This window comes from Zea mays, chromosome 3, assembly GCF_902167145.1.
Source record: "Zea mays cultivar B73 chromosome 3, Zm-B73-REFERENCE-NAM-5.0, whole genome shotgun sequence".
NCBI classification, from domain to species: Eukaryota; Viridiplantae; Streptophyta; class Magnoliopsida; order Poales; family Poaceae; genus Zea; species Zea mays.
In genome coordinates, this window is record NC_050098.1 from 64,452,894 (window position 1) to 64,524,982 (window position 72,089).

Sequence of the window (72,089 nt, forward strand, 5' to 3'; positions counted from 1 at the left end):
CACCACAGAAAAGGACAATAAACCACGAATACCAATTTTTAAAACCTAAAACTTGCCTAGAAACTGTTACGGATCGTCAGGACTAGACCGCTAGACTTAGGACGAAAGGCCTTAGGCATAGAGGGGGAAATAGGTGGCTAATTAATTAGGCCCTGTGGGCCAATACTTATATTTAGGATGCCCAAAAAGGCACCCTATTTTCCTTTTGAGAGGCAACGTTTCTTTCCGCATGCATGCATTATAAAACACAAAGAGGAATTAAAAATTTGAGCTAACCCCTTTTCTTTAAAATCATCCGGGCTCTCTTTTTCTTTTTCCTTCCACCATAATCTTTATCTTGATTCCCTTCCGCAGATGAATTCACCCACCCCCGCCAGTGGAGGAGACTCTCGTTTCAGTTCTGACTTCCTTTCTCGCGATGGCTTTCCTTCCATCTTGTGGGAAGTGCTTAACTCCGCCGGTTACCCTACGCCCCCTTTGTACACGGTGCAGTTGTATGAGGAGCATCGGGTACCTCGTTGTCGGGTCTGGCTAACTTTGGAGGCTCATCCCCTTCAGCCGGGTTGGCGTTCTCTTGACTCTGAGACGATTGGACTCAGGACGGACGACACCGTTGAGGCAGCAGCCATGAAGACTCTGACGACTTTCTGTGGCTACCATCCCCTGGAGATGGTGATGCACCCCTTGGGACTCTTCCCTGCTGAGAAGAAGGATGATCCCATGTGGTGTAACCGCGTGAGCCATGTGAAGGATGTGTGGGCAATGTATCCTGACTTGGTTGGGAGGGTCACTGTTCAGTGCATGAGTGCGCTGTACCGCCTTCAGGCCCTTCAGAGCGATGCTATGACACTTCTTGCTAACACCGCTCAGACTGCCAAGCTCACTCTCGACAGTCGGGAAGATTTTGTGGTCGACTTATCCACAGAGTTGGTGGAGAAGGATCTGCAGGTGGAAAGGCTGAACCAGCGTATTACCACCCTGGAGCAGCAAGTGGAGATCCGAGATAACACTATTGATGTCTTGGAGAACCAGCTCCACGACGTGCAGAGGGAACTTGAGGAAGCCAATGACCACTTGGACATGCACCACCTGGAGATGGAGGCCAATGAAGCAGGAAGCGAGGGAGAAGAGGCTCCCGAGGAGCTAGGACCAGCCCCTGGTGCTAATGGGACTACCTCCGCGATACCTCCTTCACCCGTATCCAGTGTCGCTTCCACCGCCCAGGGTTAAGCAGTAGCTTTGACATTTCTTTAGGCGGATAGAAACCTATGCGAGCTTAGTAGTATCACATTTTGGACTAGGCTTATGGGTACTTTCCCCTGATTAATGTAACCCTGTAAACTTTTGATATCTGTGGGATCCTTGTCACCATGCTATCTTCACTTTCGAACCTAATATTATGATTATGGCATTTTCCTTCCATATGAGATGATATCTTGTCATTCGGAAATGTGAGTTGGGATAACAATGGCGACAATCTCTGTTTTCAGATGGCAGCGAGGCAGCGTCGCGGGCAGAATGAGCAAGCTCCCCCGCCACCTCCTCCAGCTCCCACAGTGCAGGAGCTGATGGCCCAGCAGAATGAGATTCTGCGACAGCTCTTGCAGCGCCAGCCCCACCAACATCATCATGGTGGAGGCCAGCATCAGCGACCTCCGGCTATGGCAACATACCAGGAGTTTCTGAGCACGCAGCCGCCCTTGTTCACCAAGGCAGAGGATCCGTTGGACGCCGACGTGTGGCTTCGCGTCGTCGAGTCCAAGTTTCCCCTCCTCACGGGAGACTGCCCTGATGAGGCCAAGGCTCGCTTCGCCGCACAGCAGCTTCGCGGCCCAGCTCGGACTTGGTGGGACCACTTCCGTGCTATGCTCCCCGCTGATCATGAAGTATCTTGGGAGGAATTCAAGACTGCCTTCAGAGGACACCACATTCCAGCTGGCATTCTTGATCGGAAGTTGAATGAATTCTTGGCCCTCAATCAAGGAACCCGCACGGTACTGCAGTATGCGCAAGCCTTCAACGACTTATGCCAGTATGCAGGGTATCATGCTGATTCTGATGAAAAGAAGAGGGATCGCTTCCGCAGGGGTCTCAATACCAAGCTGCGGGAACGACTCAACACTGTCCGGGCCGATAGCTTCAATGAGTTGGTCAATATGGCCATCTCCCAGGAGGATTGCATTGTTGCTCACCGGGCAGAGAAGAAGAGGAAGGCACCAATGGCAGCACCATCCGCTCAGGCTCAGAGGTTCTGGATTGTTTCTCACAATCAGAGCAGGGGTTTTCAGCAGCAGGCAGGCAGATGGGTGATCAGGCCACCTCAGCAGCAGCAGCAGCCGGCACCCAACCGCTATCCAGCTCCCGCCCCAAGGAACAATCAGCCTCAGCAGCAGCAGCAGTTCCGCCAGGGCAATGGGAACAAGTGTTTCACTTGTGGCAATGTGGGCCACTATGCCAAGAATTGTCCCAGGAACCAGCAGAGGCAGATGCCAGCACCAAATCAAGACAAAGGAAGAAAGCAGAAGGTGCAAGTCAGGCAAGGGAAGCTCAACTTCACTGCTCTAGAGGAAGTGCCAGAAGGAGCTCCTATCATGACCGGTACCTTTTCAGTTTATAATCAACCTGCTTTAATTCTGTTTGATTCTGGTGCATCTCATAGTTTCATTAGCCAAAAGTTCAGTGCTAATTGCAAACTGCCTTTCTCTCACTCAAAAGGGTCATTCATGATAGTCACACCTGGGGGTAAAATTGCAACTAATCAATTAAACCAAAGTGTGCCTATTCAACTGGGAAGCCACATTGTCAAAACCACTCTTCTTGTATTGGGATTGGAAAATGTGGACATTATTCTAGGAGCAAATTGGATGACCTTGCACCAAGTTGTGCTTGACGTAGCCAGTCGTACCGTGGAAGTTAATTCTCCTTTCTGCGGGAATTTCACTTTGATTCTGCCTAGTCAGGGTTCTTCTCAGTCATGTGCCTTCTCTATGACGGAGTTACCCCTGAAGAAGATCCCAGTGGTCTGTGAGTATGCAGATGTCTTTCCTGATGAATTGCCTGGAATGCCACCGGACCGGGATATTGAATTCGCCATCGAGTTGCAACCGGGAACGGCCCCAATTTCCAAGAGGCCCTACCGAATGCCACCCGCTGAGTTGGCAGAGTTGAAGAAGCAGTTGCAAGAGTTGCTGGACAAGGGATTTATTCGCCCAAGCACTTCGCCTTGGGGATGTCCAGCACTGTTTGTGAAGAAGAAGGATGAAAGCTTGAGGCTGTGTATAGATTACCGCCCTCTTAATGCGGTAACTATCAAGAACAAGTATCCTTTGCCTCGTATTGATGTTCTCTTTGACCAATTGGTCGGGGCTAAGGTGTTTTCCAAGATAGACCTTCGCTCTGGCTACCATCAGATCAAAATACGAGCAAGTGATATTCCGAAGACGGCATTCTCAACCAGATATGGGCTGTATGAATTCTTGGTGATGTCATTCGGGCTGACAAATGCACCAGCATACTTCATGTATCTAATGAATTCTGTTTTCATGCCGGAATTGGATAAGTTCGTGGTGGTTTTCATCGATGATATTCTGGTGTACTCAAAGAACGAAGAAGAACATGCCGAGCATTTGCATGTAGTGCTTCAACGTCTGCGAGAGCACCACCTTTATGCCAAGTTATCCAAGTGTGATTTTTGGCTAAAGGAAATCAAATTCTTGGGTCACACTATCTCTCAGGATGGAATAGCTGTTGATCCTGATAAAGTGCAAGAGGTGATGAACTGGAGGCCACCAACGACTGTTCGCCAGATTCGGAGTTTTCTGGGATTGGCCGGTTATTACCGAAGATTTATTCCGGACTTCTCTCGAATTGCGAAGCCTATTACTGAGTTGCTGAAGAAAGAAGTCAAGTTTGTGTGGAGTCAGAAGTGCGAAGATGCCTTCCATGCGTTGAGGCAGCATCTGACCACCGCACCAGTATTGGCGCAACCCGACAGCAGCAAGCCTTTTGATGTATATTGCGATGCCTCTGGCACCGGGCTAGGTTGTGTCTTGATGCAAGACAACCGAGTCATTGCTTATGCCTCAAGAGCACTCAGGCCTCATGAGCAAAATTATCCCACTCATGACCTTGAGTTAGCAGCAGTGGTTCATGCATTGAAGATGTGGAGGCACTATCTGATGGGAACCCACTGCAACATCTTCACTGATCATAAGAGCCTTAAGTACATTTTTACTCAGGCTGATCTCAACATGAGGCAGAGAAGATGGCTAGAGCTGATCAAGGATTATGACCTGGAGGTACATTATCACCCAGGGAAAGCTAATGTGGTAGCTGATGCCTTGAGTCGGAAGTTGCAATGCAACTGTATTCTGATGGATTCTCATGTTAACACCTTGTGTGATGAGTTGAGCAAGATGCAAATTGAAGTGATTCCTTCTGGTTCTTTGTCTCACATTTCTGTTGAGCCAGCTTTGCAAGACCAGATCATCATGGCCCAGCTCAGTGACAAGGGAGTGCAGATTATCAAGAAGAATCTCCATCAGAAGGTTGAGAAGTATAATTGTTTCCGCCAGGATGAGAAGGGTGTGTTATGGTTCAAAAGCAGATTGGTAATTCCTAGGGACCAGGATCTCAAGAAGAAAATTTTGGATGAGGCTCATCTCTCCAAATTCTCTATGCATCCGGGAAGCACCAAGATGTACCATGATTTGAAACTTTTATACTGGTGGACCAGAATGAAGAGGGAAATAGCCCAGTATGTATCAGAATGTGACACCTGTCAGAGGGTTAAGGCAAGCCACTTGAAGTCCGCTGGAGCCTTGCGACCACTGTCCGTACCTTCATGGAAGTGGGACGATATCAGCATGGATTTCATTATGGGTCTGCCCAACACCTCTCGTCATCATGATTCAATTTGGGTTATTGTGGACCGATTGACGAAAGTGGCACATTTTCTTCCTGTGCACACCACTGATAAGGCTCAGAAGTATGCAGAAATGTATATTGACCGGATCGTGTGTTTGCATGGATTACCTCGGACCATTGTTTCTGACCGAGGAGCCCAATTTGTTGCTAGATTTTGGGAACAATTGCAAGAGTCTTTGGGAACCAAGCTAATCAGGAGTTCAGCTTACCACCCACAGACTGATGGTCAGACGGAAAGGGTAAACCAGATTCTGGAGGATATGCTGAGAGCTTGTGCGATCGATTGTGGCAAGAACTGGGATAAGCACCTCTCCTTGGCAGAGTTTGCTTATAACAATAGTTATCAGTCCAGCCTAAAGATGGCACCTTTTGAAGCTCTCCACGGAAGAAGGTGCAGGACACCACTCAATTGGTCTCAGCCTGGTGAAAGAGAAGTTTTTGGACCTGATTTGGTGACTGAAGCCGAAAGGAAGGTCAAGCTGATCAGGAAGAATCTAGAAGCTGCTCAGGCCAGGCAGAAGAGCTATCATGACAGAAGAAGGAAACCTCTCCAGTTCGAGGTGGGAAGTTTTGTATACCTCAAGGTATCACCCACCAAGGGAGTGCAGAGGTTTGGAATCAAAGGCAAGCTAGCCCCTCGTTACATTGGACCTTATGAGATCATTGAAGCATGTGGACCCGTGGCATACAAGCTGAAGTTACCTTCAAAGATGTCTGCCATTCACAGCGTATTCCATGTATCTCAGCTAAAGAAGTGTGTTCGATTGCCGACTGAGATTCTAGCAGAGCCAGAATTGGAGATAGAGCCAGATCTCTCGTACCAAGAGTACCCCTCCAAGATTCTGGATTGCAAGGAAAGATCAACTCGGGCTAAATCGATCAAGATGTTCAAGGTCCAGTGGAGTAATCACTCAGAGGAGGAAGCTACTTGGGAAACCGAGGAATTCTTAAGATCCAACTTCCCCGATTGCCTACCCAAGGAAGCTGGTATGTAATCACCCCCAACCCCTCCTCCTGCCTTTCGAATCTAATTTCCAAAAATATGATCTTAATTCAGAATGAAGTGACTATAAAGTAAAACTTAAAAGGGACTTCCTTCTGAAGTTGCAAAGAGAATGACATTCGAAGAGCAGTTTTGCCCTAATAATAACAATCATCACCCTTTTTCCTATCAGTCTCACCCTTCGCTTCACCTCGGAAGGACTCTGGCCCGAATCTCGGGACGAGATTCCTTTAAGGGGGGAAGGCTGTGACACCCCAGTGTCACCTAGGGTTTCTCTTGTAAAAGCCCAACCAAGAACCATTATTTCATGTAAATCCAAGTAAGCATGAGCATCAAATTAACTTAAGTAATAAAGAATTCACCAAGTATATACTTAAAAGTGTCATGATCAAAACAAATGAGTCTTTGAAAAGATAAGAATATGCAACCCTAATTAAGAACTCTAAGTGAACCCCATGAGCAAAATTCAAAAGAATAAGCAAAAGGGAATGAAAAGTTTAAAATTTTGAGTTGAGCCAATTATATAAGTTAAAGTATATTTTATAAGCAACAAGAAAGATTGAGAAAGCTTAGCCAAAATAATTCAAGAAAACCCCCAAATCAAACTTCTTTTGTTGGGACTCATTGGGAATTCTGAATTTCAGAATTCTGAAATTCAGACCTTGAGCCAAAGATCAGGGATGTTCACCTTGATCCCTAACTCGAATCCTAATGGCCCCATTGACAAAATTGTGTCTAACTAAACCCTCTGTCGTGTGCCAGAAGATGGCATTGGGACGCGAGCCCTAAACACGACAAAACCTTGGATTTGCCTCGGGTTTAGGCAGGGAGACAGACCAGATTTCCTGGCTCCATATCTCTGCAACCAGTAGGCAAAATCCTATGACCTCCACACAAGAATGGTAGCTTGTAGGGAGGAGAAGAGGTTTCGTGCACTGACCAAGGCGAGAGCAGGCTCGGATGAGCGACCACACGCGCCAGAGCTTGGGCAGAACGCACGGGCACACGTGTTCGACCCTGGTCGGCACGCCAGAGCTCGCCCAACCCGCGCGCGCGCTCGCCCCGGCGTCCGGTCAAGTCCGCCGCGCGCCCACGCCCTCGGCCGTGCCCGCCCGCGCCTATAAAGCCTCCCCGGGCGCACCTCTCTTCGCCCCGCACTCACCCTCACCGGCCAGCCACCGTTCCTTAGCTCCGGCGAGCGTATTTCCGCCTGCCATTGCCGCCAGAGCTACGGCCGCCGTGGCCAGCCCACTCCAGCCACCCTCAAGCCCAACCTGTGCTTCGGCTAGCTCCGCCAGTAGCCCGTGAAGCTCGCCAAGCCCTCGGACCCGACCGGACTTCACCGGAGGCCCGAGATCGACCTCACCGGACTTCGGTCTTCCGCCGCCGCGCGTGGACCGAGCTATCCAGTGAGTCTCCGCCCAATTCCTTTCGCTCATGTCTTCTCTGGCATCCCGTGGACCTCTCTGACCTATTCAATTGAACTATCTCGCCGTGACCAGGCCGGTCTCCTCGCCGCCGACGAGCATCCCCGCCTGCGCACGTGGACCGACCAACTCCGGCCATCTCCGACGGCGTTCCGCACACCGTTGTGATCCCCGCGACCTCCCCTTCGTCCTCAACCACTTCACCGGAACAGTCTCGCCGCCGGTAAGCCCCTCCGCCCTTTTCTTCGCCGCGGCTACTGTTTAAGGTAGAAGAAGGACCTCGGGTTAGGTTTTGTAGAACCCGAGGGGTTTTCTATAATGTCAGCGACCCATGTGAATAGTAACCTAAGGACTGATTCGCGTAGAAAACTTAGAAAAACCGCCAGGGACCCCAGTGCAAAGTGGTTTTCCATTTAATCAATTCTGTTATTCTTTTAAAATAACCAGAGAACTTAGAAAATCCATAACTTGATGAAATCTTAATGAAAAGTTGTCAAACCAATTTTGCTAGCTCTGGAATATTATGATCTATCATTTAAAAATAGTGAACCATATGCTTTCTGTTCTAAATTTTAGAGTTTAAAATTAAAAACAGAAACCCCCTAAACCTTGTTTAATTAAGGAAAATTAGTTTTTCTTCTGTACTGAGCTTAAGAAAATTTGTAGATGCTTATACCCTAATTAGACATTGTTTAAAAATAGTAGGATCCCCAGCATTAGAGATTATGATGTAGTTATTCATTTAAAGCCATTTTGTCCACAACTTAGAGAAAATCAGAAAAGCATTAGGAATTATTGAACAGTGATTAAGATTATTTTTCCTAGTTTACTTATGTAACAGAGAACCTAGGAAAAATACAGAGACCATTAATTTGGACCAGTTTTAAATTAAAATGATTTGTTTAGCCTTATATGGACTGAAAACCAATTATTAGAGTTGCAAAACTATAACCAAAGTGGTTAACAAAAATCCAGTGAACTTATAACCACCAGAGCCCCACTACAAAAATACAAAACACCCCAGCCTAACTTTTTAAGTAGGGAAAATAAATACAGAAGGATAATAAGGCATTTTTCCAATAAATCATAAGCAACCCCTTTTTATGAGATAATGGGCAACCAAAAATTAGCTAAGTCCATGATGAGATAAACCACCAGAGAAAAATGCAAACCCATGAAAAAGAAGTGAACCCATACCTTTTGCTAGTAATTTGTGAGAAAGGCCATTTAGCTCAAATAATGCATACCACCCCTTCCCTTAAGCAAAAAGAAGCCAAACTCCAGAATGATTGCTCTTGCACAAAATACTAGCTAAGAAAAATAAGAACTCTGTTGTTTGATGTTTTTCAAGTATAGTAGTAGTAGAAAGCACCCCTTTGGCTAGAAACCTTAAGAAAACCATAGGAAAAGAATTAAAGGGTATTAATGACTAGAAATTTGTATCAAGTCATGTTATAACACCTAAAAGCCAGCAAAAATAAGTTTTAAAGAATTACCCACTGTTAAATAATAGTTGTAGTTCAAAGTACCCCTTCTGCCCTAAAATTTGGTAATTTTGTCCAGAGAAAACCATTTACTTTCTGAACCCCAAATTTTGAGACAGAGAATCATACACCAGTAACAAGCTACTGTAATTTTTGCAGAATTTTTGGAATTTTATAAAAGCAACTTGTAGTTCAAACCTACTCCAAAACATTAAAGAGAATAAAAGAAAAGAGAAGAAGGAATAAACCTCATCCCATTAAAACTAACCCAATTTACCAAGTATGCCACTAAAAGGTTTTACATAAGTAAGGTTAACCTGTTTAAATTCAAAAAGACCATACATCTTCAAAGTTGTAAATTCTAAAGCACATATCCTATCATGCATATATCTTACGCATTGCATTCATTAGATTGTAATCTTGCCGACGGAGAGTACGTGCTCATTCCCGAGCAAGGATCTGTCCAAGAGGAGGACCAGGAGCAGGCTTCAGAGGCTGCTATTGAGGATCTCCCTGCAGCCCCAGCAATTGAAGGCAAGCCCCGGTTTTATGCATAACCATGTTATTATATGCTACTTTACTACACTTAATGCTTGTAGGACTGTAATGTGCACTTAAGTGTAGGAGTTGCTTGAAACCTCTAGTTGCATGAACTTAGGACTCCTTTTTGAGATGAATACTAGTATGCTAGGTCGAGTAGCTGCTTGCTAATCAGGATCTCGGTAGAAGTCGAGTGATTTTTCTAGCACTCGCGCGAGGTCAGGAATTGATTGTATTCATCTTGATAATGGGATATATGTTGGTCTATGGACTTGGATCCAGGGAGGATGCCTTGTCCAGGAGACGGGAAAATGAATTAAGGATTAATGTGTGGATACCTGAGTCAAGCTTTTGAACGTACTAAGCACATGCCGGGAAAAATGGTAACCGGTAAACCTAGTACCTGATTGAAGCCGGGCGCAGACTTTATCCCTCATGCGACCTGAGACAGGGTCTCCCATGCTAGCTATGGTGGGTACAAGTGCGGTCACTGCACGGCGGCAGCCGGGGTCAGTGGAGCATTGTATGCCAAGGCGGTGAGGCCTGGACGCGAACGGGGAATCGATGGGGACGGTTGTCTTGTGTGGGGTCGGAGTACCCTGACTTGACGTGTGTTTAGGTTTACCTTGCAAGGTTAAAACTCGATTCGAATCGTCTGCTTCTCGCAGCTAATGAGACTGCTTGATTCCTTGTACTGCATCGAGTAAGAAGTGAAATGTGGATTATGAGATAACTTGTTGGTTGAACTAATTGATTGTTACCATGTATGCTTAGAAGGAGCAAATCTAGCTAAGTCAATGATGGTAGAATTTGAAAAGCTAAAAGTTGATTTTAGAAACAGCTAGTGCTTTTGGCAAACCAAACCCCTCAGCCAAACAGCCGCATAGTCTAGAGGTAGAGGAGTAGACTCCTCACACCGGTTAAGTCTAGCTGAGTATTAGTATACTCAGCCTTGCTTGTGGCACCATTTTTGCAGGTACCATGCAGGATGTAGTTGATGGTGTGACTTGGCCTACCACCCTGCCACTGGGTTGGACGGTCGAGTGGGATGTTGCTCCGGCAGGAGAGGAGCATGAGGAGTAGTGGGCTAGGCCTTGCCCATTCCCTCGTTACCGACGACATCGATTATCCGCTGCACTTTAATTTGTGAACTTTATTTGCTACTCCAAAAAACCCGATTTATGTAATAACTCCATACTAAATTTGAGGTTTCCTGTTTTATTGTATTTCTTCTGTGACTCACCTTCGAGTGAGATTGTGGAATTTGATCCTGGTTAAGTGGCTCTATCAGACTAGATCTGAGGGACTGACGGGTTATTCCGATTTAAGTGTGTTACGGCCCCTGAGGCGTGACTTAGGCACTTAAGCTGGAATAATTCGGGTGGTTCTGCCACAGGTTGGACATCATCGAGCCACTACTAACGGCTCAAGGGAACCTAAAGTTCACCTTCGTCGTCGTCGAATATTTTACCAAGTGGATCGAGGCCAGAGCAGTCTCCACGATAACAGCGAAGACCACCCAAAAATTCTTCTGGCAAAACATTGTCTGCCGGTTCGGAGTCCCGTCCGAGCTAACAGTCAACAACGACAAACAGTTCGACAACCGGGAATTCTGCAATTCCATCAGCACCAAGGCAGTCTTCGCCTCTGTCTACCACCCACAATCCAACGACGTCATCGAACGTGCCAACGACAAGATTTTTAGCGCCATCAAGAAAAGGCTCCTCGATGAAAAAAGGTCAAATGGGTATACCAATTACCCGAAGTCATATGGGCGATGAATACGACAGAATGCCGAGCAACCGGGTTCACACCTTTACGCCTGATGTATGGATCTGAAGCAATGACACCGCAAGAGTTAAAGCATGGATCCCCCTGAACAAACTAATCAGCTGTCCTCGACGTCGACGAACCAACCTCCAAAGATCTCATTGACGGAGACCGTGTCCTCGCCCTGCAGGCCCTAAACAAGTATCAGGTCCAGACTAAAGCATGGCGTGACAACAACATCGTCCCAAGCGAATTCAACGAAGGGGACTTAGTACTCGTGAGGACCACCAGGACAGAGAGCCAGGGCAAGCTAGAGCCGAAGTGGGAAGGGTCGTACATAGTCAAGACGAAGGCATCCCCAAGCGCTTACAGGCTAACAACTTCATCCGGCGAAGACTTAGAGCACTGAACATCGATAACCTCCGAATTTTTTTATTTAAGATCCAAGGCCCAAGCACCTTTGTAATTCCTCAAACAATGTTATTCAGGCCCGCACTCTTTTCCTCCTAGGGGTGAGGTTTTTAACGAGGCGGAGCCATGTAATATACCGCCAAAAATCCCCCGCAAAAAATCCAGCAAGCATCATGGTCATGAGTGTCAAAAAAGACCGCATCGACGGCCTTCGACATTCGACGTATAAAACAGTCACCACAAGAGGCAGCCTAGACTACCCTCGCGTGCGACAAATCCGAGCAAAAACCACCTAAGGGTGCAGCCTGATATGCACAGTAAGTGCACGACATCAACCTAAGGGTGCAAAGTCTTTGCTATAAGACAAATCCGAGCAAAAGCCGCCTAAGGGTGCAGCTAGATATGCACAATAAGTGTGTGACATCACCCTAAGGGTGCGAAGTCTTTACTATAAGACAAATCTGAGCAAAAGCCGCCTAAGGGTGTAGCCGGATATGCACAATAAGTGTGCGACATCACCCTAAGGGTGCGAAGTCTTTACTATAAGACAAATCCGAGCAAAAGCCGCCTAAGGGTGCAGCCGAACATGCACAATAAGTGCGCGACATCACCCTAAGGGTGCGAAGTCTTTACTATAAGACAAATTCGAGCAAAAGCCACCTAAGGGTGCAGCTGAATAAGCACAATAAGTGTGCGACATCACCCTGATGGTGCGAAGTCTTTACCATAAGACAAATCCGCGCAAAAGCCGCCTAAGGGTGCAGCCGGACATGAATAAATGCGCGTGTCGGTACCCTGAAACTAGGGTACCCCTTACTACAGTATGAAGACGCAGTACCCACGTGGCTATCTTTAGTCGTGTGGTAAAGGAGCTGTGCGTGGGGCCATGCCGTGACTCGCCCCAGCCTCAGGTGACTACTCTGGGCCAGCAACAGCATCCGACCCCACCACGTGGGTGGCTCCGGGGCCGCCACGTGGCCAGAGAAGGTGATGTACTCCAAGGCATCGACAGTGAGTCCGGACCCCCATAGGAGAGTGCCGGACCCCTGGATATACGGTCCGGACCTCCAGGTTGGTCCAGGACCCCCACGTGTACGGATCGGGCCCCTAGAATGGGATCCAGACCCCCCGTATGGGGTTCGGACCGCCCGCAGTGGGGTCCCAAGACCGTACTTAAGCCCAGGTGGGGGTCCGGAGCTGACACGTATCTAGACCTGCTCTGGTGCGCTCCGGACCTATCCGCATACACTCCTGCTCCCAGCTCAGGCGGAGCCCCAATGCTGCCACGTGGCATACTGTGCGCGGCATAAGCCAATGGGCAGAACCCAGCATGACACCTCTAGGCTACGTGCGCCTTCATGACGGATAAGACGTGCGCCTATCCATTCCACTGACAGACGTCGTGCTCAGTCCACGATACGTGGGCCGCGCAGTTACTCACCATTACTCCCGTATTACTCGTACGGTAACTACCCATCAATGCAGCATAGATTGCGGACATCAAGACTCCTGGTGATTGCTCAGGCGTTACTAGCATTAATTACTCACATAATGTATTCTTTCCGTTATGCTCCTAGCCCGTATGTCAGGGCTCAGTATTCTTGTATGTGCCTTCCCTTAGACTATAAAAGGGAAGGCACACAGCGTTACAAGGACAAGTTCACACGGACTCTCTGGCTCTCAAGCACATAGTCTCTCAATACAGCTTACACATAGTGGAGGTAGAGTATTACGCTCTGGCGGCCTGAACCACTCTAAACCCTCGTGTCCTCGTGTGTTCTCCCACCTTACAACAGACAGGCAAACCGCTTAGGCCCCTCCTCATCTTAGAATTTACGGCGGGTGCGTTCCGCCACCCGGCCGGAGGATTTTCTCTCCGACATTTGGCGCACCAGGTAGGGGTCTAGCTTTAGGTTTTCGCCTGTTTTCCAACTCGACACGATGGTCCAGATCATCGAGCACCACGCCATGACTCCTGAGGATTTCCTAATGGAGGAAGAGGCTGCATCTTCCATGCCGCGGGCCTCCAACCGCCCTGCGCTTGGTGCTGCTGCTGTGCGCACTGCGCAGCATCACACACCTGTGTAGACATCTCGGGCTCCGTCAAGGGCTGCTCCTGGGGCGTTGTGTGCAGCCAGGGAGTTGCTGCGTCACCCTCCGAGTTCCACGGCTTCGCCAGGAGCCATGAAGCAGTGGCGTGATGATGTCGATCGTCTCCTTGGCATGGCGCATTCTGGCTCGACCAGGTCTAGGCCTCGGTCATTCCGGCGTCAACGCGAGGCGACGGCGTCTGTGCGCTCACCCTCAGTGAGGGGTGCACAGACCGAGGACCTGCGAGCGGAGCTCAACCGCCGGCGTGCGGGTGAGGATGCCCCAATTTCTCTGGAGTGGCCTGATGACCTGCGGACAAAACTCAACCACAGGCGTGCGGGTGATGACGCACGAGTCTCTCTGGAGAGGGCACGTGAGCCCCGACTAAACTTCGAGGGTTGCAACCTCGAACAAGACTTCGCTCAGCTTGCGCCACAAACTCCAAGGAGCGCTCGAATCCACACAGGTGTCCCATTGGTCGGCGTCGGTTGTGCCGCCCTGGCGGATCATCTCCGCGCGGCAACTTGGCCATCCAAGTTCCGGTCGCACCTGTCGGAAAAATATGATGGTACGTCAAACCCATCAGAATTTTTGCAGGTATACATCACCGCTATTACGGCAGCAGGTGGAGACACTACTGTAATGGCAACATACTTCCATGTAGCCTTGTCTGGGCCGGCCCGGACCTGGCTCATGAACCTTACCCCGGGATCGATCTACTCCTGGGAAGAGCTTTGTGCGCGGTTCACAGCAAATTTCACCAGTGCTTATCAGCAGCATGGCGTGGAGGCTCACCTCCATGCAGTGAGGCAGGAATCTGGGGAAACTCTCTGGGCTTTCATCTCCCGCTTCACCAAGGTATGAGGGACAATACCTCGTATCTTCGATGCTTCCATCATCATCGCTTTCCGTTAGGGGGTACATGATGGAAACTATCACCATGCTCTTCGCTCTGGCCGACAAATGTGCTAGAGCTACCGAGGGTCGTGCATGGCACTCAGCACCACAGACTGGAGTTACCCAGACGGGTGGCTCGGGTCCCGCTACCTAGGGCGGTAGCAAGAAGACGAAAGAAGAACCGCGACCACGAGAGGTCGTAGTCTGCTACTTCGGTCGTTGCGGCCGCGACTGGGGGCCGGAACGAGCGCAACAAGCGCCCAATGCCTCAGGGAGGCAACAGTGGGTCATGCCCTGTGCACCCCAACAGTCGCCACGGCGCCTCAGAATGCCGCGAGATCATCAAGCTCGTGAAGCGCGTCAGCAAGCGGCGCGAGCAGACTTCCAAGGATGTCTCTTCACCTCGTCGCCGACCTGGCAAGGAGAAGGTCGACGAAGGTGACGCGGCTGCGAGAGAACGAGACCTCGGGTATCAGTCACCTGAGGGGGTCCTCAAGGACGTTTTCACTGGAGACTCCGACTCTGGTGATGACAACGACCGCCGTAAGACGATGTACGTGATGTACGGCGGGAGCAGGGAGCACACTTCCCATAGGAACGTCAAGTCCCTACGCCGAGAGGTCCTTTCGTCGGTCCTAGGGGTCCCGAAGGCTGCTCCACATCAGCGGTGGAGGAGCACCACTATCTCCTTTGGGGCATCCGACTGCCCCGAAAACATGGCAGGGGCCGGTACACTCCCGCTCATAACTGCCCGTCGTCACCAACATGCGGCTGCATCATGTCCTGTTCGACAGTGGGGTTGGGCTCAACGTCATCAGCCATGCTGCATTCAAGCAGCTGCAGATCCTAGAGTCCTGACTTGGACCCTCTTGTCCATTCTCCGGAGTGGGCCCACAACCGGTGTATCCCCTTGGGAGCATCACACTCCCGGTTACGTTCGGGACCGAGAAAAACTTCCGCACAGAGAATGTCCAGTTCGACGTTGCGGAGTTTACCTCCCATTCAATGCCATCATTGGCAGGCCGACCCTGTACCGGTTTATGTCCATTGCCCATTACGGGTATTTGGTCCTCAAGATGCCGTCTGAAAGGGAATTAGGCTTACACCTAGTTCCTAAATGATTTTGGTGGTTGAATTGCCCAACACAAATAATTGGACTAACTAGTTTGCTCTAGTGTATAAGTTATACAGGTGCCAAATGTTCACACTTAGCCAATAAAAAGACCAAGTATTGGGTTCAACAAAAGAGCAAAGGGATAACCGAAGGCACCTCTGGTCTGGCGCACCGGACTGTCCGGTGTGCCACCGGACAGTGTCCGGTGCACCACCGGACAGTGTCCGGTGCACCAGAGGACTCCAACTCGAACTCGTCACCTTCGGGGAAAATCCAGAGGCGCTTCGCTATAATTCACCGGACTGTCCGGTGTACACCGGACAGTTTCCGGTGCTCCAAGGAAGAGCGCCTCACGAACTCGCCAGCCTCAGGAAATTGCTCCGCTATAATTCACCGGACTATCCAGTGAACCAGCAGAACAACGGCTAGTTTGCGCCAATGGTCACCTACAGCGGCATTAAATGCGCGCCAGAGCGCGCAGAAGTCAGGCACGCGCGCTGGCACACCGGACACTCTACAGTACATGTCCGGTGTGCCACCGGACATCCAGGCGGGCCCAGAAGATAAAGCTCCAACGGTCGGAACCCAACGTCTTTGGTGACGTGGCTGGCGCACCGGACATGTCCGGTGTACACCGGACTGTCCGGTGCACCATACGACAGTCAGCCCCACCAAACGGCTAGTTTGGTGGTTGGGGCTATAAATACCCCCAACCACCCCACATTCAAGTCATCCAAGTTTTCCAGCTTCCAACCACTATACAAGAGCTAGCATTCATTGCAAAGCGCACCAAAGATATCAAATCCTCTCCCAACTCCACACAAAGCTTTAGTGACTAGAGAGAGTGATTTGTAGTGTTCATTTGAGCTCTTGCGCTTGGATCGCTTCTTTTCTTTTGCATTCTTTCTTGAGATCATACTCACTTGTAATTGAGGCAAGAGACACCAATTGTGTGGTGGTCCTTGCGGGAAGCTTGATTCCCAAGTGATTTGAGAAGAGAAGCTCACTCGGTCCGAGGGACCGTTTGAGAGAGGGAAAGGGTTGAAAGAGACCCGGTCTTTGTGACCACCTCAACGGGGAGTAGGTTTGCAAGAACCGAACCTCGGTAAAACAAATCCGTGTGTCACACTCTTTATTTGCTTGCGATTTGTTTTACACCCTCTCTCGTGGACTCAATTATATTTCTAACGCTAACCCGACTTGTAGTTGTGATTATTTTTGAGAATTTCAGTTTCGCCCTATTCACCCCCCCTCTAGGCGACTTTCAATTGGTATCAGAGCCGGTGCTTCATTAGAGCCTGACCGCTCGAAGTGATGTCGGGAGAACTCGCCAAGAAGGAGATGGAGACCGGCGACAAGCCCACTACAAGCCACGGGAAGGCTTCATCGGAAGAGTCCCGCAACAAGGAGAAGAGGAAGGAAAAGAAGAAGGGGAAGAAGACTTCTTCTCACAAGTCGCATCGGAGTGGCGACAAAATTAAGAAGATGAGGAAGGTGGTCTACTACGAGACCGACACTTCATCGCCATCTACCTCCGGCTCCGACGCGCCCTCCATAACTTCTAAGCGCCATGAGCGCAAGAAGTTTAGTAAGATTCCCTTACATTATCCTCGTACCTCTAGACATAGTCCATTACTTTCCGTTCCATTAGGCAAACCGCCAACCTTTGACGGTGAAGATTATGCTAGGTGGAGTGATTTAATGAAATTTCATCTAACCTCACTCCACAAAAGTATATGGAATGTTGTAGAGTTTGGAGCACAGGTACCATCCTTAGGGGATGAGGATTATGATGAGGACGAGGTGGCCCAAATCGAGCACTTCAACTCCCAAGCCACAACCATACTCCTCGCCTCTCTAAGTAGGGAGGAGTACAACAAGGTGCAAGGACTAAAAAGCGCCAAAGAAGTTTGGGACGTGCTCAAGACGGCGCACGAGGGTGATGAACTCACCAAGATCACCAAGCGGGAAACGATCGAGGGGGAGCTCGGTCGCTTCTGTCTACGCTAAGGGGAGGAGCCACAAGACATGTACAACCGGCTCAAAACCTTGGTGAACCAAGTGCGCAACCTCGGGAGCAAAAAGTGGGATGACCACGAGGTGGTTAAGGTTATTCTAAGATCTCTTATTTTCCTTAACCCCACTCAAGTTCAATTAATTCGTGGCAACCCAAGATATACACTAATGACTCCTGAGGAAGTAATCGGGAATTTTGTGAGCTTTGAGTTTATGATCAAGGGCTCACGGAAGATCAACGAGCTTGACGGTCCTTCTACGTCTGAGGCTCAACCGGTTGCATTCAAGGCGACGGAAGAGAAGAAGGAGGAGTCTACACCAAGTAGACAACCAATTGATGCCTCCAAGCTCGACAATGAGGAAATGGCGCTCGTCATCAAGAGCTTCCGCCAAATCCTTAAACAAAGGAGGGGGAAAGATTACAAGCCCCGCTCCAAGAAGGTTTGCTATAGATGTGGTAAGCCCGGTCACTTTATAGCTAAATGTCCTATTTCTAGTGACAGTGACAGGGGTGACGACAAGAAGGGGAGAAGAAAGGAGAAGAAGAGATACTACAAGAAGAAGGGCGGCGATGCCCATGTTTGTCGGGAGTGGGACTCCGACGAAAGCTCTAGCGACTCCTCCGACGACGAGGACGCCGCCAACATCGCCGTCACCAAGGGACTTCTCTTCCCCAACGTCAGCCACAAGTGCCTCATGGCAAAGGACGGCAAAAAGAAGAAGGTTAAATCTAAATCCTCCACTAGATATGAGTCCTCTAGTGATGAAAATGCTAGTGATGAGGAAGATAACTTACGCACTCTTTTTGCCAACTTAAACATGCAACAAAAGGAGAAATTGAATGAATTAATTAGTGCCATCCAAGAGAAGGATGATCTCTTGGACTCCCAAGAGGACTTCCTAATCAAGGAAAACAAAAAGCATGTTAAAGTTAAAAATGCTTATGCTCTAGAAGTTGAGAAGTGTGAAAAATTATCTAGTGAGCTAAGCACTTGCCATGAGACAATTGACAACCTTAGAAATGAAAATGCTAATTTGTTAGCTAAGGTTGATTCGCATGTTTGTGATGTTTTAATTTCCAATCCTAGAAATAATAATGATGATTTACTTGCTAGGATTGAAGAATTAAACATTTCTCTTGCTAGCCTTAGAAGTGAAAATGAGAAATTAATTGCTAAGGCTAAAGATTTTGATGTTTGCAATGTTACAATTTCCGATCTTAGAGATAAGAATGATATATTGCGTGCTAAGATTGTTGAACTTAATTCTTGCAAACCCTCTACATCTACCGTAGAACATACCACTATTTGTACTAGATGTAGAAATGTTAACATTGATGCTATACATGATCACATGGCTTTAATTAAACAACAAAATGATCATATAGCAAAATTAGACGCTAAAATTGCCGAGCATAACTTAGAAAATGAGAAATTTAAATTTGCTAGAAGTATGCTCTATAATGGGAGACACCCTGGCATCAAGGATGGCATTGGCTTCCAACAGGGAGGCAATGTCAAACTTAGTGCCCCTCCTAAGAAATTGTCCAACTTTGTTAAGGGCAAGGCTCCCATGCCTCAGGATAACGAGGGTTACATTTTATACCCTGTCGGTTATCCCAAGGACAAAATTAGGAGAATTCATTCTAGGAAGTCTCACTCTGGCCCTAATCATGCTTTCATGTATAAGGGTGAGACATCTAGCTCTAGGCAACCAATCCGTGCTAAGTTGCCTAAAAGGAAAACTCCTAGTGCATCAAATGAACATAGTGTTGGGACTTGCTCTCTGCTGCAAGGGGATCCAACGGTGGGAGTAGTGACTTAAACAGGGTTCTCGCACAAGATGGCAATAGCTCTGTTAATCTAGCCTCTCACGAGCACTGTGCGGGGGTATTTATAGGTATCTGAGCGCCCAGCGTCTTGTGTTAAGGACGCATGTGCCCTTAGACACCTAGGTTATCCCCAGAATATTCCCGTAAAGCAGGGTTACAGACTGTAATTACAGGGATGCCTTTACAAATTAGGCCCGTAACACGCAGCGGCCACGCAGGGCCCGTTACAATGGGCCAGATCACACGTGGGCCTCCGAGCTGGACGAGGCCGCACGGTGGGATGACCTCGTCGCAGGCCTTCGTCTGATGTCGTATGGGGCGAAGGGTGTCCCTGCCCATTTTATCTCCGTTGGACCAACGACTGCAGCGAAGGCCTCGAGCGAAGGGTGGCGTCTTTGCCTTCGCCCCAACATTTGCCCTCCGAGGGACCAGTTCGACAAAGTCATCTGGTGCCGAAGACGTCGCTAGATGGCGGAGACGCTGCCCTCGCTCGAAGTGGTTCCGCGGGGGTTTTTGACATGACCGTTGATTGACACCGTACTGTTGGACTGCGGGTTTCCCGAAGCGCCGCGCCCTGTGTATAAAAAGGGGCGGGGGTCGGCGCGTTTTGAACTTCACTTTTCGTGCTCCGTGAAAACCCTAGCCGCCTTTTCCACTGTCTTGCTGCTCGTCTGCCCTCCTTGCTCTTGTTCGCCGGAGATCTGGCTCGAGTGAAGCAGACCGCCCGCCGCCGCCGACGGTACGTAGCGATGCCGACCTCTTCTTCTTCTGTTGCCGCTACGCCGCCGGCCGACACCTCGTCTGAGGAGATACTGAGTACTTTGGTGGCGGAGGAGTTGCGCGCCGGCGATACGGTGGATTTTGGTGTGTCGCGGATGTCGTCGGTCCGCGTGCAAGATATGCAGCGGCTGGGTTACTTTGGCGGTGGAGTTGCTCGTGTCCCAGGGACGGAGGAAGTCCCCGAGCCGGAAGGCGAGTTGGTTGTGTTCGAGGCGTTCTTCGCCGTCGGTCTCCGCCTGCCTGCGCACCGATTTGTTGGAGAAGTCCTGCGCAGATTTAACGTTCAGATCCATCAGCTGACTCCGAATGCCGTGGTGGCTCTGTCGAAGTATGTCTGGGCAACGACTTCGTACGGCGGTCAGCCATCAGTCGAAGTCTTTGCGAAGTACTATTGCCTGCACTGGCAGAAGAGGATGATTGGAGATGAAGTTGCCCAGTTTGGGTCCTGTACGTTTACGCCGAAGACCGGCAAGACCACGATGGAGGTAGTCGAGTTGGTTCCTTGCGCCCGCAACAAGTGGGGCAATTGGAATGAGTTTTGGTTTTACGTCGCGGAGGGTACCGTCGAAGACCATGAGGGGCTCCCCGTGTCCGAGATGTGCTCGCATTTTTACTCAGCATACCCGCCCTTTGAGGTGGCGGAGGAGGATGCGGACGAAGGGGCCCTTCGGTGCGCCACCGGCCTGACCAGTGGGCGCGATTTGGTTGAAGAATTTGTGGCGTATGGGGTATGGCCCTTGGCGCATGGCTGGGCATTGGGCGAAGTGTGCCCTCGCCAGATGCCTTCCCATGGTGGGAAGCTGGTGCGAAGTCCTGCCTTCACGCTGGATCTGCAAAGCCGCGATCCGGCCGCCTTTGTGCGTGAGGCAGAGGATGGGGCGGTGCGGATCGTTGGTCGGTACGTGCCGAGGACAGAGGGCCAGCGTAGCTGGGATATCCGCGGGTCGAATGACCGTTTGAACAGGGTTTTTGAATTGAATCGACTGCCGTATAACGGCTATCCCGGCCAAGACGATGTGGACCGCCGCGGGAAGAAGCCGGTGGTAGAGTCCGGAGACGACCCTGCGCCGGCGGCCACCCCATCCTCTAAGAAGAGGAAACTAGGTACTGCTATGGGAGGGCTTGGGGTTTCCGATGGTTTTGCTAGAGAATTGATGAGGACATGCGCGGCCCCAGGGGGAAGGATGTCTTCGCCCGAGCTCCGGGAGTCTTCGGCGCGGATGCTGAGGGTTACCGGGGGTTGGTGGCCTAGGAATGTTCCTATCCCCCGCGCGGCCGGCGAAGACTTTTTTACATCTCGCATGGTTCGTGAATGGAAAGTGTTTCCTTACGGGCAGAATATTGCTGTTGTTGTGTCGGCAGTGATGGACAAGGATCGCCAGGGAGCTGCACAGAAGCGTCAGGCGGTTGTCAGGCTTCATGAAGCCAGGCCGAAGAGGCAGCGAGGGGCTGCGAAGGCTGCTGCCCCCGGCAGAGGCAAGCCGCCGCTGGCGGCGAAGTCGGCCGTCCCTGCATCTAGCAAGGCGCCGGAGGCTGCGGCTGGCGCCGGTGGTTCCAAGTCTGCGAAGGCTGTGCCGGCGTCCAACAGGGTGCCAGAGGTCGCGAAGGTGGCCCGAGGGTTGCCGTCGTCGGGCAAGCGCGTCGCCGACTTCGCCACCGATATTAGTGTGGACGACTATCTTGGTGGTAAGCCGTTGGCTTGATATATTTTTTTTTAAATTCGTTGATACGTCGCAGGGTCGGACGAAGGCCAACTTGTTATTGTTGCGCCTGCTGCAGCGACCACGGCGGCTGCCGTAGTGCCGAAGGCGAAGGGCGATGCTCTTAGTGCCGGAGGCGAGATGCCGGCACTCGCTGCAGTCAGGGACGAGGCGGGCGCTGTGTCCCGCCGGCTGAAGGAGATGAAGGAGGCACTAAGTCAGGTACGTTGAGCTAGACTTCGTTTTTTTTATTGGCTTTGTTGGGGCCGCGGTCTTACGTGTGTTTTGCAGGCGGCTGACTTCGCAGACCGCGCGGCATCGGGGGCCCTCACGACAGTTGTGTCTGCCGAAGTCGAGAGACTTCGGACGCAACATGCTGACGCCGTCAGGGAAAAATCTGCCGCCGACAGTAAGTGCCGCAAGCTGGCGGACAAGGTGGCCGCACTGGAGGGGGAGAAGACTGACCTCCGGCGCCAACTGGCGGGGGAGAGGAGGGAGGCCAATAAGTCCCTCGCCAAGGCGCAGGCTGCGCTGGCGGAGGCCAATTTGGCGCGGGCGGAGGGCAGTCTTGCCAGGGAGCGCGCCGAGCAGTTGGAGGAGCGGCTCAGCGCCCTGCAGAGCCGTGTGGAGAGGGCCGAGGCCGCGACGCGCACGGAGGCTGAGCGGACGCGCAAACAGCTTATGGATTCATACCATGAGCTGGGCGCGCGGACCGCTGACTTCGAAATGCCGGACCGAGAGCCCGGACTTCGCTGCTTGGAGTGGGTACAGGAGGAGTTGCAGGCACTCCCCACTATCGTGGAGGGGTTTATGTCTTATGCCTCCCTGGTCACCTGCGAGGGGGCGATGAACGCGCTCTCTCGCGAAGGGTGCCGGCACTATGAGGTCTTCGACCAAGCTGATGAGGATTTCGAGCGAGATATCTACAAGGTTGAGGACCCTATAGTGAAGGAATCCGCCGGAGCCATCTACGACCGGATGTGGGGTCCGCACGGTCGAGAGGTGGTCAGGGAGCGGGCCGAGACGGCGAGGGCTCAGGTAACGTTTGGCTTTTGTTTGATGTTTGTTGGATGTGGGCTATGTATGGGTTTGCTGAATTTGTGTGCTGTGTCTCAGGCGGCGCGTGGCGAGAGGGTGGATGATTTCGGGGCGTTGAACAGCGTGCTGCCTGACCCGGAGTCGAACCCAGCGGAGGCTGTGCCCGAGGCCGCCCTGGAGCCGCCCCTGAAAACTGCCGAAGGCGCTCCTGATGCCCCCGCAGCCGCTGCGGCCGGTGGAGGCCCGCCCCTAGAGACCGCGGAAGGCGCCCCTGATGCCCCCGCAGCCGCTGCGCTGAGGGCTGAGGATCCTGCGACGGTGGCGGCGGAGGCAACAGCGGAGGCGACAGCGGAGGCTCCCGCGATGGCTGGGTCTTCGTAGGTGGTGTAGTGGGTGTGGGTAGTTAGGAAATTTTGGATATGTTGTTGAATTTTGGTTGCTGCGCAGGTTCAAGATTTTGGGCCTGCGCACGCAACCGCCACTACTAATTTTTTGGTGGCTTCGACCGTGGATGATGGTAATAAATATGATGGGTCTGCATCTGAGTTTTTTGATTTTGCTGACTCTGGGAGCTCGGTTGAGTGGACTGAGGAGTCGTCGGAGGAGGACTTGGACTACTTTGCGGCCTTGGATGTGGCAGCGGCGGAGGCTTCACCGCACGCTGCGGACACAGAAGATGTGCCTGGTCCGAGTACCGGGCGCCGGCGGCGAAGGGCGGTTGCGAAGCGTAGAGTGAGTGGGGCGGAGGGCGGTCGGCTTCGTGTGAGTAGGGCTGGCCGGCAGGGACTGTTGTCCTTGCCAGCCGCCGTGAGTACAGGTGAAGGGGAATTGCGAAGTCTTTTTGCGGGTGAGGAGGTTAGGATAATGTTATTTAACTATAGGGAGATGGGAATTATTCCGAAGGTTGAGCCGATGTAGAGTGTGGTGCCCTCGCTTGTACATGTGTAAAGGCTTGTATGATGAAGTTGGGTGCCCCCGCACATTTGGCTATGCTTGCGAAGGCGTTACGTACTTGGTCAGGTGTATTTGTTATGCTGGACTGGTGCGTATATAGTCGGTCTTGGCGCGGACAGTTTGGTGTGGTCATTTTTGCTTTTGTTACGCTTCGTCCGGCTGTGCCCTCGGGCAACTTCTGCGCGGATGGTCTTTGTAGTAGACTTCGGTTTTTCGCACTTGCTGTGCTAGTTCGGCTGCACCCTTAGGCGACTTCTACGCGGCTAGTCTTCGTGGTAGACTTTGGTTTTTCGCACTTGTTGTGCTAGTCCGGCTGCACCCTTAGGCGACTTCTGCACGGATAGTCTTCGCGGTAGACTTTGATTTTTCGCACTTGTTGTGCTAATCCGGCTGCACCCTTAGGCGTCTTCTGCACGGATAGTCTTCGCGGTAGACTTTGATTTTTCGCACTTGTTGTGCTAATCCGGCTGCACCCTTAGGCGACTTCTGCACGGTAAGTCCTCGCGGTAGACTTCGATTTTTCGCACTTGTTGTGCTAATCCGGTTGCACCCTTAGGCGACTTCTGCACGGAGTTGTCGCACGCGAGGGTGGCTAGCGCTGAGCCTCGCGGTGACTTCGTATTGGTCGAATGTCGAAGACCGTCGTCGCGGTCTTTTTTCGACGCATGTTTTTGCGGGGGATTTTTCACTTGTATATTACATGGCTCCGCCTCGTTAAAAACCTCACCCCCCGGGAGGAAAAGAGTGCGAGCCAGAATAAAATTGTTTTTGCGAATTACAAGGGCGAATCAGCCCTGATGTGTCAAACAAAAAATTTGCGGAGGTTGTCGATGTTCCAGGAGTGCTCCAGGTCTTCGCTGCTTGGCGTTGTGAGCCTGTAAGCGCTGGGGGAAGCTTTCGTCTTGACTATGAAGGGGCCCTCCCACCTGGGCTCTAGCTTGCCCCTGGACTCTGTCCGAGCTATTCGGACGAGTACGAGGTCCCCTTCGTTGAATTCCATTGGGATGACTGCATGGTCGCGTCATGCTTTTGTCTGGGCTTGGTATTTGTTTAGAGCTTGTAGGGCGAAGACTCGGTCTCCATCGATGAGATCCTTTGAAGTGGGCTCGTCCACGTCGGGGACGGCTGAAGGAGCTGTTCGCGGGGACCCATATTTTATTTCTTGTGGGGTCATGGCCTTCGATCCGTATAGAAGGCGGAAAGGAGTGAACCCGGTCGCCCTGCACTCAGTAGTGTTTAGTGCCCAGACCGCCTCGGGTAACAAATCGGCCCACTTGCCCTTTTTCGTCGAGGAGCATCTTTTTGACAGCTGTGAAGATTTTTCCATTGGCGCGTTCCACAACTCCGTTGGACTACGGGTGATAGACTGAGGCGAAGGCAAGCTTGGTGCCAATGGAGAAGCAAAAATCCTTGAAGTCTTGGCTGTCAAACTGCTTGTCGTTGTCGACTGTTAGTTCAGACGGTACTCCGAAGCGGCAAACAATGTTTTGCCAAAAGAATTTTTGGGCAGTCTTTGATGTTATTGTGGAGACAGCCCTTGCCTCGATCCATTTGGTGAAGTATTCGACAGCGACGAAGGCGAACTTAAGGTTCCCCTGAGCCGTGGGTAGGGGCCCGACGATGTCTAGGCCCCAGCGCTGGAGAGGCCATGTGTGGGCGATCAGCTTTGTAAATTGCGAAGGGCTGCCTGATCGAGGGGAAAACTTCTGGCAGGCTTCGCAGGACCTTGTGACCTAATTTGCGGCGCAGATCATTGCGGGCCAGTAGAAACCTTGGCGGATCACCTTAGCAGCTAGGGCCCTTGGCCCTGCGTGAGAGCCGCAGGTACCACTATGGACTTCGCGTAGGATCTGGACACCTTCGGTTTTGGTGACTCATTTGAGCATTGGCTGACTGACCCCCTTCTTGTAGAGTTGGCCCTCAATCAGTGCGAAGTCCCGGCTTCGATGTTTGAGGCGCTTGGCCTCGTTGATGTCGGTTGGGTGATAATACCCCTGTAGGAACAGAGTTATTGGTGCCCGCCAGTCTTCGGTCATGATAAGGTTGACTATGCGGTGGCCCTCGCTATCATTGGTTATTTGGAGCCCTTCGGGGCTCCGGACGGCTGGTGTGTCGATGACATGGTAGAACACGTCAGAGGGCAGGGACTCGCCTCTGGCGGCAGCCTTGGCCAATGCGTCGGCCTCTTCATTCTTGGCCCGGTCCACATGCTGCAAAGTGAATCCCTTGAATTGTCACTCGAGACTTCGGATGGCCGCGAGGTATTGCATGAGTGCGGGGCCCTTTGCTGCATAGTCTTTCTCGACCTGGCCGGCAACTACCTTGGAGTCTGTTCTGATGATGCAGGTGGTGACCCCAAGGGCCCTCAGCTTGTGGAGACCGAGGATGACTGCTTCGTATTCTGCTATGTTATTTGTGCATCTGTTGGATTCCAGAGCGAAGCTGAGGCGAGCCGCATATCTGTGCTTGACTCCGGTTGGCGAGGTGATGACTGCCGCGGCGCCTGCCCCCGCATGGCACCATGCGCCGTCACAGTGGATCGTCCAAACCTTCTCTGCGGACGGTTCCGGCTGTGTTATTGGCCCAGTCCAGTCGACGACGAAGTCTGCCAGGACTTGTGACTTGATGGCTGTCTTGGGCTCGAAATTGATGTGGTAGCCGGAGAGTTCGGCCGCCCACTTGGCAATCCTCACCGATGCTTCCGGGTTTCTGAACAATTTGCTGAGTCCCCTGTCTGAGGTGACCCGGACCTTGAATGCTTCAAAATAATGGCGCAATTTGCGCGAAGACATAACGACTGCGTAGGCAATCTTCTCTAGCTCTGTCATGTTACATTTGGATGGTGTCAGCACTTCGGAGACATAATAAATTGGGCACTGCCTGATCACGCCCTCAACTGTCTGCTCCTGCACCAGTGCCGCGCTGACCGCATGCGGCAAAGCCGCAACATAGAGCAACAGAGGTAGTGAGGAGTCGGGGCTTGTAAGGACTGCCAACTCCGACAGATACTGTTTTAATGAGGCGAAGGCCGCTGCCTGCTCTGGTCCCCAAGCGAAGTCTTTTGCGCCACGGAGAGTTTTGAGGAAAGGGAGACTTCGCTCAGTGGATCTGGAGATGAATCTGTTGAGGGCGGCCAATCTCCCCGTCAAGCGCTGGACGTCTCTAGCGGACTGCGGAGGCGTCATGTTTATGATGGCTTGAATTTTGGTTGGGTTGGCCTCGATGCCGCGGTGTGATACCAGGTAGCCCAATATTTTGCCTTGGCGAACGCCGAAGACGCACTTTTCCGGGTTTAGGCGGAGTCGTGCGTCTCGCATGTTCGCGAATGTCTCGGCGAGGTCAGTGAGATGGTCCGCCTTGCTCTTGCTGGTGACGACGATGTCGTCCACATGTGTGAATATATTTCTGCCAACTTGCCCGTCGAGCACTGTCTTGGTAAGCCTGGAGAAGGTGGACCCGGCGTTCTTGAGTCCCTCCGGCATTCTGATGAAGCAATATGTGTCGAAGGGTGTTATAAAGCTGGTGCTAGCCTTGTCTTCCTCCTTCATGTATATCTGGTGGTAACCGGAGAAGCAGTCGAGGAGTGACATGACTTCGCATCCGGCCGCGCTATCGACTATTTTGTCGATCCGCGGCAGCGGGAAGTTGTCCTTTGGGCATGCCTTATTGAGACTGGTGAAGTCGATGCACATTCGCCACTTCCCGCTCTTTTTCTGCACCATCACAACGTTGGAGAGCCACGTGGGGTAAGCCACAGGCTCGATGAATTTGGCTTCCAGGAGGCGGTGCACTTCTGCCTTGGCGGCCTCTGTCTTCTCGTCGGACATCTTGCGAAGCCGCTGTTTTTTCGGCCTCACCGAAGGGTCGATTCCCAAGCTGTGCTCAATTATGGATCGGCTGAACCCGACCAGGTCGAGGGCTGACCAGGCGAAGACATCTTTGTTCTTGGACAGGCAGCAGAGGAGCTTCTCCTCTTCATGCAAAGTGAGGTCTTTGCTGATAGTGACTCTCTGCTTGGGCGTGGCCTGGTCGAGGGGGACAGTCTTGGTCCCGTCGTTGCTCTGCAGCTGTGCCTTGTCATGCTGTTTATCGGTTGGGCTGGCGGGCGCGGGGACCTCGTGCTGGGCCGTGAGGCAGTGCATGTTTCTCTGACCGGGCACGAAGTCCCGCTCTATGTTGCGCGCAGTCTGTTGATTGCCGTTGACCGTAATAACGCCTAACGGACCTGGTATCTTCATACATAGGTACAGTCCGTGAATGGCTGCTTCGAACTTATTGATGGAGCCCCGGCCCATGATGGCATTGTATGGATATACCATATCCACAATATCAAAGGTTACTTGCTCACTTCGGGCATTGGGTGCTACACCGAAGGAGAGAGGCAGCTCTATCTTGCCGACAGGAAAGGTGCTCTTGCCGCCGAAGCCATACAACGGGTTGTCCGAAGGCTTGAGCAGGCTGTGGCTTATGCCCATGCGATCGAAGGCGTGGAGGAAGATGATGTCCGCCTGACTGCCATTGTCGACTAGGACATTGTGCAGGTCCCAGCCTGCCACGCTGCAATTGATAACCATGGCGTCGCAAATTTTTTGTTTGACTCATCAGGGCTGATTCGCCCTTGTAATTCGCAAAAACAATTTTATTTTGGCCCGCACTCTTTTCCTCCCGGGGGTGAGGTTTTTAACGAGGCGGAGCCATGTATTATACAAGTGAAAAATCCCCCGCAAAAACATGCGTTGAAAAAAGACCGCGACGACGGTCTTCGACATTCGACCAATACGAAGTCACCGCGAGGCTCAGCGCTAGCCACCCTCGCGTGTGACAACTCCGTGCAGAAGTCGCCTAAGGGTGCAGCCGGATTAGCACAACAAGTGCGAAAAATCGAAGTCTACCGCGAGGACTTACCGTGCAGAAGTCGCCTAAGGGTGCAGCCGGATTAGCACAACTAGTGCGAAAAATCAAAGTCTACCGCAAAGACTATCCGTGCAGAAGACGCCTAAGGGTGCAGCCGGATTAGCACAACAAGTGCGAAAAATCAAAGTCTACCGCGAAGACTATCCGTGCAGAAGTCGCCTAAGGGTGCAGCCGGACTAGCACAACAAGTGCGAAAAACCGAAGTCTACCGCGAAGACTAGCCGCGCAGAAGTCGCCTAAGGGTGCAGCCGGACTAGCACAGCATGTGTGAAAAACCGAAGTCTACTGCAAAGACCATCCGCGCAGAAGTTGCCTGAGGGCACAGCCGGACGAAGCGTAACAAAAGCAAAAACGACCACACCAAACTGTCTGCGCCAAGACCGACTATATACGCACCAGTCCATCATAACAAATACACCTGACCAAGTACGTAACGCCTTCGCAAGCATAGCCAAATGTGCGGGGGCACCCAACTTCATCATACAAGCCTTTACACATGTACAAGCGAGGGCACCACACTCTACATCGGCTCAACCTTCGGAATAATTCCCATCTCCCTATAGTTAAATAACATTATCCTAAGCTCCTCACCCGCAAAAAGACTTCGCAATTCCCCTTCACCTGTACTCACGGCGGCTGGCAAGGACAACAGTCTCTGCCGTCCAGCCCTACTCACACGAAGCCGACCGCCCTCCGCCCCACTCACTCTATGCTTCGCAACCGCCCTTCGCCGCCGGCGCCCGGTACTCGGACCAGGCACATCTTCTGTGTCCGCAGCGTGCGGTGAAGCCTCCGCCACTGCCACATCCAAGGCCGCAAAGTAGTCCAAGTCCTCCTCCGACGACTCCTCAGTCCACTCAACCGAGCTCCCAGAGTCAGCAAAATCAAAAAACTCAGATGCAGACCCATCATATTTATTACCATCATCCACGGTCGAAGCCGCCAAAAAATTAGTAGTGGCGGTTGCGTGCGCAGGCCCAAAATCTTGAACCTGCGCAAAATTCAGCAACATATCCAAAATTCCCTAACTACCCACACCCACTATGCCACCTGCGAAGACCCAGCCGTCGCGGGAGCCTCCGCTGTCGCCTCCGCTGTTGCCTCCGCCGCCACCGTCGCAGGATCCTCAGCCCTCGGCGCAGCGGCTGAGGGGGCATCAGGGGCGCCTTCGGCGGTCTCTGGGGGCGGGCCTCCGCCGGCCGCAGCGGCTGCGGGGGCATCAGGAGCGCCTTTGGCAGTTTTTGGGGGCGGCTCCAGGGCGGCCTCGGGCACAGCCTCTGCTGGGTTCGACTCCGGGTCAGGCAGCGCGCTGTTCAACGCCCCGAAATCATCCACCCTCTCGCCACGCGCCGCCTGAGACACAGCACACAAATTCAGCAAACCCATACATAGCCCACATCCAACAAACATCAAACAAAAGCCAAACGTTACCTGAGCCCTCACCGTCTCGGCCCGCTCCCTGACCACCTCTCGACCGTGCGGACCCCACATCCGGTCGTAGATGGCTCCGGCGGATTCCTTCAATAAAGGGTCCTCAACCTTGTAGATATCTCGCTCGAAATCCTCATCAGCTTGGTCGAAGACCTCATAGTGCCGGCACCCTTCGCGAGAGAGCGCGTTCATCGCACCCTCGCAGGTGACCAGGGAGGCATAAGACATAAACCCCTCCACGATAGTGGGGAGTGCCTGCAACTCCTCCTGTACCCACTCCAGGCAGCGAAGTCCGGGCTCTCGGTCCGGCACTTCGAAGTCAGCGGTCCGCGCGCCCAGCTCATGGTATGAATCCATAAGCTATTTGTGCGTCCGCTCAGCCTCCGTGCGCGTCGCGGCCTCGGCCCTCTCCACACGGCTCTGCAGGGCGCTGAGCCGCTCCTCCAACTGCTCGGCGCGCTCCCTGGCAAGACTGCCCTCCGCCCGCGCCAAATTGGCCTCCGCCAGCGCAGCCTGCGCCTTGGCGAGGGCCTCATTAGCCTCCCTCCTCTCCCCCGCCAGTTGGCGCCGGAGGTCAGTCTTCTCCCCCTCCAGTGCGGCCACCTTGTCCGCCAGCTTGCGACACTTACTGTCGGCGGCCGATTTTTCCTGGACGGCGTCAGCATGTTGCGTCCGAAGTCTCTCGACTTCGGCAGACACAACTGCCGTGAGGGCCCCCAACGCCGCGCAGTCTGCGAAGTCAGCCGCCTGCAAAACACACGTAAGACCGCGGCCCCAACAAAGCCGATAAAAAAAACCAAAGTCTAGCTCAACGTACCTGACTTAGTGCCTCCTTCATCCTCGCGCTGGGCCATGAGGCAGTGCACGTTTCTCTGACCGGGCACGAAGTCCCGCTCTATGTTGCGCGCAGTCTGTTGATTGCCGTAGACCATAATAACGCCTAACGGACCTGGTATCTTCATACATAGGTACAGTCCGTGAATGGCTGCTTCGAACTTATTGATGGAGCCCCGGCCCATGATGGCATTGTATGGATATACTATATCCACAATATCAAAGGTTACTTGCTCACTTCGGGCATTGGGTGCTACACCGAAGGAGAGAGGCAGCTCTATCTTGCCGACAGGAAAGGTGCCCTTGCCGCCGAAGCCATACAACGGGTTGTCCGAAGGCTTGAGCAGGTTGTGGCTTATGCCCATGCGATCGAAGGCATGGAGGAAGATGATGTCCGCCTGACTGCCATTGTCGACTAGGACTTTGTGCAGGTCCCAGCCTGCCACGCTGCAATTGATAACCATGGCGTCGCTGTGGGGGGCGCTGCGTAGGTAGACGTCTCGTGCGTCGAAGGTTAGCGGTATGTGGGACCACTTTGTCTGCACGACTGGGCCAGTGACGGCGACGTGGTTGATGCTGCGGTAGTGGTCCCGCTTCTGCCGCTTTGTGTCGAAGTCAGTGCTGGACCCCCCAGTTATCATGTGAATGACTCCACGATACGGCTGATCGGCGAAGTCTTCCTGCTTTGGGGCGTGGGGGATGTTTTGATGTTGCTGGTGTGGTGGTGGGGGTGGGGGAGGTACAATTTGTACTTCCTGATGGTGTTGGTAAGCGTGGTGCGGTGGATGCGGGGCGGGGGCGTGGATATATGGTGGAGGGGGTTGCTGGTAAGTGTGTGCGACAACTCTGGGGTTGTCGGCTGGCTGCGCCCGTGCCATCCTGTCTTTGGTGGCCTTCGTTTCTGGGCAGTCTTTGGTTTGGTGGGCGCAGTCTTCGCCATGGAAGAGGCAGTAGAATCGGCGCGGCGGCTGCGCACGCCCCCGACCCCTACCGCGAGTTCCATTTCCGCGGCCCTGGGGGGGGATATTCCTGGCGACGAGGGGCGTCAGCAGTGGGGTGCTGGTTGGCGATGTTGTGCACTTGCTGTTGATTGCGGCCGTCTCGACCGGAATCTTGCTGCGGAGTCCTCGTCCACGTGCGGCTGGACTGTGGAGCATCTTTGGGCTTCCTTTGGGACTCAACCTTGCGCTGGTGGAGCTCTTCGGATTTGGCATATTTTTCAAACAGCTGATATAATTCCTGGAGGTTCTTGGGCGGATCTCTGATGCAGTGGCTATAGAGGACGCCGGCGCGTAGGCCACTGATAGCATAGTGGATAGCGATCTGGTCATCGACTGAGGGCAGCTATGACTTAAGTGTTAAAAATTTGCGGTAATACTCCCGCAGAGTCTCCTTTTCCAGCTGCTTGCAGAGCGAGAGTTCGGCCAAGGCGTCGGTGTCTGGGCGGTACCCTTGGAAGTTGAGCAGGAACTTGTCCCGGAGGCTTCTCCAGGAATCAATGGACAGCGGAGGCAACCTGGTGAACCAGGTGAGAGCTGGGCCTTCGAGGGCGATGATGAAAGACTTGGCCATTGTGGCGTCGTCCCCTCCGGAAGATGCAATGGCGACCTGATAACTCATTATGTATTGTGCTGGGTCGGTGCTGCCGTTGTACTTGGGATAGGTCCCTGCCCGGAAGTTAGCGGGCCAAGGCATCACTTGCAGGTGTGGCGCTAGGGGACTTCGCTCGTCGAGGTAGTTGACCCCTTGGAATGGCGCGGCGTGCGGGAAGGTGTGGTCGCGCTGGGGGAAACGCGGGTCTTCCGGTTGTGCGCGCTGTTGCAGGGGTGGCCCATGCTGCAGGCCGAGGTGCCTTCGTGCGTGTCTTCCAGTTGTGCGCGCTGCTGCAGGGGTGGCCCGTGTTGCAGGCCAAGGTGGCCTTCGCGCTGCATGAGCGCGATCTCCCGCTCGAGGTCCTGGGCCTTCTGCTCTTCGTCGCGTATCATTTGCCGCACTTTGGCTAGTGCGGACACGCGCTGGCGCTTGGCCTCCAGTATCTCTTTCTGCCTCTAGAGATTGCGATTCTTGAGGCGCAGGGCGCGCAGCTGTAGCTGTTCTTCCGCTGAGACGCCGAGGACTTCACCGTCCTCGGTGAGGTCCGCGCCCTCCAGTGGGGCGAAGCCTGGGGGTGGCTGCGATTGTCCTTCAGGGCCGCAGGTGCGGAGAGTGTCGTCTTCGCAGGTGCGGAGAACGTCGTCTTCAGTGGCCTCTTGGTGGGTGGATTGGGTGAGGGCGAGGGCCTTGCCCTTTCTTGCGGCAAGTAGTGCTGCCTTCGCAGCCTCGTCAGCCTTCGAGTTAGCTTTCTTGGGTGCCATCGCGGGTGGTTTTCTCGTAGCACAAACGGTGGGCGCCAAATTCATCGAGCCGGTGGCTTACCCCACGTGGCTCTCCAACGTTGTGATGGTGCAGAAAAAGAGCGGGAAGTGGCGAATGTGCATCGACTTCACCAGTCTCAATAAGGCCTGCCCAAAGGACAACTTCCCGCTGCCGCGGATCGACAAAATAGTCGATATCGCGGCCGGATGCGAAGTCATGTCACTCCTCGACTGCTTCTCCGGTTACCACCAGATATACATGAAGGAGGAAGACAAGGCTAGCACCAGCTTTATAACACCCTTCGGCACATATTGCTTCATCAGAATGCCGGAGGGACTCAAGAACGCCGGGTCCACCTTCTCCAGGCTTACCAAGACAGTGCTCGACGGGCAAGTTGGCAGAAATATATTCACATATGTAGACGACATCGTCGTCGCCAGCAAGAGCAAGGCAGACCATCTCACTGACCTCGCCGAGACATTCGCGAACATGCGAGATGCACGACTCCGCCTAAACCCGGAAAAGTGCGTCTTCGGCGTTCGCCAAGGCAAAATATTGGGCTACCTGGTATCACACCGCGGCATCGAGGCCAACCCAACCAAAATTCAAGCCATCATAAACATGACGCCTCCGCAGTCCGCCAGAGACGTCCAGCGCTTGACGGGGAGATTGGCCGCCCTCAACAGATTCATCTCTAGATCCGCTGAGCGAAGCCTCCCTTTCCTCAAAACTCTCTGTGGCGCAAAAGACTTCGCTTGGGGACCAGAGCAGGCAGCGGCCTTCGCCTCATTAAAACAGTATCTGTCGGAGTTGGCAGTCCTTACAAGTCCCAACATTTGGCGCCCAATGTTGGGACTTGCTCTCTGCTGCAAGGGGATCCAACGGTGGGAGTAGTGACTTAAACAGGGTTCTCGCACAAGATGGCAATAGCTCTGTTAATCTAGCCTCTCACGGGCACTGTGCGGGGGTATTTATAGGTATCTGAGCGCCCAGCGTCTTGTGTTAAGGACGCATGTGCCCTTAGACACCTAGGTTATCCCCAGAATATTCCCATAAAGCAGGGTTACATACTGTAATTACAGGGATGCCTTTACAAATTAGGCCCGTAACACGCAGTGGCCACGCAGGGCCCGTTACAATGGGCCGGATCACACGTGGGCCTCCGAGCTGGACGAGGCCGCACGGTGGGATGACCTCGTCGCAGGCCTTCATCTGATGTCGTATGGGGCGAAGGGTGTCCCTGCCCGATTTATCTCTGTTGGACCAACGACTGCAGTGAAGGCCTCGAGCGAAGGGTGGCGTCTTTGCCTTCGCCCCAACACATAGCTTTTCATTCAAAACTTTTGATGCATCATATGTGTTGACTAACAAATCCGGCAAAGTAGTTGCCAAATATGTTGGGGGCAAGCACAAGGGGTCAAAGACTTGTGTTTGGGTCCCTAAAGTTCTTGTTTCTAATGCCAAAGGACCCAAAACCATTTGGGTACCTAAAATCAAGAACTAAACTTGTTTTGTAGGTTTATGCATCCGGGGGCTCAAGTTGGATTATTGACAGCTAGTGCACAAACCACGTGACAGGGGAGAAGAAGATGTTCTTCTCCTATGAGAAAAACCAAGATCCCCAACGAGCTATTACATTCGGGGATGGAAATCAAGGTTTGGTCAAAAGTCTTGGTAAAATAGCTATATCTCCTGACCATTCTATTTCCAATGTTTTTCTTGTAGATTCATTAGATTACAACTTGCTTTCTGTATCTCAATTATGCAAAATGGGCTACAACTGTTTATTCACTGATGTAGGTGTTACTGTCTTTAGAAGAAGTGATGATTCAATAGCATTTAAGGGAGTGTTAGAGGGTCAGCTATACTTAGTGGATTTTGATAGAGCTGAACTCGACACTTGCTTAATTGCTAAGACTAACATGGGCTGGCTCTGGCATCGCCGACTAGCACATGTTGGGATGAAGAATCTTCATAAGCTTCTAAAGGGAGAGCACATTTTAGGACTAACAAATGTTCATTTTGAGAAAGACATGATTTGTAGCGCATGCCAAGCAGGGAAGCAAGTTGGCACTAATCATCCACACAAGAACATCATGACGACCGACAGGCCACTGGAACTCCTACACATGGACCTATTCGGCCCGATCGCTTACATAAGCATCGGCGGAAGTAAGTACTGTCTTGTTATTGTGGATGATTATTCTCGCTTCACTTGGGTGTTCTTTTTGCAGGAAAAATCTCACACCCAAGAGACCTTAAAGGGATTCTTGAGACGGGCTCAAAATGAGTTCGGCTTAAGGATCAAGAAAATTAGAAGCGACAATGGGACGGAGTTCAAGAACTCACAAATTGAAGGCTTCCTTGAGGAGGAGGGCATCAAGCATGAGTTCTCTTCTCCCTACACCCCACAACAAAATGGTGTAGTGGAGAGGAAGAATAGAACTCTATTGGACATGGCAAGAACCATGCTTGATGAGTACAAGACTTCGGATCGGTTTTGGGCCGAGGCGGTCAACACCGCCTGCTACGCCATCAACCGGTTATATCTACACCGAATCCTCAAGAAGACATCTTATGAACTTCTAACCGGTAAAAAGCCCAATATTTCATATTTTAGAGTCTTTGGTAGCAAATGCTTTATTCTTGTTAAAAGAGGTAGAAAAACCAAATTTGCTCCTAAGACAGTAGAAGGCTTTTTGCTAGGATATGATTCAAACACAAGGGCATATAGAGTCTTTAACAAGTCCTCCAGACAAGTTGAAGTTTCTTGTGACGTTGTGTTTGATGAGACTAACGGCTCCCAAGTAGAGCAAGTTGATCTTGATGAGATAGGTGATGAAGAGGCTCCGTGCATCGCGCTAAGGAACATGTCCATTGGGGATGTGTGTCCTAAGGAATCCGAAGAGCCTCCAAATGCACAAGATCAACCATCCTCCTCCATGCAAGCATCTCCACCGACTCAAAATGAGGATGAAGCTCAAATTGATGAAGTAGAAGATCAAGCGAATGAGCCACCTCAAGATGATGGCATCAATCAAGGGGGAGATGCAAATGATCAAGACAAGGAGGATGAAGAACAAAGACCGACACACCCAAGAGTCCACCAAGCAATTCAACGAGATCACCCCGTCGACACCATCCTCGGTGACATTCATAAGGGGGTAACTACTAGATCTCGTGTTGCACATTTTTGTGAGCATTACTCTTTTGTTTCCTCTATTGAGCCACACAGGGTAGAGGAAGCACTACAAGATTCGGATTGGGTGGTGGCGATGCAAGAGGAGCTCAACAACTTCACTAGGAATAAGGTATGGCATTTAGTTCCACGTCCTAATCAAAATGTTGTAGGAACCAAATGGGTCTTCCGCAACAAGCAAGACGAGCATGGTGTGGTGACAAGGAACAAAGCCCGACTTGTGGCCAAGGGATACTCCCAAGTCGAAGGTTTGGATTTCGGTGAAACCTATGCACTCGTAGCTAGGCTTGAGTCAATTCGTATATTATAGGCCTATGCTACTTACCATGGCTTTAAGCTTTATCAAATGGACGTGAAAAGTGCCTTCCTCAATGGACCAATCAAGGAAGAGGTCTATGTTGAGCAACCTCCCGGCTTTGAAGATAGTGAGTACCCTAACCATGTGTATAAACTCTCTAAGGCGTTTTATGGGCTTAAGCAAGCCCCAAGAGCATGGTATGAATGCCTTAGAGATTTCCTTATAGATAATGGCTTCAAAGTCGGAAAGGCTGATCCTACACTCTTCACTAAAACTCTTGAAAATGACTTGTTCGTATGCCAAATTTATGTTGATGATATTAGATTTGGGTCTACTAATGAGTCTACATGTGAAGAATTTAGTAGGATCATGACACAAAAATTCGAGATGTCTATGATGGGGGAGTTGAAGTATTTCTTAGGATTTCAAGTGAAGCAACTCCAAGAGGGCACCTTCCTAAGCCAAACAAAGTATACTCAAGATATTCTAAGCAAGTTTGGAATGAAGGATGCCAAACCCATCAAGACACCCATGGGAACCAATGGGCATCTCAACCTCGACGAGGGAGGTAAATCCGTCGATCAAAAGGTATACCGGTCGATGATAGGTTCTTTACTCTACTTATGTGCATCTCGACCGGATATTATGCTTTCCGTATGCATGTGTGCAAGATTCCAAGCCGACCCTAAGGAAGCTCACCTTACGGCCGTAAAACGAATCTTGAGATATTTAGTTTATACTCCTAAGTTTGGGATTTGGTATCCTAGGGGATCCACATTTGATTTACTTGGTTATTCCGATGCCGACTGGGCGGGTTGTAAAATTAATAGAAAGAGCACATCGGGGTTTTGCCAGTTCTTGGGAAGATCCTTGGTGTCTTGGGCTTCAAAGAAGCAAAATTTGGTCGCTCTTTCTACCGCCGAAGCCGAGTACATTGCCGCAGGCCATTGTTGCGCGCAACTACTTTGGATGAGGCAAACCCTTAGGGACTACGGTTACAAATTAACCAAAGTCCCTCTTCTATGTGATAATGAGAGTGCAATCCGCAAGGCGGATAATCCCGTTGAGCATAGCCGCACTAAACACATAGCCATTCGGTATCACTTTTTAAGGGATCACCAACAAAAGGGAGATATCGAGATTTCTTACATTAATAATAAAGGTCAATTAGCCGATATCTTTACCAAGCCTCTTGATGAACAAACTTTTAACAAACTTAGGCATGAGCTAAATATTCTTGATTCTAGAAACTTCTTTTGTTGAATTGCACACATAGCTCATTTATATACCTTTGATCATGTCTCTTTCATATGCTATGACTAATGTGTTTTCAAGTCTATTTCAAACCAAGTCATAGGTGTATTGAAAGGGAATTGGAGTCTTCGGCGAAGACCAAGGCTTCCACTTCGTAACTCATCCTTCGTCGTCACTCCGAGCATCACTCTATCTTTGGTATAATCTTCACTCATTTATTTATGACCAAAGAGGGAGAGAGTAACTCTGAGGGCTCTAATGATTCCTTTTTTGGCGATTCATGCCAAAGGGGGAGAGAGTGAGCCCAAAGCAAAAGGACCGCACCACCACCAATTTTAAAATTTTAGTTTTTCAAAGAGTATTTTCAAATTGGTATCTTACTTGTGATATAATTTCAAATTGGTATACCCTCTTCAAAATTATTATCAAAACCCTCTTGATCACTAAGAGGAGGATTTCATTAAGGGGGAGTTTTGTTGAGTCAAAGGAAAAGCATTTGAAACAGGGGGAGAAAATTTCAAATCTTAAAGATGCTTTGCAAAATCTTATTCATTTACCTTTGACTATTTGCAAAAGAACTTTTGAAAAGGATTTACAAAAGAATTTGCAAAAACAAAACATGTGGTGCAAGCGTGGTCCAAAATGTTAAAAAATGAAGAAACAATCCATGCATATCTAATAAGTATTTATATTGGCTCAATACCAAGCAACCCTTGCACTTACATTATGCAAAGTAGCACTTCCATATTTGCTTTGGTTTGTGTTGGCATCAATCACCAAAAAGGGGGAGATTGAAAGGGAATTAGGCTTACACCTAGTTCCTAAATGATTTTGGTGGTTGAATTGCCCAACACAAATAATTGGACTAACTAGTTTGCTCTAGTGTATAAGTTATACAGGTGCCAAAGGTTCACACTTAGCCAATAAAAAGACCAAGTATTGGGTTCAACAAAAGAGCAAAGGGATAACCGAAGGCACCTCTGGTCTGGCGCACCGGATTGTCCGGTGTGCCACCGGACAGTGTTCGGTGCACCAGAGGACTCCAACTCGAACTCGTCACCTTCGGGAAAATCCAGAGGCGCTTCGCTATAATTCACCGGACTGTCCGGTGTACACCAGACAGTGACCGGTGCTCCAAGGAAGAGCGCCTCAGGAACTCGCCAGCCTCGGGAAATTGCTCCGCTATAATTCACCGGACTATCCGGTGTACACCGGACTGTCCGGTGAACCAGCAGAGCAACGGCTAGTTCGCGCCAACGGTCACCTGCAGCGGCATTAAATGCGCGCCAGAGCGCGCAGAAGTCAGGCACGCGCGCGCTGACACACCGGACAATCTACAGTACATGTCCGGTGTGCCACCGGACATCCAGGCGGGCCCAGAAGACAGAGCTCCAACGGTCGGAACCCAACGGCTTTGGTGACGTGGCTGGCGCACCGGACATGTCCGGTGTACACCGGACTGTCCGGTGCACCATACGACAGTCAGCCCCACCAAACGGCTAGTTTGGTGGTTGGGGCTATAAATACCCCCAACCACCCCACATTCATGTCATCCAAGTTTTCCAGCTTCCAACCACTATACAAGAGCTAGCATTCATTGCAAAGCACACCAAAGAGATCAAATCCTCTCCCAACTCCACACAAAGCTTTAGTGACTAGAGAGAGTGATTTGTAGTGTTCATTTGAGCTCTTGCGCTTGGATCGCTTCTTTTCTTTCGCATTCTTTCTTGAGATCATACTCACTTGTAATTGAGGCAAGAGACACCAATTGTGTGGTGGTCCTTGCGGGAAGCTTGATTCCCAAGTGATTTGAGAAGAGAAGCTCACTCGGTCCGAGGGACCGTTTGAGAGAGGGAAAGGGTTGAAAGAGACCCGGTCTTTGTGACCACCTCAACGGGGAGTAGGTTTGCAAGAACCGAACCTCGGTAAAACAAATCCGTGTGTCACACTCTTTATTTGCTTGCGATTTGTTTTACACCCTCTCTCGCGGACTTGATTATATTTCTAACGCTAACCCGGCTTGTAGTTGTGATTATTTTTGAGAATTTCAGTTTCACCCTATTCACCCCCCCCCCTCTAGGCGACTTTCACCGTCCCCAGCCAGGGTCCTCATCGTGCGGGGCAACCACGCCACTGCGCTTGCGGCTGTGGAGAAGTTGCACGCCCTGGCAGTAGAAACTGCTCACCCGAACGATGGAGGGAGGGACCCCTCAACCTCCGATACCAAGGCACCTACCAAGGTGCCAAAGGTGCAGCCATCCGGAGCAGATAGCGTCTCTGTCCAGGCCATCCGGCTCAGCGCGGATTCCTCCTAGACCACTCGCATTGTGGGAGCAAATGCCGACGTGTTCGCATGCGTCCCTGTCAAGGAACTCGCGCTCGTCGCCTTCCTCCAGGCAAATGCCGACGTGTTCGCATGGGAGCCGTCGCAGATGCCTGGGATCCCCAGTGAGGTAATCGAGCACCATCTGAAGATCCACCCTGATGCCAAGTCGGTGAGTCAGAAGCCTCGGAGACAGTCCGTTGAGCGGCAGGACTTCATCCGTAAGGAGGTCTGGAAGCTGCTGGACGCTGGCTTCATCGAAGAGGTTCATCACCCAGTGTGGCTGGCCAATCCAGTCATCGTTCCAAAGGCAAACGGGAAGCTTTGGATGTACATCGACTACACCAGCCTTAATAAAGCTTGTCCCAAGGACCCGTATCCACTTCCACGCATAGATCAAATCGTGGATTCTACCTCCGGGTGTGACCTCTTGTCCTTCTTAGATGCTTACTCTGGTTTCCATCAGATCCAGATGTCTAGGGAAGATAGGGAGCATACCGCTTTTGTAACAGTGGATGGGCTTTACTGCTATGTCGTAATGCCTTACGGTCTGAAAAACGCATTGTCAACATTTGTACGGGTGATGAGTAAGTCTTTTGGGGACCTGATTAGGGACAAAGTAGAGGTATACGTCGATGACATCATGGTCAAGACTAAGAGAGGGTCGACCTTAGTGGAAGACCTAACCCTGGTCTTCGACAAGCTGTGGGCAACACGCACGAAGCTGAACCCGGACAAGTGCGTCTTTGGTGTCTCCGCTGGGAAGTTGCTGGGATTCCTGGTTTCGCACCGGGGCATTGAAGCAAACCCGGAGAAGATCAAAGCGATTGAGGCGATGAGGCCTCTGGCCCGTATCAAAGACGTCCAGAAGCTTACGGGGTCATTAGCCACCCTTAGCCGCTTCATTTCAAGGCTGGCTAAGAGGGCGCTACCTTTCTTCAAGCTGTTGTGGAAGTCTGGCCCATTCTCTTGGACCGAAGAGGCGGAACAAGCCTTCCAAGAATTGAAGCAGCATCTTGTGTCCCTGCCGATTCTGGTGGCTCTGGAGCCAGGGGAGCCGTTGTACTTATACATTGCAGCGGCTTCCGAGGCGATGAGCATGGTGCTGGTCGCCGAAAGGGCGACACAACAACCCCAGGGGAGTCAACAAGTTCCCCTAGGAGAAGGTGGTGGTCCGACCACCACGATGTTGATGGAAGGCCAGGAGGTTGAGGACCCGGGACCAAACACAGGGGTCCGAACCATCCAGAAGCCGGTCTACTACGTCAGCGAGGTCCTCCATGAGGCAAAGGCCAGGTACCTTGAGACGCACAAACTTCTCTATGTTGTGCTTGTTGTGTCCAGGAAGTTGCGCCACTATTTTCAGGCACACAGGGTCATGGTGGTGACCTCCTTTCCGTTAAGGGCCATCCTCCACAACTCTAACGCCACAGGCAACATCGCCAAGTGGGCCGCGGAGCTCGCTGAGTTCCAGCTGGACTTCCAGCCTCGCCACGCCGTCAAGAGTCAGGTCCTGGCTGACTTCATCATGGAGTGGACACCTCCTCCGAGCGCTCCTAGGGGTCCGGATCCCGATTCAAACCCCACACCTACAGAGCCCAAGGGTCCGGTCTTCACCGAGCCCCACTGGACGCTCTTCTTCGATGGATTCGCCCGTCAGCAAGTTGGCGGAGCTGCAGTGGTCCTCATCGATCCAAGCGAAGATCAAGTGAAGTACATGGTGCACCTTGAGTTCAAGGGCACCAACAATATGGTAGAGTACGAAGCACTAATCTTCAGCTTGTCGGCCGCCCTATCCCTGGGGATCCGCCAGCTCCTCGTGAAGGGGGACTCCCAGCTGATCATCAAGCAGGTCTGCGAGGAATGTAGTTGCAACGAGCCTAGGCTCGCAGCTTACCTTCTCCACATAAGGAAGCTGGAAAAGGACTTCACCACCCTGGAACTGCAACATGTTCCTCGGACTGACAACTCGGTGGCAGATGACCTCTCCACGAGGGCATCAACTTGGGCACCCGTGCCCGAAGGCGTCTTCGAAAGACAGCTGCTGAGACCCACTGCCCAGCCTGCCGAGCTAAGCGAAGGGGGTGAGACTAGCACCTCGAAGCTAGTGGTCCCGGTAGCGTCCCATCTTCAGAACCCACCGAAGACTGTGTGTGTTATAGGGGGTCCTGCCAACCTCTTAGTGCCACAGCCAATAGCTCAGAGTGGTCCCGATGCATGGATCTCCGAGATCTGGGACTACCTGAAGGAAAATATCCTTCCTGAATATCATGTGTCCGCAGAGCGCATAGTGCGGTTGGCTACACATTACGCGGTGGTGGAAGGGGATCTCTACCGTCGTGGCGCCAACGGCATTCTCATGAGGTGCATCACCTAGGAGGAGGGCCGCGAGTTGCTCACGGAGATCCATGGAGGTGAGTGCGGAAGTCATTCGTCATCCCGCACGCTAGTCGGTAAGGCCTTCCGGCATGGCTTCTACTGGCCAACCGCTCTCCAGGATGCAGCTGAGATGGTAAAGTCCTGCAAGGCGTGCCAGTTCCATGCAAAGCAGATACACACACCAGCTCAGGCTCTGCAGATGATTCCACCCTCCTGGCCATTCGCCGTATGGGGGGTGGATATCCTGGGACCATTCCCCAGGGCCGTCGGCGGGTACCGTTTCCTCTTCGTCGCCATCGACAAGTTTACAAAGTGGCCAAGGGCCACCCCTATGGTCAGCATCACCCAGGGTGCTGCTGTTGCCTTCCTCAAGTCGATCGTCTGCAGATTCAGGGTCCCAAGTCGTATCATTACGGACAACAGGACCCAGTTTACAAGTCGGCTCTTCCAGGAGTATTGCGAGGGCATCGGCACCCAGCTCTGCTTTGCATCTGTGGCTCATCCCAAGAGCAACGACCAGGCTAAGAGGGCAAACGCAGAAATCCTCAGGGGACTCAAGACATGCACCTATAACTGCTTGAAAAAGCATGGTGCAAATTGGGTCAACAAGCTTCCATCCGTGCTGTGGGGGAACCGGACCACACCCAGCCGAGCTACCGGGGAGACCCCGTTCTTCCTGGTCTACGGGGCTGAAGCTTGTCTTCCCCCAGAAATCATTATGGGCTCCCCATGGGTCCAGTCGTTTGATGAGTCTATGCAGGAACAGCTACGGCGTGGGGACGTGGACTTCATCGACGAGCGCAGATGGCGAGCGGCGATCCGAAATGCACAGTACAACCAAGCGCTCAAGCGCTACCACCAAAGGTTCGTGCATAGTAGGGAGCTCAGGGTCGGGGACCTAGTCCTAAGGCGAGTACTGAACCAAGAAGGGCTCCACAAACTCTCCCCAGTTGGGAAGGACCCTTCAAGGTGACGGAAGTATGCCAACTCGGGTGTGTCCGCCTCGCCACAACTGAAGGAGTGCCTCTTCCCAATCCCTGGAATATAGGGGGTTGAGTTTTCTTCCTTTGTAACTGGGTTGTGCATATTTGTACATCAATCCGGTGAGGTCCACCCTCGTAAGCCCGGCCTGTTGGTCTGCACCCATGTATATCAAGTTATAAGGAAAGAATTTACCCCCCCTAGAGGAGCTTTTGTGATGGTTTTATTCTGCTTCAGTTTACAACCGTTATTTTTTATCTAACCCACCCATTCAGTTTCCCACCCTTGCTGGTATGATGACATCCGAATTGAGTAGCCAGGTTTGCAGTTTAGGACCCCTCTACAAAGGCAGGGGGTCCGGCAGCCTAGGGGGCAGTTCTAGAGAATGGGCGCTCGTCCCCTGGGGTGGTCCGGAGCTGTGTAGCCGCTTAGCTTGGTTCCGTACCCTAAGCCTGCACGCTCCACCGCTCTGGGATGGGCACCCTATTATTTGGAACTATAGTCCTGTGGGTCCGACAACCTAGGGTCCGGTTCTAGAGAATGGACACACGTCTGCTGGGGTGGTCCGGAGCTGTGTAGCCGCTTAGCATGGTCTCGTACCTTAAGCCTGCACGCTCCACCACTCTGCGACGGGTGTCCTAGTATTTGGAACTGTGATTCAGGTGGTCCGATCATACGGCTTGGCTTCCCAGACTAAATCCTGCAGGTCCTGTTGCATGAATCAAAGGATGGCAGATACCAGATGATGGGTCCTATGGGTGTGCTATTAACACTTCAAAGTCGAAGCTGTGTGTAGGTCCAGGTCCCAATCTAGACGCAGGTAGTCTCAAACCATAGAGACTACCTTCTAGGGACCGAGCAACTAATTTTCCTTTAGGTATACTGGTATCCAGCCTCGACACGTCGAGCCGACATCCTAGGGGGGCCAAGTACCAGGGAGGAGTTAGTAACGCTACACACAGCGAAGACAAATAGTATACAGATAAGTGTTGTTTCATTAATGGTTCTTAAAAGTATCTTACAAAACCAAAAACTATTACAAGCCGCTCCCTAGCGGGACCCTAGCCTTGTTTCTGCAGATTCAGCTACTCGTCATCAGTAGGATCCCGCTGGAAGCGCTCGGCCACCAGCTCCACGGCATCTTGTATGCCCTCCCGGGCGGCGTCTTCAGTGTCGGCCACTGGACCAGCGATCACCGGCTCCAAGGATATGGCCGGGTCATGGCTCCGGAAGCATGTCAAGACATACTCAATCACCGCTCGGTAGAGCTTGCCACCTTCTACCTCTAGGCGGGCGCCAAGAATCTGGTCCAGGCGCTGGAGGCAATCGGCGGCGGAGTCCAGCACCGGGAGCGCCTCGGAGATAGACGTCGGCAGCTCCGACACCGGGATAGGGCTCATCCCTAGCGGCACCAGTGTCGTGCTCGCCTCGCCGGCCCATGCAGCAATGCACTGGACCCCGACGTGGTGCTCCGCCTGAAGATCCTCGAGGGCCTTCCAGGTGGCCTCCGCCGCCTGGGGGCCCGGTGCCGCCTGCGCCGCCTGGAACTGCCGGACCCGCTCCTCCAGTTCCTTTTCTTTCTTCTCCGCCTCGAGCTTGTGTTCGGCCAGCATCTCACCTCGCCGGGTCAGCATTTCTTCCCAGAAGGTGAGATCTGTCTCCTGCCTGGCGAGATCCGTCTCCCGCCTGGCGAGGTCCACCTCCCGCCTGTCCAAGGACTGTTCTTTTGCTTTAAGTTTCTCCTCGGCGAGGGCAACGTCACTGGCCTTGCCCTCGAGCTCTTGCTGTAGCTTTTGCAGCATCTCCATAGCCCTGGTCTGTTGGACCCGCTGCTCTTCTAGGGTCTGGTTCAGGGCACTCAGCTTGGCCCGGAACTCTATTGCGAGGGCCTCCCGCTGAGACACTGCCTCCTCCCTCCTGGTCAACTTCTTCTCCCTCTGGGACACCTCCAGCTCCCGGGCATACACCTTCTGGAGGTCCCTTTTGTACTCCTTGCGGTTCCGCTCGAGCTCGGACCGCTCGGAGGTGAACTAGCGGGATGCTGCCTTAGTGCGCTCCTCCAGCTGGGTGCGCCAGTCGCTGAGGCGCTAGTGCTCAGCCTCAAGCGCCTCCCACTCCCGCAGGATCGCCGCCTCTTTCTCATGAAGAGCCTGATGGGCACGAGACAGCACCCGGGGGAGGGGAACTGGTGCTGCTTCTGGCTCGGCACCGGATCGGAGCCGCCGCCCAAAAACCACCTTCGTCTCCTCCGGAGTGGGCAGCGGGTTGGACCTAGACGCGCCTCCGGTGTCGCCCCCAGCGTCGAGAGTGGGCGCGATGTCGGAGGCAGGCGCGGATCCCCCAGCAGGGACCTCCTCTGTCGCTGCGACGCCGCCTGATGCTAACACCGCTGCCGCCGGACCCCCGGCTGGGGCTTGAGAAGCCGCTGGCGCTGTCTGGGTGAAAGTCGCCTAGAGGGGGGTGAATAGGCAAATCTAAAATTTATAAACTTTTAAGCACAACTACAAGTCGGGTTAGTGTTAGAAATATAACCGAGTCCGAAAGAGAGGGCGAAAATAAATCACAAGCAAATGAAGCGGATGACACAGTGATTTGTTTTACCGAGGTTCGGTTCTTGCAAACCTACTCCCCGTTGAGGTGGACACAAAGACCGGGTCTCTTTCAACCCTTTCCCTCTCTCAAACGGTCACCTAGACCGAGTGAGCTTTTCTCCTTAATCAACGGGTCACTTAGACCCCTCACAAGGACCACCACAACTTGGTGTCTCTTGCGTTGATTACAAGTTGCTTGAGAACAAGAATGGAGGAAGAAGAAAAGCGATCCAAGCGACAAGAACTCAAATGAACACGAAAATCTCTCTCTCACTAGTCACTAATTGTTTGGAGTGATTTTGGACTTGGGAGAGGATTTGATCTCTTGTTTGTGTCTTGGAGTGAAGTCTAGAGCTCTTGTATTGAATGCAAATGGTTGAAAACTTGGATACCTTGAAGTGGAAGTGGTTGGGGGTATTTATAGCCCCAACCACCAAACCAACCGTTGGGGTTGGGCTGCTGTCGATGGGCTCACCGGACAGTCCGGTGTGCCACCGGACACTGTCCGGTGCGCCAGCCACGTCACCCAACCGTTAAGGTTCTGATGGTTTCGACCGTTGGAGCTCTGACATCTTGGTGCACCGGACAGTCCGGTGCCGCACCGGACAGGCACTGTTCACTGTCCGGTGCGCCTCTGTCACCTGCTCTGACTTCTGCCGTGAACTGTAGCTCTATCAGGGCACTGTGCAGTCGACCGTTGCGCGAATAGTCGTTGCTCCGCTTCGTGCACCGGACAGACCGGTGAATTGTAGCGGAGGGCGCCTGGAGAAACCCGAAGGTGAAGAGTTGGAGGTCGATCCACCCTGGTGCACCGGACACTGTTCGGTGGTGCACCGGATAGTCCGGTGCGCCAGACCAGGGTTCTTTTCGATTTCTTTTGCTCTTTTCTTTTGAACCCTAATTCAGATCTTTTTATTGGTTTGTGTTGAACCTTTGGCACCTGTAGAACTTATATTCTAGAGCAAACTAGTTAGTCCAATTATTTGTGTTGGGCAATTCAACCACCAAAATCATTTAGGAAAAAGGTTTGACCTTATTTCCCTTTCAATCTCCCCCTTTTTGGTGATTGATGCCAACACAAACCAAAGCAAAGATATAAGTGCAGAATTGAACTAGTTTGCATAAGGTAAGTGCAAAGGTTGCTTGGAATTAAACTAATTTATACTTTCATAAGATATGCATGGATTGCTTTCTTTCTTTTAACATTTTGGACCACATTTGCACCACTTGATTTGTTTTTGCAAACTCTTTTGGAAATTCTTTTCAAAGTCTTTTTGCAAATAGTCAAAGGTATATGAATAAGATTTCAAGAGGCATTTTCAAGATTTAAAATTTTCTCCCCCTGTTTCAAATGATTTTCCTTTGACTAAACAAAATTCCCCCTTGATGAAATTCTCCTCTTAGTGTTCAAGAGGGTTTTTACCATTTGAAAGAAGATCAAATATTTTAGATACCAATTTTTGAAAAATTCCTCCTTAAAATTGAGATAGACTTTATTAGAGGAATACTAATTTGAAAGATACCAATTGAAAACATTAAAAACTTTGTTTCAAAAATTTTTGAAATTGGCATGGTGGTGCGGTCCTTTTCCTTTGGGCTAATACTCTCTCCCCCTTTGGCATTAATCGCCAAAAATGGAGTCTTTAGAGCCCCTTTACTTTCTCCCCAATGGTACGAGTAATGAATATGAGTGAAGATTATACCAAGGTGGAGAGCGGTGCGGAGTGACGGTGAAGGGTAAGTAATACCGGTAGAGTGGAGTGGAAGCCTTGTCTTCGCCGAGAACTCCATTTCCCTTTCAATCTATGACTTAGCATAAGAATTTTCTTGAAAACACATTAGTCATAGCACATGAAAGAGACATGATCAAAGATATATAAATGAGCTATGTGTGGAAAGTATCAATCAAAATTCTGAGAATCAAGAATGTTTAGCTCATTCCTAAGTTTGGTAAAGGTTTTCTCATCTAGTGGTTTGGTAAAGATATCGGCTAATTGTTCTTTGGTGCTAACATAAGCAATCTCGATATCCCCCCTTTGTTGGTGATCCCTCAAAAAGTGATACCGAATGGCTATGTGCTTAGTGCGGCTGTGTTCAACTGGATTATCCGCCATGCGGATTTCACTCTCATTATCACATAGGAGAGGGACTTTGCTTAATTTGTAGCCATAGTCCCTAAGGGTTTGCCTCATCCAAAGCAATTGCGCGCAACAATGTCCTACGGCAATATACTCGGCTTCGGCGGTAGAAAGAGCTACTTAATTTTGTTTCTTTGAAGCCCAAGACACCAGGGATCTTCCCAAGAACTAACAAGTCCTTGATGTGCTCTTTCTATCAATTTTACACCCTGTCCAATCAGCATCTGAATAACCTATTAAATCAAAAGTGGATCCCTTGGGGTAGCAAAGACCAAACTTAGGTGTATGAACTAGATATCTCAAGATTCTTTTCACGGCCCTAAGGTGGACTTTCTTAGGATTGGCTTGGAATCTTGCACACATGCATATGGAAAGCATAATATTCGATCGAGATGCACATAAGTAGAGTAAAGATCCTATCATCGACCGGTATACCTTTTGATCTACGGATTTACCTCCCGTGTCGAGGTCGAGATGCCCATTGGTTCCCATTGGTGTCTTGATGGGTTTGGCATCCTTCATTCCAAACTTAGTGAGTATGTCTTGAATGTACTTCGTTTGGCTGATGAAGGTGCCCTCTTGGAGTTGCTTCACTTGAAATCCTAGGAAATACTTCAACTCCCCCATCATAGATATCTCGAATTTTTGAATCATTATCCTACTAAACTCCTCACAAGTAGAGTTGTTAGTAGACCCAAATATGATATTGATAGTAGACGCGGCCCGATCTTCCGTGAGATACAATAATTTGATTGAGTGGAGATCTCGACGTTGATGATCCAAGGCTCCGAGCGAACAGTTCCTCGCAATCACTACACCACGGCTCCATTGGTTATCACCCGTGACACACGAATGACCTCGCCACGAAGGCTTATACCTGCAAGCACAATCAAGAACACAAGCAAGAACAGGAAAGAAACGCAACCAAAATTGTATTGATTACGGGATGGGGTCTCACAAGCCGATGACGGCGACACTATTCGATGACAGAATTGATCTAAGCAAAACCCAAACCTAACATGGCAGCAGCTGCTGAATAAATAGAGTATTAGGGCGTGCGTGACCCTTGGACTCGCCCCTAATGGGCTCCGACGCGATACACGGCCCAACGGCCCAACAGACGGTGTCACAGCACCAAAACAGAATCTGAACGCTGACTTGTTTCGACGATTCCCGTTGACAGACGAATTTTAGGGTGGAACCAGTTGGGTTGGTTAGATAATCTCCTTATCTTTCCAAATATATCAAGTCCGTCACAATCGGAGTCCGGATGCATCTTGGGCGTCCATTTTAGTGCAGACTGGTCCTGGAACCCGAGATGGAGCCGCAGTCGAGTCGGACTTGATCTCCTTCCTGTTGTGGGTGCCCTTGCTGCTCCTCCTCAACACCTAGGCCTTTCCCAAGTCCTTGCTGGTCCTCTCCAAGGTTCCTAATCATCAAAACATCCATGGCCCCAAGCGTGAGCTCTGAAACACAATTGACTAGGGTAGAACATACCTGGAGATTTAGCTGTCGTGCACGTGATCGTGTTATCGGTCCATTTATTGTATGTATAGAAGTGATGTCCTCATCATCCTCCTCCTCTTGAATCGGAGTCGTCCTCGACTCGGTCTCATCTTTGTCACCCATATATGGCTTCAAATCTGAAATGTTAAAGGTGGGGACTAACCCCAAAATCTGGTGGCAACTCAAGTGTATGTGCATTATCATTAATTTTTGCAAGAACTTTATAAGGACCTGCATCTCGTGGCATAAGTTTAGACTTTCTCAAATCAGGAAACCTATCCTTTCTCAAATGAACCCACACCAAGTCACCAGGTTCCAATTTCATTTCCTTCCTGCCTTTATTAGCAGCAATACGATACTTTTCATTCATCTTTTCAATTTGCAACTTAGTTCTTTCATGTAACTTAAGAATGAATTCAGAATGTCGTGTAGCATCCAAGTTCACTATTTTAGAAGGTGGTAAAGGTAGCAAATCAATTGGGGCATGAGGATTAAAACCATATACTACCATAAATGGACTAAGCTTGGTTGTGGAATGAATCGATCTGTTATAAGCAAACTCAATATGTGGCAAACATTCCTCCCACAACCTCAAATTATCCTTCAAAATAGCCCACAACATGGTAGATAAAGTGCGATTAACAACCTCTGTTTGCCCGTCAGTTTGGGGATGACAAGTAGTAGAAAACAACAACTTTGTTCCCAATTTAAACCACAAAGTTCTCTAAAAATGACTTAAAAACTTAGCATCCCTATCAGAAACAATAGTATTTGGCACACCATGCAAACACACAATCTTAGTGAAGAACAAATCAGCAATATGTGAAGCATTATCAGTTTTGTGACAGGGTATAAAATGTGCCATCTTTGAAAAGCGATCGACAATGACAAAAACACTATCACTCCCCCTCTTTGTTCTAGGAAATCCCAAAACAAAATCCATAGAAATATCCTCCCAAGGTGCACGAGGAACAGGAAGAGGCAAATAAAGACCATGGGGGTTAAGTCGGGACTTAGCTTTGTTGCACGTGGTGCAACGAGAGACGTAGCGCTCAACATCACGCCGCATCCGAGGCCAATAGAAATGAGTAAAGAACACATCCTCGGTCTTCTTAACACCAAAATATCCCATCAAGCCACCTCTATGTGCTTCATGCAAGAGTAGAAGACGAACGGAGCAAGCTGGAACACACAACTTGTTAGCACGGTAGAGAAGGCCTTCACGCAGCTTAAATTTTTGCCACGTTCTTGCCTCTCTGCAATTTTCAAAAGCATCTTTGAAGTCCAAATCAGCAGCATATAATTCTTTTATAGTCTCCAAACCAAATATTTTATGATTAAGTTGGGACAGCATAGTATAACGTCTAGATAAAGCATCAGCAATTACATTATCCTTTCCTTTTTTATGCTTAATAATGTAAGGAAATGATTCTATGAATTCAATCCATTTAGCATGTCGTTTGTTTAGATTAGATTGTCCCTTAAGATACTTCAAAGATTCATGATCCGAATGTATGACAAATTCTTTAGACCATAGATAATGTTGCTAAGTTTATAAAACTCGTACTAAAGCATATAATTCTTTGTCATATGTAGAATAATTCAGAGTTGGACCATGCAATTTTTCACTAAAGAAAGCAACAGGTTTACCTCCTTGAATGTGCACTCCTCCAATCCCAATGTCGCTCGCATCACACTCGAGCTCGAATGTCTTGTCAAAATCAGGAAGTTGCAGCAGTGGTGCTTGTGTGAGCATCGACTTGAGGGCATCAAAATCTTGTTGTTGTGATGGTCCCCAACGAAACGGCACTCCATTCTTTGTCAACTCGTGGAGAGGTGCAGCAATGGTGCTGAAATCCCGCACAAATCGCCTGTAGAATCTTGCAAGACCAAGAAAACTTCGAACCTGCGTGACCGTTGTTGGAAGTGGCCAGCTCGTGATGGCAACAATTTTTTCCTCATCCATCTCAATGCCCTACGATGTCACAACATATCCAAGAAAAGACACACGATCGGTGTTGAAGGTGCACTTCTCAAGGTTACCAAATAAATGTGCATCATGCAAAACATCAAAAACAGCATGTAAATGTTCAATATGATCATCATGAGACTTACTATAGATAAGAATATCATCAAAATATACCACCACAAATTTACCAATGAAAGCACGTAAAACCTCATTCATCAATCTCATGAAAGTGCTAGGCGCATTAGTTAACCCAAAAGGCATGACTAACCACTCATAAAGACCAAACTTAGTTTTAAATGCAGTTTTCCATTCATCACCTAAAGACATACGAATCTGGTGGTATCCACTACGCAAGTCAATTTTAGAGAAAACAATAGAACCACTTAATTCATCAAGCATGTCATCCAATCTAGGAATAGGATATCTGTACCGAATTGTGATGTTATTAATGGCTCTACAATCAACACACATGCGCCAAGTGCCATCTTTCTTAGGAACCAAAAGAATAGGAACAGAACAAGGACTAAGGCTCTCACGAATGTACTCGCGGTCCAGAAGGTCCTGGACTTGGCGCTGAATCTCCTTAGTCTCCTCGGGGTTGGTCCTGTAGGCAGCACGGTTGGGCAAGCTCGCCCCTGGAATTAAATCAATCTTGTGCTCCATGCCTCGCACAGGTGGCAATCCAGGGGTATCTCGGAGGGAAAGGTTAGCAATAGCAGGTGGCAAGACAATAGATGTATCATCAATGGAATAGAAAGCATTTTTGCACACTAAGGCATAGCAAAGTCCAAGAGAGGCATGTAACTCATCAAGATCAGATTTAGTGGCTAGCAAAGTAGGAGTTTTCAACTTAATAGGTTGCTGATTTTCAGAGTTCAAAACACCTTTTTGCTTAGCATTAGTCTTTTTCTCATGTTCAAAGTGGACAATCTCAGTGGGAGTCATAGGAAGCAACACAATTTTCTTTCCCTTATGCATGAAAGTATATTTATTAGATCTACCATGGTGAATAGCATCAGTATCAAACTCCCAAGGATGTCCCAGTAAAAGAGAGCAAGCATCCATAGTCACCACATCAAAATCAGCAAAGTCATGGTAAGAGCCAATAGAAAAATGCACCCTTGCTGTTTTTGTTACTTTGAACTTACCGTTGTTGTTAAACCATTGAATGTGATAAGGGTGGGGATGCTCTCGTGTGGTCAAGCCAAGCTTCTTAACCACCTCAACGTTCACCAAGTTATTGCAGCTACCACCGTCAATGATGGTATGTACACGGCAGTCCTTGACGATGAGGAACATGTTGAAAAAGTTGTGGCGCTGTCTGTTGTCGTCGTCACTAACCGTGGTACTCAAAGCTCGTTGCACAATCAAGGCCTTATAGGTCTCGGTCGCTGTTGTACCAAGAACCTCTTCATCACCATCATAAGTCTCTGCAATGTTAGCTCCAACGGTATCTTCATCTTCAACATCAGAAGCACTAACATACCCACCATCACCAGTAGCAATGTATGCCCGTTTGCTGGGGCAATCTCGCTGAATATGACCAAGTCCCTAGCAGCGGTGGCACTTGATGTCGGAGGAGCGGCCTGTGGAAGAGGTGGTCGTAGCAGGTTTTGCTGCAACACTCGAAGGCACAGCGGAAGATGTGGACGTCCGTACGCCCGAAGAATGATGACGCCTTGGCTGGCGCCGGTGGCTGGCGTGGAGCAAAAGTGCTGCTCCTCCGTTGTTGACGACCCTGCAATTCTTTTTCTGCCAACATAGAAAGATGGAACAAGCGTTGTATAGAATGATATTCTTTATAATCAACAATATCCTGAATCTCCCGCCTCAATCCCCCATAAAACCTAACCATTTGATCCTCCGAATCCTCAACTACCCCACATCATAGCATACCTTTCTGAAGCTCTTGGTAGTATTCCTGTACCGACATGTCTCCCTGATCTAAGCGTTGCAATTTCGAAGATCACGTCTATAAAAAGGGGGAACAAAGCAAGCTCGCATCTCCACTTTTAACGCATTCCATGTTTGAGGTGCAGCACGTGTGTTAACAAGTTCATTCCACCAAATGATAGCAAAACCTCTAAATTCACTAGTGGCTTGTCTAACCCTAAGCTGCTCAGGAACAAGATGGGAATTAAATTTTTGTTCTACCGTCATCTCCCAGTCTAAGTAAACTTCAGCATCATAAGAACCCATGAACGGTGGAATAGAAAACTTAATCTTAGCAAATGGATCATGGTCTGGTTCAGGATTATGATGACGATGTCTACCATTACCTCCCATACCTTGTCGATTACGTGCGAGGCGTTGTCACAGCGGTGCATAAACATCGTCATCATCGTCGTCGTCGTCCACAGGAGAGTGAGCTGGGGCTGGAGTTGGTGGTGGGGGACGAGCCTCCAGTACGTCCATGTGTGTAACAAGTTCAGCAACTCGTCGATCAAGCTGCTCATAGGATGTCGAGGCAGAGTCCTGGTATTTTTTAAAAGCTTCAGTCATCGCGCGCATCATCTCCTTCAATTCCATTTGAGAGAGACACTCATCGTCGTTAAGTTTAGGCCCCTTGTCCTTGTCCATTTAATTCTTTGGTCCTGTCATTGTTAGCACAAAACAGAGACAAAAAGGCAACAAACAATATGAACCCTACAACTATCTCTCAGGGTGGTGGTGGAGGTGGTGGAATACAAATTATGAAGCGTCTTACCCCGCTCTTACAACGTTCTTATCAGCACTACAGGTGGCAAACGGTGACCGATGTGACTATCCAACGAGCGTGGGTGTGATTTCAAAAGAGTACCTATTCTGCTCGAGAGAAAATTGGAGCTATGGGAAGACTGACTAAATATATATATGTGGCACACAAGTCAGTAACAGATAGCAATGCTGAATAAGTGTTCCAAGTACTCGTCCTAGTTGCTAGCCTAGAAAATATAATAGAACAGTTGGACCAAAGCACAAGAAAGGAGGTACAAGTATCTAGTGGGAATGGCAGTTCTGTAAATAGGATAGATTTTTCAGCACTAGTAGAAATCAAATGCGCGTTTCAAAAGGAGTACCATCAAAAGAGCTCGAAATATTCTGAATTTTTTACCACTGATCCAAAAACACAAAGGATGGAAGCACACAAAATTTCACTTGAAACAGAGTTGTATTGTGGCCTAGAGAAATTCACAAAGGATCTCTGAAATTCCTGAAAACACTTAAACAATTTTTTTCATTATCTTACCGATTTTTTTGATTTTTTGACCGAACCAAACAGGCCATAGGCCAGTTTTGGTCACCCCAGAATGGAGTCAGAAATCCGCTGTAAAAATTTGAGCTCAAATGGAGCACCGAGCGAAAAGTTATGCCCGTTTTATGGAAGGTAACTCAAGTTATGGTTTTCAAAGGCACAAATCGGCAGGAACCGAAGCGACGGCTATGGAGCACAGGGTTAGTTTTAGAGATAGGATTTGTTTTCTGGATATGGTCGGTTTAGATACAGGATCTATTTTGTGGATATGGTCGGTTTTAGAGATAGGATCTGTTTTGTGGATAGGGTCGGTTGTAGAGATAGAATCTGTTTTGTAGATAGGGTCGGTTTTGTAGGATGGAAGCGGATGGACACGAACTGAACCAAAACAAATCTAATCCAGCAACCAAACTCAACTAGAACACGAACTCAGAAATGGGGACTCTAAAACTGAATTGTGCAAAGGCTAAGGCGATAGTTTTAGGTCGGAATAAACTGATCGTAATTTTTTTTGGCTTTTTATGGACTATGGGACGAAACAAAACTAATCTAAAGGTAGGATTATACCTCACGGGCAACCTGGAAATCTGATACCAATTGATAGTAGACGCGGCCCGATCTTCCGTGAGATACGATAATTTGATTGAGTGGAGATCTCGACGTTGATGATCCAAGGCTTCGAGCGAACGGTTCCTCGCAATCACTACACCACGGATCCATTGGTTATCACCCGTGACACACGAATGACCTCGCCACGAAGGCTTATCCCTGCAAGCACAATCAAGAACACAAGCAAGAACAGGAAAGAAACGCAACCAAAATTGTATTGATTACGGGATGGGGTCTCACAAGCCGATGACGGCGACACCGTTCGATGACAGAATTGATCTAAGCAAAACCCAAACCTAACATGGCGGCGACTGCTGAATAAATAGAGTATTAGGGCGTGCGTGACCCCTGGACTCGCCCCTAATGGGCTCCGACGCGATACACGGCCCAACGGCCCAACAGATGGTGTCGCAGCACCAAAACAGAATCTGAACGCTGAATTGTTTCGACGATTCCCGTTGACTCCGGACGAATTTTAGGGTGGAACCAGTTGAGTTGGTTAGATAATCTCCTTATCTTTCCAACCATATCAAGTATGTCGCAATCGGAGTCCGGATGCATCTTGGGCGTCCATTTTAGTGCAGACTGGTCCTAGAACCCGAGATGTAGCCGCAGCCGAGTCGGACTTGATCTCCTTCCTGTTGTGGGCGCCCTTGCTGCTCCTCCTCAACACCTAGGCCTTTTCCAAGTCCTTGCTGGTCCTCTCCAAGGTTCCTAATCATCAAAACATCCATGGCCCCAAGCGTGAGCTCTGAAACACAATTGACTAGGGTAGAACGTACCTGGAGATTTAGCTGTCGTGCACGTGATCGTGTTATCGGTCCATTTATTGTATGTATAGAAGTGATGTCCTCATCAGATATCATCAACGTAAATTTGGCATACAAACAAATCATTTGCAATAGTTTTAGTAAAGAGAGTAGGATCGGCTTTGCCGACTTTGAAGCCATTAGTGATAAGAAAATCTCTTAGGCATTCATACCATGCTCTTGGGGCTTGCTTGAGCCCATAAAGCGCCTTAGAGAGTTTGTAAACATGATTAGGGTACTCACTATCTTCAAAGCCGGGAGGTTGCTCAACATAGACCTCCTCCTTGATTGGTCCATTGAGGAAGGCACTTTTCACGTCCATTTGATAAAGCTTGAAGCCATGGTAAGTAGCATGGGAAAGTAATATACGAATTGACTCAAGCCTAGCTACGGGTGCATAGGTTTCACCGAAATCCAAACCTTCAACTTGTGAATATCCCTTGGCTACAAGTCGGGCTTAGTTCCTTGTCACCACACCATGCTCATCTTGCTTGTTGCGGAAGACCCACTTGGTTCCTACAACATTTTGATTAGGACGTGGAACAAGATGCCATACCTCATTCCTCGTGAAGTTGTTGAGTTCCTCTTGTATTGCCAACACCCAATCTAAATCTCTTAAGGCATCTTCTACCTTGTATGGCTCAATAGAAGACACAAAAGAGTAATGTTCACAAAAATGAGCGACACGAGATCGAGTGGTTACCCCCTTATGAATGTCGTCGAGGATGGAGTTCACGGGGTGATCTCATTGTATCGCTTGATGGACTCTTGGGTGAGGCGGTCTTGGACCCTGATCGTCTTCCTTATCTTGATCATTGGCATCTCCCCCTTGATCATTGTCCTCCTCTTGAGGTGGCTCATCTTGATCTTCATTTTCATCATCTTGAGCTTGATCCTCATCTTGAGTTGGTGGAGATGCTTGCATGGAAGATGATGGTTGATCTTGTGCTTGCGGAGGCTCTTCGGATTCCTTAGTACACACATCCCCAATGGACATGTTCCTTAGCACGACGCATGGAGCCTCTTCATCATCTAGCTCATCAAGATCAACTTGCTCTACTTGAGAGCCATTAGTCTCATCAAACACAATGTCACAAGAAACTTCAACTAGTCCAGTGGACTTGTTAAAGACTCTATATGCCCTTGTGTTTGAGTCATAACCAAGTAAAAATCCTTCTACAGCCTTAGGAGCAAATTTAGATTTTCTACCTCTTTTAACAAGAATAAAACATTTGCTTCCAAAGACTCTAAAATATGAAACATTGGGCTTTTTACCGGTGAGGAGATCATAGGATGTCTTCTTGAGGATTCGGTGAAGGTAGAGCCGGTTGATGGAGTAGCAGGTGGTGTTAATCGCCTCGGCCCAAAACCGGTTCGATGTCTTGTATTCATCAAGCATGGTCCTCGCCATGTCAATTAGAGTTCTATTCTTCCTCTCCACTGCACCATTTTGTTGTGGTGTGTAGGGAGAAGAGAACTCATGCTTGATACCCTCGTCCTCAAGAAAGCTTTCTATTTGAGAGTTCTTGAAATCCGTCCCATTACCGCTTCTAATCTTTTTGATCCTTAAGCCGAACTCATTTTGAGCTCGTCTCAAGAATCCCTTTAAGGTCTCTTGGGTTTGAGATTTATCCTGCAGAAAGAACACCCAAGTTAAGCGAGAATAATCATCCACAATAACTAGACAGTACTTACTCCCGCCGATGCTTATGTACGCTATCGGACCGAATAGATCCATGTGGAGTAGCTCAAGTGGCCTTTCGGTCGTCATGATGTTCTTGTGTGGATGGTGGGCACCAACTTGCTTGCCTGCTTGACATGCGCTACGAACCCTGTCTTTCTCAAAATGAACATTTGTTAGTCCCAAAATGTGTTCTCCCTTTAGAAGCTTGTGAAGATTCTTCATCCCAACATGGGCTAGTCAGCGATGCCAGAGCCAATCCATATTAGTCTTAGAAATTAAACAAGTATCGAGTTCAGCTCTATTAAAATCAACTAAGTATAGCTGACCCTCGAGTATTCCCTTAAATGCTATTGAATCATCACTTCTTCTAAAGACAGTAACATCTATATCCGTAAAAAGACAGTTGTAACCCATTTTGCATAATTGAGAAACTGAAAGCAAGTTGTAATCTAAAGAATCTACAAGAAAAACATTGGAAATAGAATGGTCAGGTGATATAGCAATTTTACCAAGTCCTTTGACCAAACCTTGATTTCCATCCCCGAATGTAATAGCTCTTTGGGGATCATCATTTTTCTTGTAGGAGGAGAACATTCTTTTCCCCCCTGTCATGTGGTTTGTGCACCCGCTATCAATTATCCAACTTGAGCCCCCGGATGCATAAACCTACAAAACAATTTAGGCCTTGTTCTTAGGTACCCAAACCGTCTTGGGTCCTTTCACATTAGAAACAAGCACCTTGGTACCCAAACACAAGTCTTGGAGCCCTTGTGTTTTCCCCCAACATATTTGGCAACTACTTTGCCTGATTTGTTAGTTAACACATAAGAAGCATCAAAAGTCTTAAATGAAACATTGGGTTCATTTGATGCAATAGGAGATTTCTTTTTAGGCATTTTAACATGGGTAGAATGCCTAGAACTAGATGTCTCATTTTTATACATAAAAGCATGATGAGAACCAGAATGAGACTTCCTAAAATGAATTCTCCTAATTTTGTGCTCGGGATAACCAGCGGGATATAAAATATAGCCCTCGTTATCCTGAGCCATGGGAGCCTTGCCCTTAACAAAGTTGGACAAACTCTTAGGGCATTAAGGTTGACATTGTCTCCCTGTTGGAATCCAATGCCATCCTTAATGCCAGGGTGTCTCCCATTATAGAGCATACTTCTAGCAAATTTAAATTTTTCATTTTCTAATTCATGCTCGGCAATTTTAGCATCTAATTTAGCTATATGATCATTTTGTTGTTCAATCATAGCAATGTGATCATCATCAACATTAATGTCTCTACATCTCATGCAAATAGAAACATGATCAACGTTGGATGTAGAGGGTTTGCAAACATTTAATTCATCAATCTTAGCATGTAACATGGCATTCTCATTTCTAAGATTGGAAATAGAAACATTGCAAACATTTAAATCTTTAGCCTTAGACATTAATTTATCATTCTCAATCTTAAGGCTAGAAAGTGATTCATTCAACTTGCCAATCTTAGCAATCAAACTATCATTATCATTTTTAAGGTTGACAAGAGAATCATCACAAACATTTAATTTCTCAACCTTAGCAATTAATTTGGCATTTTCAATTCTAAGGTTAGAGATAGTGTCATGGAAAATGCTAAGCTCACTAGTTAGTTTTTTACATTTTTCTACTTCCTGAGCATAAGCATTTTTTACCTTAACATGCTTTTTATTTTCCTTAATACGGAAGTCCTCTTGGCTATCCAAGAGTTCTTCCTTCTCATGAATAGCACTTATTAATTCATTTATTTTTTCTTTTTGTTGCATGTTAAGATTGGCAAAAAGACTAAGCAAATCATCCTCATCTTCACTAGAGCTACCCTCATCACTAGATGTTGTATATTTAGTGGAAGCTCTAGATTTACCTTCTTCTTTTTGTCGTCCTTTGCCATGAGGCACTTGTGGCCGACGTTGGGGAAGAGGAGGCCTTTGGTGACAGCGATGTTGGTGGCGTCCTCGTTGGAGGAGGAGTTGGTAGAGCTCTCATCGGAGTCCCATTCTCGACATACGTGGGCATCGCCGCCCTTCTTCTTGTAGTATCTCTTCTTTTCCTTCCTCTTTCCCTTCTTGTCGTCGCCCCTGTCACTATCACTTGATAATGGACATTTTGCAATGAAATGACCGGGCTTACCACACTTGTAGCAAACTTTCTTGGAGCAGGGCTTGTAATCCTTCCCCCTCCTTTGCTTGAGGATTTGGCGGAAGCTCTTAATGATGAGCGTCATTTCCTCGTTATCGAGCTTGGAGGCGTCGATGGGGAGCCTACTTGACGTAGACTCTTCTTTCTTTTCCTCCGTTGCTTTGAATGCGACGGGTTGCACCTCGGGTGTGGAGGTGGCGCCTTGCTCGATGATTTGTTTGGAGCCTTTGATCATCAATTCAAAGCTCACAAATTTTCATATAACCTCCTCGGGAGACATTAGCTTGTATCTAGGATCACCATGAATTAATTGAACTTGTGTAGGGTTAAGAAAAACGAGTGATCTTAGAATAACCTTGACCATTTCATGGTCATCCCACTTGGTGATCCCAAGGTTGCGCACTTGGTTTACCAAGGTCTTGAGCCGTTTGTACATGGCTTGTGGCTCCTCCCCTTGGTTTAGCATGAATCGACCGAGCTCCCCCTCGATCGTCTCCCGCTTGGTGATCTTGGTCACCTCATCTCCTTCGTGTGCGGTCTTTAGTACGTCCCAAATCTCTTTGGCACTTTTCAACCCTTGCACTTTATTATACTCCTCTCGACTTAGAGAGGCGAGGAGTATAGTAGTGGCTTGGGAGTTGAAGTGCCGGATTTGGTCGACCTCCTCCGAATCATAGTCCTTGTCCCCTTCCTTCGGTACCTGTGCTCCATACTCAACAATATTCCATATGCTTTTGTGGAGTGAGGTTAGGTGATGCCTCATTTTATCACTCCACATAGAATAATATTCACCATCAAAAACTGGTGGTTTGCCTAATGGGACGGAAAGTAATGGAGTACGTTTGGAAATGCGAGGATAGCGGAGGGGCATCTTACTATACTTCTTGCGCTCATGGCACTTAGAAGTGGCGGATGTTGATTCGGAGCCGGAGGTGGAGGGTGACGAAGAGTCGGTCTCGTAGTAGACCACTTTCTTCATCTTCTTTTTCTTGTCACCTCTCCATTGTGACTTGATGGAGGAGGAGGATTCCTCCTTGTGCTTGTGGCCGGACTCCCTCGAGTGGGTTCTTCCCGAGCTTGCGGACTTGTCGCCGCCCGTCCCAATCTCCCTCTTGGCGGATGCTCCCGACATCACTTCGAGTGGTTAGACTCTAATGAAGTACCGGCTCTGATAATAATTGAAAGTCGCCAAGAGGGGGGTGAATAGGAAAATCTGAAATTTATAAACTTTTAAGCACAACTACAAGCCGGGTTAGTCTTAGAAATATAACCGAGTCCGAAAGAGAGGGTGAAAATAAATCACAAGCAAATAAAGCGGATGACACGGTGATTTGTTTTACCGAGGTTCGGTTCTTGCAAACCTACTCCCCGTTGAGGTGGTCACAAAGACCGAGTCTCTTTCAACCATTTCCCTCTCTCAAACGGTCACCTAGATCGAGTGACCTTTTCTCCTTAATCAACGGGTCACTTAGACCCCTCACAAGGACCACCACAACTTGGTATCTCTTGCGTTGATTACAAGTTGCTTGAGAACAAGAATGGAAGAAGAAGAAAAGCGATCCAAGCGACAAGAACTCAAATGAACACGAAAATCTCTCTCTCACTAGTCACTAATTGTTTGGAGTGATTTTGGACTTGGGAGAGGATTTGATCTCTTGTTTGTGTCTTGGAGTGAAGTCTAGAGCTCTTGTATTGAATGCAAATGGCTGAAAACTTGGATATGTTGAAGTGGTGGTGGTTGGGGGTATTTATAGCCCCAACCACCAAACCAACCGTTGGGGTTGGGCTGCTGTCGATGGGCTCACCGGACAGTCCGGTGCGCCAGCCACGTCACCCAACCGTTAGGGTTCTGGCGGTTTCGACCATTAGAGCTCTGACATCTTGGTGTACCGGACAGTCCGGTGCCACACCGGACAGGCACTATTCACTATCCGGTGCGCCTCTGTCGCCTGCTCTGACTTCTGCCACGAACTGTAGCTCTATCAGGGCACTGTGCAGTCGACCGTTGCGTGAATAGTCATTGCTCCGCTTGGTGCACCGGACAGTCCGGTGCCACACCGGACAGTCCGGTGAATTATAGCGGAGTGCGCCTGGAGAAACCCGAAGGTGAAGAGTTGGAGGTTGATCCACCCTGGTGCCCCGGACACTGTCCGGTGCGCCAGACCAGGGTTCTCTTCGGTTTCTTTTGCTCCTTTCTTTTGAACCCTAATTCAGATCTTTTTATTGGTTTGTGTCGAACCTTTGGCTCCTGTAGAACTTATATTCTAGAGCAAACTAGTTAGTCCATTTATTTGTGTTGGGCAATTCAACCACCAAAATCATTTAGGAAAAAGGTTTGACCCTATTTCCCTTTCACTGGGCAGCGGCTGGAGGCAGACCGCCGGCACCGCTCCCAGCAGATTCCTGCTGCTGAGAGCCGAACCCATCGGTGGGCCTAGTGTCTGGCGAAGGAGGTGTGGACTTAGGAGCGGTGGAGGAGGAAGCCCTGGCGAACAGACGATGGGTGAAGACCTGTCGACATGATAATTAGACTCATGGAGAAAGGGGCCACACTTACTTGGGGCCCTGGACTTTCCAGCGACCCTGGAAGCGGGGCGACCACAGCTGTTGCTGCTATTGTTGTTGCTGCTGCTGGTGCCCCTGGGGGAGATCACCCCCAGGTGGTGGTGGTGGCGGTGGGACCGATGGTGGTGGTGGTTGTGGTGGCGGCGGACCCGATGGTGGTGGTGGCGGCATACTGACGCGCCTCTGCGCGTCCTAGGCCTGGGAGCCGGCCTCCTCAGCCCCACCAGCAGTTCTCTGACGCTTCTGGGGGGTCTGAAACAAACGACCCGTCGACGCGACACAGCCGGCGTCGCCTCTCTTCCTTCAACCCCCCGGAACCACCTGGGCGGAGGTGCTGCTTGCAACCCCTTTGCCCTTGTCCAAGGGGCTGGGGGTCATGGCAGGACCAACACGAGAGGCCGCACCAGAGGGCTGGGGACCACTAGCCGGTACACCAGGGATCTGGATCCCGCGGAGGGGGTCCCGACCACCGGTCTGACAAACCGCCACGCCGCTGTCGTCGAGGGTCGGCAGCGTGGCTAGGACCGCCGTTCGCAGCGTGTAATACTCAACTTTGAAATATAAGAGAAAGAAATAAATCTTCATGTGTAGTACCTTTTGATTCATGAAAATTATTAAAGGGCAAAGATAAAGTGGATAATTCCTTAATAAAATGTGCATCATGCTGAAGTTATTTTGTGTGAGTGCATTCACTGAAAATAGTGATTACATCAATGGGAATTAAGACTTGGTTTACAATTTAGAATTTGAAATAATAAAGAAAGAGAGGAAAGATGACATGAAGGAAATACATACATAAACAATTATACCGTGTTCATCACTAGATTTTAATTTGTACAATTGAAATATGAACGAGTCAAAACCAAAATTTAAAAGTCAGAATTTGAAATTCAAAATGAGAAAAAGGAAATCAGAAAAGAAAAGAGAAAAATACAAAAGAAAAAGAAAAACTCGCGCTGGGCCTAAACCTGCTACTCGGCCCACCTAAAGGGTTATCTGTGCGGCCCGGCTCCCCCCCCCCCCACACACACAGGAGAAGAACAGGTGGTCGAAGAGGAGCCGCCTAACACTGAGGCTTTCGACTTGATCCAGGTGGCGTCTCCCAGTCAGCTTTGTGGCGCCAGGGAATAATAATTAGTTCGCTTTATTTTATCATTTATTTTTGTAAGACTTCCGCTATGTAATCAATATATTATGATATTTATGACATTTATCTCTATGCACTCTGTTATTATGTGTGTTGTTCTTCCTTGGCGCACATATGAGATGCACCCGGATTTGCTCCTTAAATCCGGGTGTGACAGAAGTGGTATCAGAGGAAATGTTGACTGTAGGACGAAACCTAGATAGAAATGGACAAACCCTTACGCATTTATCTTACTCTGATTCATTCCATACTTACCTTATTCTCATTCATTCTATACTTACCTTACTCTGATTCTTCTATACTTACCTTGATCCTGTCTCACCTTCTACTATTCTACTCTGATCATTCTTATCTTTTCTACTCTAAGACAAGATGGATTTCACACCTTGGGATCCTACAATTATGAACTTTTTAAGAGATAGAGAACCTAAGACAAAGTTTAAAACTATTTTCTCTATTTAAAATGTTGTTTGATTGTTCTGACGATAAATGTCTGATTTGCTTCTTTGATTGATTGAAATAGTATAGACGGGCATCTTAGCATGTACCACCATAAGTAATGTATTAGCTTTAGTAGGTGACACACTTAGCTAATAAATTCCCCAAAGTAGCATGCCTCGTAATTACACGCCTTGTCTGCAATCCTTCCTTTCTTACCATATGTTTCTAACCTAGATGTGTGACCCCTATAGTGTTAGAAGAGAACAGTATAGACGTGATCCTTGGTATGTCATGGTTAAGAAAGGCAAAGGCAGTCTATACACTATGCTCAAAGGAACCATAGAACTCACCAGTTCCAAAGGAGAAAGATTTGAAGTTGGAATTGCAGTAACTACTGCCACCAGACTAGCGTCATTCTTAGTAGATGGGAAGTTTGTTGGTGTCAACATCCGTGTGGTTAGAGATTTTTCGAATGTCTTCCCAGAAGAGTTACCAGGGATGCCACCATATAGGGAAGTTGAGTTTGTCATTGATCTCTTACCTGAGACTACTCCTACTCCCAAACGGTCATACATGATGTCTGTAGAAGAGTTAAAGGAACTTAAGCAGCAATTAATGGAATTACAAGAGGCTGGGTACATTTGTCTGAATTCTTCACCTTGTGGAGCGCCGGTTCTATTTGTACAGAAGAAAGAAGGATCGCAAGGGATGTGCATGAATTATAGGTCCCTTAACGATGTCACTGTGAAGAACAAGTGTCCATTACCCCGCATTGAGGATTTATTTAATCAAATGAGAGGTGCAAGGGTATTCTTGAAGATTGATCTCCGATCGGGTTACCATCAAATGAAGATTAGGCCATCAGATATTCCCAAGATAGATTTCTCGACCCGATATGGTTTATATGAGTTCATTGTTACGTCATTTGGACTAACTAATGCACCAGCCTATTTTATGGATCTGAAGAATAAGGTGTTCATGATCTGGACAGATTTGTTGTGGTTTTCATCGACGATATTTTTAGTTATTCCAAGAGTGATAGTGATCATGAGGAACATCTGAGATTAGTGCTACAGAAGCTACGGGATAATCAACTCTACGCCAAGTACAGTAAATGCGAGTTCTGGATTGATGAGGTGTCATTCCTTGTACATATCATTTCTAATGGAGGGATATCAGTGGATCCTGTTAAAGTCAAGGAGATAGTGGTGTGGAGCATACCCACTACAGTTACAGAGATTCGGAGTTTCTTGGGACTTGCAGGATATTATCGGAGATTTATTGAAGGATTTTCTAAGATTGCTAAGCCCATGACCTCACTTCTGGAGAAAGGAAGAGAGTTTAAGTGGGACGAGAAGTGCTGAAAGTCGCCTAGAGGGGGGGTGAATAGGGCGAAACTGAAATTTGCAAATATAAACACAACTACAAGCCGGGTTAGCGTTAGAAATATAAACGAGTCCGCGAGAGAGGGCGCAAAACAAATCCCAAGCGAATAAGCAAGTGAGACACGGAGATTTGTTTTACCGAGGTTCGGTTCTTGCAAGCCTACTCCCCGTTGAGGAGGCCACAAAGGCCGGGTCTCTTTCAACCCTTCCCTCTCTCAAACGATCCACGGATCGAGTGAGCTTCTCTTCTCAAATCAAAGCCGGGAACAAAACTTCCCCGCAAGGGCCACCACACAATTGGTGCCTCTTGCCTTGATTACAATGGAGTTATGATCTCAAGAACAAGTGAGAAAGAAAAGAAGCAATCCAAGCGCAAGAGCTCAAAAGAACACGGCAAATCTCTCTCGCTAATCACTATGGTGTTGTGTGGAATTTGGAGAGGATTTGATCTCTTTGGTGTGTCTAGAATTGAATGCTAGAGCTCTTGTAGTAGTTGGGAAGTGGAAAACTTGGATACAATGAATGGTGGGGTGGTTGGGGTATTTATAGCCCCAACCACCAAATGTGACCGTTGGGAGGCTGTCTGCTCGATGGCGCACCGGACAGTCCGGTGCCCCCTACCACGTCATCACTGCCGTTGGATTCTGACCGTTGGAGCTTCTGACTTGTGGGCCCGCCTGGATGTCCGGTGCACACCGGACAGGTACTGTTTGCTGTCCGGTGTGCCAGTATGGGCGCGCCTGATTTCTGCGCGCGCTGCGCGCGCATTTAATGCGCCGCAGGTAGCCGTTGGCGCCGACTAGCCGTTGCTCCGGAGTTGCACCGGACAGTCCGGTGCACACCGGACAGTCCGGTGAATTATAGCGGACTAGCCGTTGGCGTTTCCCGAAGCTGGCGAGTTCCCGAGGCCGCTCCTCCTTGGCGCACCGGACACTGTCCGGTGTACACCGGACAGTCCGGTGAATTATAGCGCGAGTGCCTCTGAAAATTCCTGAAGGTGGCGAGTTTGAGTTGGAGTCCTCTGGTGCACCGGACACTGTCCGGTGGCGCACCGGACACTGTCCGGTGTACACCGGACAGTCCGGTGATCCCAGACCAGAGGGCCTTCGGTTCCCACTTTTGCTCCTTTGTTGAATCCAAAACTTGGTCTTTTTATTGGCTGAGTGTGAACCTTTTACACCTGTATAATCTATACACTTGGGCAAACTAGTTAGTCCAATTATTTGTGTTGGGCAAATCAACCACCAAAATCAATTGGGGACTAGGTGTAAGCCTAATTCCCTTTCAATCTCCCCCTTTTTGGTGATTGATGCCAACACAAGCCAAAGCAAATATAGAAGTGCATAATTGAACTAGTTTGCATAATGTAAGTAAAAAGGTTGCTTGGAATTGAGCCAATATAAATACTTACAAGATATGCATGGATTGTTTCTTTCTTATATAACATTTTGGACCACGTTTGCACCACATGTTTTGTTTTTGCAAACTCTTTTGTAAATCTTTTGCAAATAGTCAAAGGTAAATGAATAAGATTTTGCAAAGCATTTTCAAGATTTGAAATATTCTCCCCCTGTTTCAAATGCTTTTCCTTTGACTTAAACAAAACTCCCCCTAAATAGGATCCTCCTCTTAGTGTTCAAGAGGGTTTTGATATGTCATTTTTGAAATACTATTTTCTCCCCTTTTTGAACACAAAAGGATACCAATTGAAAATATTCAACACTTAAGTTTTTGAAATTGGTGGTGGTGCGGTCCTTTTGCTTTGGGCTCATTTCTCCCCCTTTTTGGCATGAATCGCCAAAAACGGAATCATTAGAGCCCTCGAAGTGCTATCTTCCCCTTTGGTCATAAATAAATGAGTTAAGATTATACCAAGGAAGAAGTCCGATCCTTTTGCTTTGGGCTCTTACTTTCTCCCCCAAAGACAAGGTCCTTTTCTTTGATGCTCAGCTTTTCTCCCCCTAGAACGGAGAGTTGCTTGGAGTGACGGCGAAGGATGAGTTACGTAGTGGAAGCCTTTGTCTTCGCCGAAGACTCCAATTCCCTTTCAATACACCTATGACTTGGTTTGAAAATAGACTTGAAAACACATTAGTCATAGCATATGAGAGAGACATGATCAAAGGTATATAGAAGAACAATGTGTGCAATTTTAACAAAAGAAATTCCTAGAATCAAGAATATTGAGCTCATGCCTAAGTTTGTTAAAAGATTGTTCATCAAGAGGCTTGGTAAAGATATCGGCTAATTGATCTTTAGTATTAATGTAAGAAATCTCGATATCTCCCTTTTGTTGGTGATCCCTTAAAAAGTGATACCGAATGGCTATGTGTTTAGTGCGGCTATGCTCGACGGGATTGTCGGCCATTTTGATTGCACTCTCATTATCACATAGCAAAGGGACTTTGGTTAATTTGTAACCGTAGTCCCGCAGGGTTTGCCTCATCCAAAGTAATTGCGCGCAACAATGGCCTGCGGCAATATACTCGGCTTCGGCGGTGGAAAGAGCGACCGAATTTTGCTTCTTTGAAGCCCAAGACACCAAGGATCTTCCCAAGAACTGGCAAGTCCCCGATGTGCTCTTCCTATTGATTTTGCACCCCGCCCAATCGGCATCCGAATATCCAATCAAATCAAATGTGGATCCCCTAGGATACCAAAGCCCGAACTTAGGAGTATAAGCTAAATATCTCAAGATTCGTTTCACGGCCGTAAGGTGAGCTTCCTTAGGGTCGGCTTGGAATCTTGCACACATGCATACGGAAAGCATAATATCCGGTCGAGATGCACAAAGATAAAGTAATGAACCTATCATCGACCGGTATACCTTTTGATCCACGGACTTACCTCCCGTGTCGAGGTCGAGATGCCCATTAGTTCCCATGGGTGTCTTGATGGGTTTGGCATCCTTCATTCCAAACTTGGTTAGAATGTCTTGAGTGTACTTTGTTTGGCAGATGAAGGTGCCCTCTTGGAGTTGCTTTACTTGGAATCCTAAGAAATACTTCAACTCCCCCATCATAGACATCTCAAATTTCTGTGTCATGATCCTACTAAATTCCTCACAAGTAGATTCGTTAGTAGACCCAAATATGATATCATCAACATAAATTTGGCATACAAACAAATCATTTTCAAGAGTTTTAGTGAATAGAGTGGGATCGGCTTTACCGACTTTGAAGCCATTAGCAATAAGGAAATCTCTAAGGCATTCATACCATGCTCTTGGGGCTTGCTTGAGCCCATAAAGCGCCTTAGAGAGCTTATAGACATGGTTAGGATACTCACTGTCTTCAAAGCCGGGAGGTTGCTCAACATAGACCTCTTCCTTGATTGGTCCATTGAGGAAAGCACTTTTCACGTCCATTTGATAAAGCTTAAAGCCATGGTAAGTAGCATAGGCCAATAATATGCGAATTGACTCAAGCCTAGCTACGGGTGCATAGGTTTCACTGAAATCCAAACCTTCGACTTGGGAGTATCCTTTGGCCACAAGTCGAGCTTTGTTCCTAGTCACCACACCATGCTCATCTTGCTTGTTGCGGAAGACCCATTTGGTTCCTACAACATTTTGGTTAGGACGTGGAACTAAATGCCATACCTCATTTCTAGTGAAGTTGTTGAGCTCCTCTTGCATCGCCACCACCCAATCCGAATCTAGGAGTGCTTCCTCTACCCTGTGTGGCTCAATAGAGGAAACAAACGAGTAATGTTCACAAAAATGGGCAACACGAGATCGAGTAGTTACCCCCTTATGAATGTCGCCGAGGATGGTGTCGACGGGGTGATCTCGTTGAATTGCTTGGTGGACTCTTGGGTGTGGCGGCCTTTGTTCTTGCTCATCCTCCTTTTCTTGATCATTTGCATCTCCCCCTTGATCATTGCCATCATGTTGAGGTGGCTCATCTTCTTGAATTTGTCCTTCATCAATTTGAGCCTCATCCTCATTTTGAGTTGGTGGAGATGCTTGCGTGGAGGAGGATGGTTGATCTTGTGCATTTGGAGGCTCTTTGGATTCTTTAGGACACACATCCCCAATGGACATGTTCCTTAGCGCGATACACGGAGCCTCTTCATCACCTATCTCATCAAGATCAACTTGCTCTACTTGAGAGCCGTTAGTCTCATCAAACACAACGTCACAAGAAACTTCAACTAGTCCTGAGGACTTGTTAAAGACTCTATATGCCCTTGTGTTTGAATCATATCCTAGTAAAAAGCCTTCTACAGTCTTAGGAGCAAATTTAGATTTTCTACCTCTTTTAACAAGTATAAAGCATTTGCTACCAAAGACTCTAAAATATGAAATGTTGGGCTTTTACCGGTTAGGAGTTCATATGATGTCTTCTTGAGGATTCGGTGTAGATATAACCGGTTGATGGCGTAGCAAGCGGTGTTGACCGCCTCGGCCCAAAACCGATCCGAAGTCTTGTACTCATTAAGCATGGTCCTTGCCATGTCCAATAGAGTTCTATTCTTCCTCTCCACTACACCATTTTGTTGTGGCGTGTAGGGAGAAGAGAACTCATGCTTGATGCCCTCCTCCTCAAGAAAGCCTTCGATTTGAGAGTTCTTGAACTCCGTCCCATTGTCGCTTCTTATTTTCTTGATCCTTAAGCCGAACTCATTTTGAGCCCGTCTCAAGAATCCCTTTAAGGTCTCTTGGGTTTGAGATTTTTCCTGTAAAAAGAATACCCAAGTGAAGCGAGAATAATCATCCACAATAACAAGACAGTACTTACTCCCGCCGATGCTTATGTAAGCGATCGGGCCGAATAGATCCATGTGCAGGAGCTCTAGTGGCTTGTCAGTCGTCATTATGTTCTTATGCGGATGATGAGAGCCAACTTGCTTCCCTGCTTGGCATGCGCTACAAATCCTGTCTTTCTCAAAATGAACATTTGTTAATCCTAAAATGTGTTCTCCCTTTAGAAGTTTGTGAAGATTCTTCATCCCAACATGGGCTAGTCGGCGGTGCCAGAGCCAACCCATGTTAGTCTTAGCAATTAAGCAAGTGTCGAGTTCAGCTCTATCAAAATCTACCAAGTATAGCTGACCCTCTAACACTCCCTTAAATGCTATTGAATCATCACTTCGTCTAAAGACAGTGACACCTATATCAGTGAATAGACAGTTGTATCCCATTTGACATAATTGAGAAACAGAAAGCAAGTTGTAATCTAAAGAATCAATAAGAAAAACATTGGAAATGGAATGGTCAGGAGATATAGCAATTTTACCCAAACCCTTGACCAAACCTTGATTTCCATCCCCGAATGTGATAGCTCGTTGGAGATCTTGGTTTTTCTCATATGAGGAGAACATCTTTTTCTCCCCAGTCATGTGGTTCGTGCACCCGCTGTCGAGTATCCAACTTGAGCCCCCGGATGCATAAACCTACAAAACAAGTTTAGTTCTTGACTTTAGGTACCCAAATGGTTTTGGGTCCTTTGGCATTAGACACAAGAACTTTGGGTACCCAAACACAAGTCTTTGACCCCTTGTGCTTGCCCCCAACATATTTGGCAACTACTTTGCCGGTTTTGTTAGTTAAAACATAAGATGCATCAAAAGTTTTAAATAAAATGTTATGATCATTTGATGCACTAGGAGTTTTCTTTCTAGGCAACTTAGCATGGGTTGGTTGCCTAGAGCTAGATGTCTCACCCTTATACATAAATGCATGATTAGGGCCAGAGTGAGATTTCCTAGAATGAATTCTCCTAATTTTGCTCTCAGGATAACCGGCAGGGTATAAAATGTAACCCTCGTTATCCTGAGGCATGGGAGCCTTGCCCTTAACAAAGTTGGACAATCTTTTAGGAGGGGCACTAATTTTGACATTGTCTCCCCTTTGGAAGCCAATGCCATCCTTGATGCCCGGGCGTC